Genomic DNA, 72,089 nt, shown 5'->3' with positions numbered 1-72,089 from the left:
TTTTCGAGGAGGTCACTAAGATGATTGATGCAGGTAGGGCAGTGGATGTTGTCTATATGGACTTCAGTAAGGCCTTTGACAAGGTCCCTCATGGTAGACTAGTACAAAACGTGAAGTCACACGGGATCAGGGGTGAGCTGGCAAGGTGGATACAGAACTGGCTAGGTCATAGAAGGCAGAGTGTAGCAATGGAAGGATGCTTTTCGAATTGGAGAACTGTGACCAGTGGTGTTCCACAGGAATCAGTGCTGGGACCTTTGCTGTTCGTAGTATATATAAATGATTTGGAGGAAAATGTAACTGGTCTGATTAGTAAGTTTGCAGACGACACAAAGGTTGGTGGAATTGCGGATAGCGATGAGGACTGTCAGAGGATACAGCAGGATTTAGATTGTTTGGAGCCTTGGGCGGAGAGTTGGCAGATGGAGTTTAATCCGGACAAATGTGAGGTAATGCATTTTGGAAGGTCTAATGCAGGTTGGGAATATACAGTGAATGGTAGAACCCTCAAGATTATTGAAAGTCAGAGAGATCTAGGAGTACAGGTCCACAGGTCACTGAAAGGGGCAACACAGGTGGAGAAGGTAGTCAAGAAGGCATACGGCATGCTTGCCTTCATTGGCTGGGGCATTGAGTATAAGAATTAGCAAGTCATGTTGCAGCTGTATAGAACCTTAGTTAAGCCACACTTGGAGTATAGTGTTCAATTCTGGTCGCCACACTACCAGAAGGATGTGGAGGCTTTCGAGAGGGTGCAGAAGAGATTTACCAGAATGTTGCCTGGTATGGAGGGCATTAGCTATGAGGAGCGGTTGAATAAACTTGGTTTGTTCTCACTGGAACGAAGGAGGTTGAGGGGCGACCTGATAGAGGTCTACAAAATTATGAGGGGCATAGACAGAGTGGATAGTCAGAGGCTTTTCCCCGGGGTAAAGGGGTCAATTACTAGGGGGCATAGGTTTAAGGTGAGAGGGGCAAGGTTTAGAGTAGATGTACGAGGCAAGTTTTTTCACGCAGAGGGTAGTGGGTGCCTGGAACTCACTACCGGAGGAGGCGGTGGAAGCAGGGACGATAGTGACATTTAAGGGGCATCTTGACAAATACATGAATAGGATGGGAATAGAGGGATACGGACCCAGGAAGTGTAGAAGATTGTAGTTTAGTCGGGCAGCATGGTCGGCACGGGTTTGGAGGGCCGAAGGGCCTGTTCCTGTGCTGTACATTTCTTTGTTCTTTGTTCTTTGTTGTCAGCCAGCGTGGCTCATGAAGGTTGGCCATCGTAGGTCCCTAAGGCCGGCAGGTTGGTAAAAGTGGGTCCCAGGAAAGAAAGTTTGAAAAATACTTTCCAATATGGGTGGAAAGGAAACAAAGCAAACTCGAGGATGATAAGAAAGATCATAATCCAAGTTTAAATTTACCATCAGCAACATTACTTAAATATTCCCAATATTATTGCTCCAAGCAACAGCATCTGATGAAAGCCTCTGGTGCAAGAGGTAATTATAATGACTAGGCTTTTCAAGGTGTGGGCATTAAACAATACCAAGTTTAGGGTTGAAAACCTTGTAAATTATAAGGAGAAAGGGAAGACTGGGGGGTAATAGAGTGTCGTATATTTTTGAGATTCTGGGATAAGGAGATGTGGTCAATGATTTCAAAGTAATCTGTTGTACATAAAGTCTAGTAAGCATGCACCAGCTCATGATCTTGAGGCAGATTATTCCCACAGACCAATGGGTGGTACGGTGGCACAGTGGTTAGCACTGCTGCCTCACTGTACTCGGGATCCAGGTTCAATTCCAGCCTTGGGTCACTGTCTGTGCAGAGTCTGCGCGTTCTCCCCGTGTCTGCATGAGTTTCCTGCGGGTCCTCAGGTTTCCTCCCACAGTCCAAAGGCGTGCCAGAGTAGGTGTGGTTGAAGGGATAGGGCAGGGCATTAGGGTGCTCTTTCGGAGGGTCGGTGCAGACTCAATGGGTCAAACGGCCTCCTTCCGTGCTGTAAGGTCTCTATGATTCTATCAATCTATGATTATACCACATGGAGATCCTGAGCCTGCACTTGCTGGCTGTGGGACTGGCTTAGCAGTTTTATCAGAGGTGATCTTCAAATTATTTGCCTCGGTCTCACTGTTCAACAAAGGAGGGTGGGTGGGGTGTAGAGGCTCCAGGTCCAATCGGAGGGCCAGCAACTCCACTGGGAGATGGGGCCGCAGGGGAGATTCACCTGTTATGCTCAAAATAAATACATGTGCTCAAAAGTTCCAAACTGCCTCGGTGCTCTTCCAGAAGGATGTGAGGGATGGGCTGGGCTGGCTTCAGAGGGGGCACTGGGGGGGGGGGAGTGGTGGGTGGAAGTTAGAGGTGGGCATGGGCTGTGGACCCGAGATCGGCCCCGTCCCTACCACTCAACCCCAATACCGCCCCACCACCCCGGCTCCCTCCTCCCCACCTCCGCCACCTCAAGGATTCAATGGGACCGTGTGATGGAATGGCCAGTTCGCACACAGGGATCACCCAGGTGGACGGTGGAAAGTGCTACTGTGGGCATGAGTCTGACGTTGTCAAACAATATGGAGCACCAGAGCTCATCGCAGAGCGGGTCATCATCATCCTCCATCCTATGGGCCAGACTTGCTGTTACTGTCAACCCAGGGCCCTCATCCCATAGTGAGGCAGGTGGAAATCACGGACAGATTTGCATGAGGATTGGGGGAGGTGCAAGGTGTGGCCTCCTGTGCCTGCCCGGCCCCATACACTGCCCACCCCGGCCCTCCTCCCCATCCTCCTCATCAGACAAGGCCTGGCATTCATCGCCCCCCTACAGCACTTCGCCCCTCTGCTGCGCGATGTTGTAGGGGGGCGCAGCAGACAACCACAATGTGGAGACCCTCCTAGCACTATACTGAGGCCCACTACAGAGCGGTCCAGGCACCTGAACTGCATCTTCAGGATGCCGAAGCACCGCTCGATCACAGGTCTGGTTGCTGCATGGGCATCGTTGTAGCGGGTCTCCACGTTAGTCTGTGGCCTCCGGATAGGCGCCATCAGCCATGACCGCAGCGGATAACCCCTGTCGCCCAGGAACCGACCCATCACCCCGGTGGCTTGAAGGTGTCAGGAACTGTCGAGAGTGCCAGAAAGAAGGCGTCGTGCACACTGCCCGGGTATCGGGCACAGACGAGCATGATGTGCAGCTCATGGCCACACACCAGCTGCACGTTCATTGAGTGGAACCCCTTTTGGTTTGTGAAGACCATTATGGACCGGTGCTTGTAAAGGGACATGCATCTCGTCGATCACCCGCTGGACCTGGGGCATCCGTGCTATGGTGACGAACCCCGCTACCCGGGCATCCTGGTGGGCTCGATCCATGTGGAATTTGATACATTTTCCAATTCAGGGGCAATTTAGCGTGGCCAATCCACCTACCCTGCACATCTTTTTGGGTTGTTGGGGTGAGACCGTCGCAGACACGGGGAGAAATGACAAATTCCACACGGACAATGACCCGGGGCCGGGGTCAGACCAGGGTCCACGGCGCCACTGTAGAAGTGACAAAGTAGATACATGCTGTCTGCAGGTACACGGTTGAGGTTTGAGGATTCCTGATGAAATCAGAGCCATAACAATACTGTGGGGTTGGAAGCTGAAATTTGTTGTGCCTGTTTCTCAGGCCTAATTTATCAACGGGATGCTCGATGAAAGAAAATGAATAATGCAAGTCGTGTTGATGAAAACCTGCTTTGATTGGAGGGGGCACATGCTGGGGCAGCGGTTTCAGTGCAGGCTGGGGCCGCTGTGTACTCCGTTAGACCTGGTTAGGCACGGGGGTATGCATCATGCTAATATGTCTGCCTTTAACCCCCTACAGAATGGACTTCCAAATTCAACCAGCAATGGTGGCCTTCATCCAAGTCGCAGCAGCCCAGGGAGATGCACTGAGGCTGTAAGAGCAGCAGCTGCTCAGGGTGGACCCTGCAGCAGCGCAGCCTGCCCCAGAGGAACAGGAGCCGGCCGGTGTGGATGGAGAGCTGGCTGCCCAAAAGGCCGAGGAAGAGCTGTGAAGGACGAGCCGCATCAGGCCTCATGTGTACCGGCAGCGCCTGTCATTCGAGGATAGGTGGGACCGGGTATTCCTTCGAAGACTCCGGCTGATTAGGGGGACAGTGCGACATATCTGCCGAATCATGGCGCACCTGGCACTGCAGGGGTATGTGGGAGGACATCCACTCCCGGTGGATGTCAAGGTGACGGTCGTCCTGAATGTTTATGCCACGGGGTCCTTCCATGTTCCGAATGGGGACCTGTCTGGGATTTCACAGAGCTCGGTGCACAGATGCATCCGTACTGTCATGGTGGCCTTTTATGCCCGGTTGGCACAATGTATCAAATTCCATAGGGCGGCGCAATGGCACAGTGGTTAGCCTTACGAATAACTAGTTGTTCGAGGTGTATGGGTTGGCGGAATGTGTGGTCAATGTGAATGCCTGCAGGAAACTGTTTTAGATCTTACAACGCTGCAGCAAAATTATAAAATGCTCCGAGGCTGCCACTATGCACTCAGTCGTGTTATTGCGCAGCAGGTGTAGCCTAAAGGCCCCAGTTGGCCCATCTGAGGCAACAAATCCACCTTAATGTATCCTAATGAGAGAAAATTAAAGACAAAGGGGGGTCCTAATTTAATACTCATTGTCAATATGTAACCTCAGGACAAATGAGCCATTTATCAATTACTGGTAACATGAAACAAGACAATGGAAAATAGCAATGTGATTATTCTGAGATAGACTAAAAGCATTTTAAAAGTGGATCCCACATTTACAAATGGATGAGGAATTTTTTTGACACTTTCCCACCTCAACGTGGGCAATAATTTAAAATAAAAAGAATTCAGATAAGATTTCAACCATTGCATAAATGTTTAAAAAAAACCACAATACCACTGCCGAGGCATTTCAACTGCAGGAAGTGGAAACATTTTTTCAAGGAAGTCGATGTTAAGCTGATTTTATGAAGCAAAGCACACACAAGCTATTTGATTACAGTCAATATTTCTGATCCACAAGGGGATAAACCATTTTTTTTCCATGTGCAAGTAATGATTTCAAGTTCACCATGTCACTGCCTTTCATTGTGTTCCATTTGGTTCATGCTATATAGCCAGGCTATTTAACGAGAACCAATTCTGCTGCACAATACCTAATTCAAAGGTTTCTTTTTAGTTCAATTGAAATATTTCAGGAAAGGACAATTGTTCATTGCGTAGAACATCACTAGGTCCAAAGGTGGAAGGGGTTATCAAGATGTAATAGTTGCATCGATGACACTGAGCTAGGGGGTTAGAAGTCTATGGATTGTAAACGAATAGAAAGTTTAAGGAAATAAGATTTTAAAATTGAAAGATCACAATAAATAGGAGAAGTAGGCCATTCGGCCCATTGTTCAGGAATAATGTCACAAGTAGGCTTCAATGAAGTTACTGTGAAAAGCCCCTAGTCGTCACATTCCGGCACCTGTTCGGGGAGGCCGGTACAGGAATTGAATGCGTGCTGCTGGCCTTGTTCTGCATTACAAGAAAGCTGTTTAGTCTCTGTGCTAAACCAGCCCCAAGAACATGGCTGATCTGATTGTGGCCTTTACTCTACTTTGCTGCCTGTCCCCCATAACATTTGACTCCTTTATCGACCTGAAAGTTGTCTCAATCAGCCTTGAATAAGCCAGCCTCCATGTTCTCTGTAAAGGAGAATCACAAAGTCACTCAGCCCTCTGAGAGAAGAAGTCCCTCCTCAGCTCCATCTTTAATGGGAGACCCATTGGGCAGGATCTTCCAGAAGTGTTGCGGCCCAAAAAGCAGTGCGCCGGGACGCTCTGCGACCGGTAGATGCCGGGAGATGCCATTTCCAGGATCTACCCGGCTCATGACTCCTCACAATGTGAATCCCGGCCATTGTGGGCGGGATCACTTCCTGGCAAATCTGCATGTTAGTGTCAGACAGCTAGTCTCACTTGAATATGCATTCCCGAGATCTACCCAAGACGTGGGATCTAATTCCCTCACCTTGGAGATCTTGGGCGAGTGTTGTTCAGTGCTGGTCCCCTAGCTGCTTTCCCTCTGGGAAGGATGGTACTCTGGCACTGCTGATGCCACCTGGGTGCCTTGGCAGTACCAGCCTGGCAGATGCACTTCCAGGGTGCCAGGCTGGCACTGCCAAGCTGGCATTTCTTGCACGAGTATGGGGGAGATGGGGCCCCTTATAGTGAGTTGGGATTTGGTGGGGTTTAAGGGTCACCTCAGGGGCTTGAGAGATTGGGAAACCATTTTTGAATGGCGCCCCGATCTCTCGCTACACTGAGGAGTTCCGGCGAGCCGGGCTCCTCGATGCAGAAAATAGGGCTAAGTGCGGCCTTGTCGGGGTGTTCCCTGCTGAGGCCCCGATCTACCCGGATGGACATTAGGCAGCGGGGTGCTTCTCGGCAGTCCAAGCGTCGGCAAACAGCCGACTAATCTTGCACGCCATGGGACTCTGTCCCCATTCGGGTAGAACGAGCCCATTAGTTTGAAAATGCAGCCCCTCTAGATTCCCCCATGAGGGGAAACATCCTCTCAGCATCTACCCTGTCAGAATCTTACATGTTTCAATAAGATCATCTCTCATTGTTCTAAACTCGAATGACTATAGGTACAACCTACTCATCATTTCCTCATAAGACAATGCCTTCATCCAAGGAATCAGCATAGTGTACCTTCTCTGAACTGCTTCCAATGCAAGAATATTCCTCCTTAAGTAAGGAGACCAGAATTGTACACGGTACTTCAGGTGCAGTTTCACCAATGCAATACTTCCCTATTTTTGTATTTCATACTCCTTTCAATAAATGTGAACATTCCATTTACTTTCCTAATTACTTGCTGTCCCTGAATGTTAACATTTTGTGATTCATGTACAAGGACGCCCAGATGCCTCTTGACTGCAGCATTCTGCAGTTTCTCTACATTTAAATAATATTCTGTTTTTCTCGTCTTCCTGCCAAAGTGGACAACTTCACGTTTTCCCACATTATATTCAATCTGAGATTTGTTTTCCATTCACTGAACCTATCCATATTCATTTGCAGGTTCTTTGTATCCTTCTCACAACTTGCTTTCCTACCTATTTTTATATCATCAGTAAACCTGGTTATACAACAGTCAGTTCCTTCATTCAAGTCATTAATATAGATTTCAATAAGGCCCAAGTCCTGATCCCTGTGGGACTCAACTAGTTACAGTTTGCCGGCCGATAAAGTACCCATCTATGCCAACTTTCTGTTTCCTGTTCTGATAGAATAGCGTTCTCTATCGATGCTAATATATCAACCATAACACAATGTGTTTGTGGCTGGGATTTTGCCGCCCCCTTCCCCCTGGGTGTGTGTTTGCCTGCAGCAGTTACAGCGAACCATTGACCACTGGTAAGTTTCTCCAGTTCTGCTGAAGTCTATGGGCTATAGCATGGCTCACCTGCTCCATTGCCAGGAAACCCACTGCAAGGGGTCGACTTCAACAGGACCGGAACATCCCTCTGGGCAGGAAGTGCTGGAAGATCCCATCCCATACCTTCTGTAGTAAGCAGCGCCAGGGTACCACCCTGCCTAAAGAACATGCATCTGGGGGCCTCTGATTTTTTGGGGGGGACCCCCACGTGTGCCATTCCATTAGTCTCATTAAAGTGAGACTAGCTGTCTCACTCTAATATGCAGATTTGCTAAAATGTGATTCCCCCCCACAATGGGCGGGATTTACATTGCAATTTCTTGCAAAATTGCGTGAGATCACGCGAGGTGTTGTGAGCCGAGTAGATCCCAGGAGCGAGCTGTTTATCAGGCGCAGCATGGCCATTGGATCGCGCTCCTTGTCTCTGCTTCAATATATCATGGTTTTCTTACTGTCCTGCTACTGAGGAGGTTAAGAATGATATCAAATTGAAAGAAAAAGTGTCCAATGCTGTGAAGATTGTGGTAGGCCAGAAAATTGGGAAACATTTAGAGGCCAGGATGACTAAAAAAATATAAAAGGGGAGAAATTGGAGTATGAGAGAAAAGTAGCAAGAAAAATAATATCAGACTCAGTAAAAGCTCCTACAAGTATAAAAAAAAAAGGAAAAGAGTAATGAAAGTGAGTTTGTCCCATCGCGGGTGAGACTGGGAATTAATAATGGAAAACAAGGAAATATCAGAGACTTGGAAGAACTTCTTTCTATTTGTCTTCACAGTAGAAGACACTAAAAGAATCCCAATAATAGTAGAAGAGACTTACGCATAATTGACTTGCTAGGAATTGACTTGTGCCCTTCAGGGAAGGAAATCTGCCATCCTTACCTGGTCTGGCCTGTATGTGACTCCAGTTCCACAGCAATGTGGTTGACTCTGAAATGCCCTTTGAAATGACCACTCAGTTGTAGCAATCCACCAGAAAATCAATAAGGGTGGATCACCCGGCATTGACCTAGACACGGAAATGACAACAGCGAACTCAGCCCTGCTGACCCTGCAAAGTTCTCCTTCCTAACATCTGGCGACCTGCACCAAAATTGGGAGGGTTGTCTCACAGACTAGTCAAGCAATAGCCTGACGTAGTCAAAGACATGGAATCATACCATACAGATTGTGTCCCAGACATTACCATCACCATCCCAGGATATGTCCTGTCCCACCAGTGGACAGATCCAGCATAGGTGGTGGCACAGTTATGTACAGAGAGAAGGGAGTTGTTGTGGGAGTCCTCAACATCAACTCCAGACCCCATGAAGTCTCATGTCATCAGGTCAAACATGGACAAGGATATTTACTGCTGATTAGCTTCTACCCCCTACACCCCCCACCGCCCGTCAGCTGTTGAGTCAGTACACTTCATAATAATAAAGGTCACTTATTGTCACAAGTAGGCTTCAATGAAGTTACTGTGAAAAGTCCCTAGTCGCCACATTCCGGCGCCTGTTCGGGGAGGCTGGAATGTGAATTGAACCCGCGCTGCTGGTCTTGTTCTGCATTACAAGCCAGCTGTCTTAGCCCACTGTGCTAAACCAGCCCCTACTCGTCCATGTTAAACAGCACTTGGAGGAACCACTGAACATGGCAAGAGTGCAGAAAGTACTCTCTTTGGGGGACTTCAATTTCCATCACCAACAATGGCTCAGTAGCACCACCAACACCGCAGACCGAGCTGGCTCAGTCCTAAAGGACATAGCTGCTGGACCGGGTCTGCAGCAGGTGGTGAGGGAACCAACAAGAGGGAATATCATACCTGAGCTCACCCTTCGCCAACCTGTCTGACGCAGCTGCATCTGTCCATGACAATATCGGCAGGCGAACCAGTCTTGTGGGGACAAAGTCCCATCCTCACATTGAGGAAATGCTCCATCAAGATGTGTGGCACAACCACAGTGCCAAACAGGATAGACTTTAAACTGATCAAGACTGCGCATTCAAGAGGCACAGTGGGCAATCAGCAGTAGCAGAATTGTATTCAAGCACAATCTGCAACCTCATGGCATGGCATATCTCCCACTCCACTCTACCATTCCCACCAAGCCAGAGGAAAAACCCTGGTTCAATGAAGAGTGCAGGAGAGCCATGTCAGGAGCAACCACCAGGCGTACCTAAAAATAATGGGTCAACCTGGCGAAGCTACAACACAGGGCTACCTGTGTGCCAAACAGCGTAGGCAGTAAATGATAGACGGAGCTAAGAAATCGCATAACCAACAGATCAGATCCTCTGCAGTCCTGCCACATCCAGTTGTAAATGGTGGTGGGCAATTAAATAACTCGCTAGCGGAAAAGGCTCAACAAATATCCCCATCCACAATGGTGGAGGAACCCAGCACACCTGTGCAATAGATAAGGGGGTGGATTGTCCATTACCCGACTCTGGTATCAGGATTCCCGATCAGACAGAGAATGTAGCGTCGAGGGGGAAAATGGTTTCCGTTGTGATGCTCCAATCCTCCGTTGGCAGGCTCAGTGCACTACCTGCTCCACGCTGGCATTTCCATTTGATTAACGGGCTGGAAGTCCGACTCATCACAAACTCGCCCCCCCCCCCCCCTCGCATTTTCATTTTTCCTTCACAATGTTTACAAACACTCGTGCCATGATTGATAGTTTATTGCCATATCAAAAGCAGTTGAATGGTTTCACTTCCTCCTTTTCACAGCAGAAAGCTGATTTTGCTGTGGTGGGGAACTGTCAATCACAGCAAGAGTGTTTATAAATATTGTGGTTAGCATCAAAGCAGGATACATGAGATGCATTCAAGAGTGAAGGGAAAGATAGATCAACAATCCACCAAGCACCTGTCTCTGGAGTAATAAAACTGTCAATTACTGGCTAATAATGTATTGCTGTGTGAAATTGAATGGAAGATTTGCATTTCAAAGGCTGTCAAGGGATTTGACATTCTTTGAAGTGTACTTGGCTTTGTGGAAGCTGCTGACACTTGTAACAACTGCTGCTTTAAACATTTTGTCTGAGGTAACAGATATTAGGGAAGGGGAATTGAAAATGCAGTGATTTTTCACCCTCCTGCCTGGACTACTCTTCAGGTGAGGGTATTTGGTTGGGAGGGTTTCTGATGGAGGCTCTGATGGGGGTCTCTGTTCGGGGTCTCTGATGGGGGTCTGTTGGGTAACTGATGGGGGTGTGATGTGGGGGTATGATAGGATCGGTGGGGGCAGTGCTCAGGTCACCCTTGTGTGTGAGTGTTTGGGGGGGGGAGGGTGACCCATTATTCCCACGGTGGGGGGATGGGGGTATGCCTCTACTTGTCAGTGGAGGGGGCATGATTTGTGTTCTGGGAGGGAAGGGCCAAGATGTTGGCCTGATACCGAGGTGCGAGCAGAAACTGTTTCTCCCTATCTACTCTGTCCAGCTCGCGTCACGATTTTGATCACCCCTAAGGGCAGCACGGTAGCACAGTGGGTAGCACTGTTGCTTCACAGCTCCATGGTCCTCGGTTCGATTCCCGGCTTGGGTCACTGTTTGTGTGGAGTCTGCCTTTTCTCCATGTGTCTGCGTGGGTTTCCTCCGGGTGCTCTGCTTTCCTCCCACAGTCCAAAGATGTGCGGATTAGGTGGATAGGCCATGATAAATTGCCCTAAGTGTCCAAAAAAAAAGGTTGGGTAGAGTTACGGGGTTATGGGAATAGGGTGGAGGCGTGGGCTTAAGTGGGTTGCTCTTTCCAAAGGCCGATGCAGACTCAATGGCCGAATGGCCTCCTTCTGCCCTGTAAATTCTATGATTCTATCACATCTCCCCATTGCCTTCTTCTCTCCAAGGAGAACGGTGGATGTACCTACACCAACAGCAACTACAGATAGGCAATAAATGCTGGCCTAGCTAGTGACACCCTCATCCCATGAATTGACTAAAAATAGGAGCTATCGGAGTGAGAGACTGAATCTGCACAGCCACTTGTTTTGACAGCCAGGCTACATTCTAAGTGGTGGCCCTTGGCCGCACTCTTGTCCTCCTGCATGGCGGCACCAACCTGCTAAAGGACTAGAGGAGTCAAGAGCGTGTAAGGGCCGGCGAGGCCAGGAGGACTGATGTTGTTGTACAACAAGACCAGAGGCAGTTGGAGTGTGAGACAGAGTGGTGAGGAAATGTCTTTTTCCACCTTCACAGTCGTCTTGAACTTGCTTTCCGTTAGAAGAACTGACTCTTTGATAGCTTCACAACAACAGAATAAGAAATATGTAACATGCAGTCAAAATAACCAAAATAGGTAACCATTTAGCACATATGATGCTGGAGTGTTTGTGGCACAACTGTATGTGATGCATGTATTTTAAGTTTTGCTTTCATGCATTTTTCACCTGGAGAACATTCAACTTCATTGCAGTGTTAATGTAAGCCTACTTTTGACAATAAAGATTATTGTGAAGGGGCTTGCTCGGGTAGATGCTGAAAGGTTGTTTCTATTGTTCAAGGAATGTAAAACATGGGGACGCAGTCTCAGGATAAGAGGCCACTCATTTGGGACTGGGATGAGGAGAAATTTCTTCAGTCAAACGGTTGTGAATCTGTGGAATTCTCTGTCCCGGAGGGTTTTGGATACTGAAGCAGCTCGAAGGGCCGAATGGCTTACTCCAGCTCCTAATTTCTATGCTCCATCATTGAATACATTTAAGGCTGGGATAGAGATTTTGGTCGCTCAGGGGATTAAGGCATATGGGGTTGGGTGAAGGTTGGGTTGTAGGTTTTAATGAGCTCACCGCTCTATTTTTGAAACTCTAGAGAACGTAAGCCCATTTACCCAGCCTCTCATCATAGGACAACCCCCTCATCCCTGGAATCAATTTAGTGAACCTTCACTGTACCACCTCCAGTGCAAGTATATCCTTTCTTAAATGTGAAAGCCAAAATTGCACACAGTGTTCCAGATTTGACCTCACCAAAACCCTGTACAACTGCAGCAAGACTTCTTTATTCTTGTACCCCAATTTCCTTGCAATAGAGACCAAATTGCCATTTGTCTTTCTAATTGCTTGCTGCACCTGCAAACTAACTTTCTACACCAACACGTACAAGTTTCCCATCTTTTCTACAAGCAAAGTAAATAACTTCACATTTCCCTACGTTACACACTATCTGAAATTGTGTTGCCCATTCATCTAACCTGTCTATATCTCTTTGCAGCCTCTACGTAACCTCCCCACAGCATACCTTCCCACCTGCTTTTGTATCATCAGCAAACTTAGATATATTACTCTCTGTCTCTTTATCTCAGTCATTAATATAGGTTGTAAATAGCTGAGGCCACAGGACTGATGCTTGCGACACTCCACTATTCACTGCCTGCCAACCTAAAAGAGAAACACGTTTTTGCCCACACTCTGTTTACTAACCAATCCTCTATCCATGTTAATATATGACCCCAACTCCATTAGCCCTTATTTTGCTGATGAACCTTTTGTGTGGCACCTTATTGAATGGCTTTTGGAATTTTAAGTATACTACATCTACTGATTCTCCTTTAACTACCCTGCTAGTGACATCCTCAAAAACTGTAATAACTTTTACAAACAGGATTTGCCCTTAGTAAAACCATGTTGACTTGTTCTAATACCATGCTTTTCTAAGTGTATTGTTAAGTCTTCTTTAATAACGTAATCCAGCATTTTCCCAACAACTAATGTTCGGATAACTGGTGTGTAATTTGTTGCTTTCTCTCAGTTCTTCTGGCCAAATTAAAATTCAATGGTAAAAGGTAAAAATTAGAGTTTGCTGTTTTTGAGTCCTTTGCTGTTGTGGCTGAGGCAGTTTTTTCACAGTGGTCTTCCACAATGTAACAGAGATAGAACTCCGAGCTTAAGAGAGAAGGAAGAGAGATGGTATTACTTGTCCATTTGCAGATTTCTTCCAGGCTGGCTAAAAGCAGTCAGAGTATTTACATATAAAATACCTTTCAAAATGGTGATTATGTTCACATGACCTCTATCTTAATGATGAATATTCCACAGAAGGCAATTGATTTGATCATTTCTTGAAAAACCTTGGTTTTGTGTTATGGTCTAGGTGGCAGGGTAGCACAATGGTTAGCACTGTTGCTTCACAGCTTCAGAGTCCCAGATTCGATTTCTGCTTGGGTTATTGTCCATGCAGAGTCTGCACGTTCTCTCCGTGTCTGCGTGGGTTTCCTCCGGATGCTCCGTTTTTCTCCCACAAGTCCCGAAAGACGTGCTTGTTAGGCGAATTGGACATTCTGAATTCTCCCTCAGTGTACCTGAACACGCGCCGGAGTGTGGTGACTAGGGAATTTTCATAGTAACTTCATTACCGTGTTAATGTAAGCCGACTTGTGACAATAATAAGAATTATTATTATTATTTTCTTTAATGTCCCAGCCATCACTTTTGAATAGACTATTTTTCCCTCGGATGATCTAGGAAGAACATTTCAATTTCCATATAGCCATTATCCAGGTAAAATTTCTGACTCAGCCTGAAAGGTGACTTTATGGAAGTGCAAATGGTGAGAGACAGTTACAAGTTCAGTTCATCTTTGAAGTAATTCTTAATATCAGCAGGAGAGAAATTCCACAGAAGGTTTGCCTTGGCATCTTTCATGGGAAGTGGCATCATTGGCTAGACAGCATTCATTGTCCATCTCTAATTACCCTTGAGAAGGGGGTGTGAGCTATCTTCTTAAACTACTGCAATCCATATGTTGTAGGTACCACCCACAGTGCTGTTAGGAAGCGTTCCAGGATTTTGACCCAGTGACAATAAAGGAACGGCAATATGTTGCTTGAAGGGAACTTGCAAGGGAACTGGTCTTAGGTGCAAACATAGGTCTTCCGGTGAATGTTGATTGTCTTCAGTTCCTTGCAGGCCAGTGGATATGATCAACATATTTAAGCGGCTAGTGATCACAATTAAGCACTTGTAAACAACCAGTATGTGTGAATAAATTGATATGATACATGGATAACATCACAGAACATCTAATAATTATGGTAGATTCCATTTTATTTGCCTTTTTGATCAAAACTTTATAAATATTGTAGCCATAAAGTAATTTTTTAAAAGGTTGATCAATTCTGAAGTCTGTTGAGTGTGCCTGTGGGATGTGTGCTGAAGCCAGGCCTGTGTGCTCAGTTTGCTGCCACCCTCAGAGAGGAGAACCAGTGTGAGATTTCCCCAAGAGCAACAGGGAATTGTGTGATAATGTTACTGGAAATTCAGAGCTTAGAAAATCTTTAAGGACTGTTGCCATAAAAAGGGTATTTTGAGCCTTGAGTTTATTTAATCCAATATATTTTAGGAAATGTTTGTAAAGTACTGTTAACTGTGTAACGGTGTTCTCGTGTCTTTGAATGTTATTTTCTTTTCTTCAGTTTACTATATTAACCATTTAAAATCATCGCAAGTTATTTGGAATTTACTTATCTTGACTTCGGATAACTCCTCATAATATACACATTGCCAACCGTTGTGGCAGCTCGTCTCAAGTTTCCCTTTGGGATTTGGACAGCCAGGCCATGACACTGATTATCCATTGGCTCATGGTGTGATATCACTATAGGGTAAGGCATGAAGGTCGGCACCAATAACTCCTAACAGCACTGTGGGATCGAACCCACACTGTTGGTGTTATTATTCCACACCACACTCTAACCATCTATGCAGCTGAGTTAACCAACCACGTGTTATCACATCACAATGTTCAATCACCTGTTGCAATCCAGAATGTCCCCTCGTGGACCACTTTTACCGTACACTTTCGAAGGGGAAGCTTCATTTTAAGACTTCAGTTCATCACTATTTTTAAATCTATACAAAATAGTCAACTTCAGATCCGAAAGTGTAGATCATATCTGTACTTAGTATTAGCTTTAAATTCATTCAAAGCTCACTCCATTTAATAACTAGCCAATTTTGTGTATATGCGATTTGCATGTGTCCTTATAGTAATATTATAGGCTTATCTCAGTCATCTTTTCATGTTACATGAAACTTTTTACAGGCCTCATTGTTTTTGACCTTAAGTTCACCTGGTCCAGATACAGACTTACTGCTGGTGCACAACAGTTGTGGGCTGCCCTTCAGCACCACAAAGATTGTTCCATCACTGCCGTGCTTTATCATGACATCCACATGAACCCCGCTTTGGGAATTTGGCGGCTGGCCATAATGGAAAGGTTTCCTGTCTCCTAAGCATTTCGCAACTGGTTGAGCAATAATGTTGCCATTAACAGGGATTAAGTTGCAGTTTAGGTCACTGCGAAGTCTAAAGCAGCTTTATTTCAGGTGAGCCGTGATTGGACAGATTTTTTTGTTTGTTTTCTCTATCAAATTAGTTTCTGTCACGCTCAATGGCAGGAAAATGGCTGCCAGCCACCATTTTGATTAACAATTATTTAAATGCCACAGGAACAATGTAAAAAAAAACTAATGAGGAGAACGTACTCCAAAATGTTAGATCATAAGAACGAAAAGTAACCCTGAATGTTGATAACTCACATAAATAATACCATTAACTGATCATCACGTTCTTGCTTAAATTAAAAGCCTTTTATTCTGGTGCTCATGATAGCAATGTCTGAGAGACAGCTGTAGTCCCAGGGCTCCTTTTGTCCCTCTGTCTTTACAAGCCTTTAATTCCAGTCCTGTGTTCACCATATGTTTTTATCCCCTGTAGAATAATTAACTTTACCTGCAATAGCAAAGGCAAAAAAAAATGGGAAAGGACACAAACACTTCAAAAGTAGTTAAATAAACAACCTGTGTGCAAGCTTCTTGAACAAAACACATACACTGGCTCCTGCAGCTCAGTTATCGCATTTTTATTTTCTTTGTACTTTTTTAAAACATGAGCTTTTGTTTATAAACCCACTTTGGTGTGTTAAAAGGCAGTTGATGGATCCGTTGTGGAAGATTAACCCCTAGCTCTGCAGTTTATACTTGCTTCTGACTGTGGGCATTTGGAAAAAATGTTACTTGTGTTGTTTGAGTGATACTTGCGCTATGTCTGTTTCTTGTTCAGTTCAATTATAGGATATGGAATTTCATCTGATCTGTAAAAGAAAAGAAAATATGACCATGCACCAAAATTTGCATTTATTTCATCCAAGAATCTTTTTGAAACTTAACATATCAACACACCCTTAGCAATCAATCATGAAAATCCTTTTAATTGTGGGGAGCAACCTGTCTGTCCCTAGCCCTTCCGAAACAGAGAAGCAGTTATTAAAGTCCAGCTTCAGTGGTGTTCCAGTTTCAGATCTTACAGTAAAGCCATAACATTATGGATCACTATCTCAACTATAAATAGGACATTTACTCTGTGCTCCTCCTACCAGCTCCTCTTTTCTGATGAATTCACAAATCCTGTGAAGCTAATGGTTCCCAGCAGAGTGGTAATGTGTCTCATAAAGATCACTCCGGTGTCTAACATTCTGTTCTGAGCCTTGCCTTGCCCACTAATTGGGGCCCTTAGACCCCAATGGGACTATAAACAATTTTTCAGAAGTCCAGGAAATAATGTGAAAGTGCAGGTCTGGCCTGACAAGTGGGCGATTGAATCATAGAATCATTATAGAGTTTACAGTGCAGAAGGAGGCCATTCGGCCCATCGTGTCTGCACTGGCCCTTTGAAAGAGCACCCTACTTAAGCCCACACCTCCACCCTATCCCCATAACCCAGGAACCCCACCTAACCATTTTGGGACACTAAGGGGCAATTTAGCATGGCCAATCCTGTGCATCTTTGGACTGTGGGAGGAAACCGGAGCACCTGGAGGAAACCCACGAGACGCGGGAGAACGTGCAGACCCCGCACAGGCAGTGGCCCAAGTCAGGAATCGAACCCAGGTCTCTGGTGCTGTGAAGCAACAAGGTTAACCACTGTGCTACCGTGCAGCCCATCATGACCACTCAGGGTGCTGTCGTCAAGGGGTGCCATGGTAAAGAGTGAGTGATTGAGTGGCAGCCAGGAGGCAGGACCAGAATCCAGCCACCTCATGTGCAGTACTGGGTGGACTGCCGATGTCACCTCAGAGGCGAGCCATGTGGATGAGCACTAAGAGTGTCACAAAGATGAACAAGTAACCCTGCGGTTACGAAGGTTGTTAGTGGGCTCCAGGTGTGTCCAACTTTGTTCAGGAGAGAGGAACCTTTTGAACATTTTGAATATTTAGTTCACCCATGGACATTATTTTCCCCAATTTAGATAGAGGTCTGTAATGATTAATCCATTTGAAAAGGATGCTTTGCGCAAAAAGGTTTAAAAGTCAGTACGCTAATATTCTTCACACCAGTATCTGCATTGGGGCCAGTGATTCCCATTGTGTGGAGAAAAACAACAAAAGCACTGACATTAGAAATCTAAAATTATAACCGGAAATATTAGAAGTCTTTAGTCACCATTTGAAAAGGAAAGATCACAGAAAGAGAGAGCTGATGGAGCTTCTCATCAAAAATACTCTTGCCATTACCCCTGTCGATGTGTTTTACGTAAAGACGAGAGGCAGGATTTTGTCACTGCTTTCTAAAATAGTTCACTTAAAATGAAATCAGTTCAGGAATAATTTTGAAACAAGTGTTGTAGTCACAGTCAATATCTGCGTTGAACAGATAAGTTAACATTTTGTGTGTCTCTTCTATTAAGATTGGACAAAGAACTCCAATCTAAACTTAAAGCTATCTGTTTCTGACGGAGACTGTCTGACTTGACGTGCATTTCCAGTGTTTTCTCTGTCGCTTTCATACCTCAAAAATCCGGTGTGGAATTTTAGTTGTTTTCTCATTTCTGAAGGATTTCCAGTTGTGTATCAATAAACTTTCAAATCAAATGATTCACCTCCCAGATAGAAATCAACTGTTCCAGCCTGAAGGAAAAAGACTCAGATTTCTTTTTTCACCCTTGAAAGATTTATAGTTAACCAATAGATTATTTTTGTCTCTCAATAATGAGTCATGTTTCCACACCAGATGCATGAGACCTGGCATCCCCCCCCCCCCCCCCCCCCCCCTCCACACACACACACACATAGATGGGGTTAATGGGACCTACACCGATCCCTACACCAAAGCCTTTTGGTCCATCATCAGTATCATCAGGGCCGGCATTCTTGGCGCTGCTAATGATAGTTAGAAAGTGCTTTCATCTGTGCAAGCATTCAACACTGGCGCAAACCCCCCACTGTCAGCACTTAATTAGCATGACCTGCTCAGACATATTGCAACACAAAATTACTGACCTTCTCCACCAGAATGTGGGACACGTTTGCCACAGATGATCAAATCCGTGTAAATCTAAACGGGTAGATTTGCTTCATAAGTGGTTCATGCACAACAAATAACATGGTTGCGTTGGATCGATTGCAACAAAGGTCTGAGGTTTGAAAATAAATGCTTTTTTTAATCAAGCCTTATTTTGGACATGTCAAAGGCGAAGCCTTGTGAGGGAGAGAAAAACAAGGAGATTTTCTGAAAGGAAAATAAAACAATGAGCTTGGGCAAAGTTTTTTTTTATAACAATTTTATTGAGGCATTTTGGCATAGTAAACAACAACAATACAAAACAGTGTGCAATGAACAATCACTATAGTGCAAAAACCAGCCCCCCTCCCCTCCTACAAGAACCCGCCTAACTGCCCCCCTAATTTACGTTGCCCTAACCCCCCTCCTCCCCCTCCCGTGAAGAAGTCGATAAATGGTTGCCACCTCCGGGCGAACCCTGACAGTCACCCTCTCAGAGCGAACTTATTTTTCTCCAGACCGAGAAAGCTCACCATATCCGATAGCCAGACCTCCGACTTCACAGTCCGACTTGAGTCCCTCCATGCCAGCAGAATACGTCGCCGGGCTACCAGGGAAGCAAAGGCCAAAACGTCAGTCTCTCTCTCCTCCTGGACTCCCGGGTCCTCCGAAACCCCAAAAATTGCTTCTTCTGGACTCATCACCACCCTTGTTTTCTGTACCTGGGACATAACATCCGCGAATCTCTGCCAGTACCCCCTTAGTTTTGAACTTGCCCAGAACATGTGGACATGGTTCGCTGGTCCTCCCGCACATCTGGCACACCTGTTCTCCAGTCCAAAGCATTTACTCATCTGGGCCACTGTCATGTGAGCCCGGTGGACGACCTTGAATTGAATCAGGCTGAGCCTGGCGCCTGTTGCGGTCACGTTAACCCTGCTCAACGCCTCCGCCCATAAGCCCCCTTCTATCTCAACTCTGAGCTCCTCTTCCCACTTAAGCTTCAGCTCCTCGGTCTGCGTCTCCTCTGCCCCCATAAGTTCTTTGTATATATCCGAGACCCTCCCCTCCCCCAGCCATCCACTGCACACTACCCTGTCCTGGATCCCCCTATGTGGCAGGCATGGGAAGGATGGAATCTGTCTGCGTAGAAAGTCCCGCACCTGCAAGTACCTGAAATCATTCCCTCTCGCCAGCCCGAATTTCTCCTCCAGCGCCCTCATGATCGGGTAGCTCCCTTCCAAGAACAGATCCCCCATCCTCTCAATCCCAGCCCTCCGCCATGTTCGGAACCCACCGTCCATATTCCCCAAGGCAAACCGGTGATTGTCGCAAATTGGGGACCAAACAGACGCTCTCACTTCCCCCACATGCCTTCTCCATTGGCCCCAGATCCGCAAAGTCGCCATCACTATAGGGCTGGTGGAGTACCGTGCCGGCGGGAGCGGCAGGGGTGCCGTAACCAGGGCTGCCAGACTGGTGCCCCCGCATGAAGCGGCCTCCATCCGTCCCCAAACCAACCCCGTACCCACCATCCACTTCCTGATCATAGCTATGTTGGCCACCCAGTAGTAATTACTAAAATTTGGCAGCGCCAGCCCCCCTTCCCCTCGGTTCCTCTCGAGCATCAATCTCCTCACCTGTGGGGACTTTCCCGCCCACACAAATCCCATAATCATTTTATTGACCTTCTTAAAAAAGGACCGCGGAATGAAAATGGGGAGACACTGGAATACAAACCGGAATCTCGGGAGGATCGTCATTTTAACCGTCTGCACTCTCCCCGCTAGACTTGGGCAAAGTTAATACAATCTCTTAGACAAGTAATTACGATAAATTATAATATTAAGTTGGTGATGTCCTTTGTAGCAAAAGTGCTAAATGCTGCCACTGATAATCGTTTACTGATAATGCAGGATCATTTTGTGACATTGTTTTCTGGACTTTGGGTCTTCCCCAAATGCCAAGGGAGCGTCTGTGTAAGTAAGGAGTGAAAAACATCTTGCAGGCGTGTTCAAGTGTCTGAATATATGGCCTAGCTGGAAAAACTGCACCTCTCCTTTTGATGGGAGCATATTTAATGCTGCGAGGGACACTGTTGCTTCCGGACACATGGACAAAACCCATGTGCTAGAAGTTTACAGCGCCTCCCACCCGGCAGTATATTACTGCCCCGCCGAAATGAATGGAGATTCAAATGGCCCGCCAAATCCACCGGGGGTGGGGGAAATACGCCACAGCGGGGCCGTAAAATCCTGGCCATAATGTAAGCTGATATCTCAATGCAATGCACAGAAAGTAGACGTAGGTGCATCCTTTTGGATGGGACATTAATCTGAGGAGAGGAACATGGGTCAGTTCTCCCATGTAGTATCCTGACCAACATCACTGTGCAGACTTTCTGATCTCATCACATTGTTCTTTGTCGGTCCTTCCTGTGTCGATATGATTTGATTGTTGTCCTTCCTACATTACAGCAGTCACTGTAACCCAAAAAGAGTTCATTGGCTGTAAAGTGCTTTGGGACATCATGACGACATGAAAGTTGTTATAAAAATGCAAGTCATTAGGCGCGCGTCAGCGGCTTCGTCGCGCCCGACTTGGTGCCGGGACGAGGCCTTTGAATCTCGCGAGAGGCTTCTCATGAGATTCGCGACAGTCAATTGTCTCACGGGATTCAATGGAAGATGCTGTGATCTGGATCTCGCCTTCACTGGGTATGATCCAGATCAGCATATTTATTAAATATATGTTTGCCGGATTCACCCAGCGCGCAGGAATCTATGGCCACCCCTGGGAAACCTCGTCAGGACACTTTTTAGAACTGGTCCGCACGAATATGGACCAGATGTAACGCCACCTGGGGGGGGGGAGCGGGGGGGCAAGGTATTGGAGGCCCCCGGGTGGTCGGATCAGGCAGGGTAGTACCCTGGCTCTCCCTCTGGAACCCAGACACTGTCAGATTGGCACTGCCACATGAGCACCCTGGCAGTGCCATCCTGGTACTGCCAGGGTGCCCAAATGGCACTGCCAAGATTCCAGGGGCACTGACAAGCTTGCCAGGCTCACAGTGCCACGCTGCTTGGGTGCCAGCCTGGCACTGCTAAGGATCAGACCACATGGGGAGGGCCTTACCAGTTGGCGGGAAGGTGCCTCCCCAATGTTAGCGGGCTGAGCGGTGGGTCAAAAACAGGGGTGTCTGAAAGGGAGGAAGAACGATAGAGCAACCTTCTGAAATAGTGTCCCGATCTGCGAGGACCCTTTCCTGCTGCCGAACTTCAACTCGCCAGCAGTAAATACCACCAAGCGTGGACTCGGCGGGAAGAATCTCCCTGAGGCCAAGAAAAACAGCGAAGTGCCTTTGAACGTTTCTTGGCGCTGCAGCTGCCGTGTAACACCCCGCTAAATTCGTCCGAAACCGGACGGCAAAATGTCTCGGGTGAATTGTGCCCTTTCCTTCAATGTAATCTCTTTTGTTAGGTCTTGACGGCTCCCAGGTCAGCTGCATCATTTGAATGCTTACAGCTCTGCTGGTAAATTTTAAATTACTGTAGAAAACTAAACGGAGCACAAAGCTGCCTGTGTGAGAAGAGGACCCAAAGAAAAAGTGCCTGGGAACCCCACCCGCAGTAATGACAATGCTGCACCCTCCTGTATGATTGCCTTGTTCATGCCATGCGCTCTCTTCTATTCTGCAGCCACAGGCACTCTAACAACTGGCTTCCTTACGCTAATCACTCTGCTGGATTTGCTCTCCTGTGATGTCACTCACCCGCTGCTTGGCCAGTTACTTCAGCAGCCGCTTTTCCGCCAGGCCCTTGTAAAGTTGAGAAGTACAGATCTTTAATGCAAATTCCAAAGGATTATTGGAGCTGCACAGAAGCGGGGGCGGGGGGAGTTGGACGACTGCCCAACTACCAGTTGTTTAGACAGTAGCCGTACAATTGAGAAAACAAAAGGATCGAAGCAGACCTGTTTTTCTGAAATCCACGTTTGTCCCACTTCAAAACGAGACTTCAGGCTTGCTTTGACTGCCATATTTCCCACTGGCAGTGAGACCTGGAATTATGAGGACGTAGGAAGGGACAGTGCTTAAATCCTAAAGTATGTGTGTGGAGTAAATCGTACAACACGATAGAAAGTTGGAATCCATTTACGCATGATAAAGCCACATTTAGGCTGTATGAACTACTGTGCGCAGCAGTGGGACAAAGAGGTTCCTTGGCGGCTAAAAAAAAAAAATCAACATTGCCTGTGGAAATGGGAGCTGGTCTGGAGGCCATTGTGGAGCTGAAAGGCTTGAGCGGTAACTGATACCTTGTAATACAGGTCTGAGCGCCCTGACCTTCCCGACTGCTAACCCATCAACAGCTGAACAGGCTGCATTAAAAAAAAAACCGTGTCACAGGCAGCTTTTGGGGAATTGAAACAGAAATGGATCGTTTTTATATGCAATCGCTTGAAACAGCCACGGGGAGTCGGGGATAGTTCACGGATATGTTTTGCTTCCGTGTTGTTTTCAGATCATCTTCATAGGCTTAATAGCAGAAGAATGTATCACCATTATGTTAACAGTGATTAATTCATCATTGATGACGTTTTTCTGGTTGACAACAATGACCACCCTTCCAAATATTTCATTGGCTGTAAAGAGCTTTTGGGACATCCAGGGAGGGATTCTCCGAGTACGCCGAATTCGCGTTCGGTGATCGGCCGGAGAACTCCCGTTCACAACCGAATCGGGGGCGGCACCACTTTTGCGATGCTCTGCCCCCTCCAAAGCGGCATACTCGGAGGCCCACCCCCCAATGCTCCATCCCCGACCAGCCGAGATTCCGACGGCGTCGGTCGTGTGTGGTCTCATCCGTTGGGAACTAGGCGTGGTGGCTGCGGACTCAGTCCAACGCCTCCACAGTCGGGGGAGAGTCGATCCACGGGCAAGGGTGGACTCTTGCAGGGGCTGGGGGCACTGTTGGGGGGTTGACCGGGGTGTGCGAGCCGGCCAGTGGGGGGGGGGGGAGGGGGGGACTATTTCGCAGGTCGGATCCGCGAGCGGCCGAAGCCATGTTGCATGCGCCGCTGTAGGCCGCCGCCGTGGGCATGTGCGGCCACGGGCCAAGCAATTCTCCTTGCCGTATCGGCAGCTAGAGCCGGGTGCTTCACAGCTCCAGGGTCCCAGGTTCGATTCCTGGCTTGGGTCACTGTCTGTGTGGAGTCTGCACGTTCTCCCCGTGTGTGCGTGGGTTTCCTCCGGGTGCTCCGGTTTCCTCCCACAGTCCAAAGATGTGCGGGTTAGGTGGATTGGCCATGCTAAATTGTCCTTAGTGTCCAAAATTGCCCTTCGTGGTGGGTGGGGTTACTGGGTAATGGAGATAGGTGGGATTACTGGGTAATGGGGATAGGGTGGAGGTGTGGGCTTGGGTAGGGTGCTCTTTCTAAGAGCCAGTGCAGACTTGATGAGCCGAATGGCCTCCTTCTGCACTGTAAATTCTATGAAAAACTACCTTGATGCTAGCTCCCAGCCAAACGGAGAATCGGTGGCCATTTTGCGCCATTTTCTCTGTCGTAAAATGCCACCGTTCCCACGCCAGCGTGGTGACAGAGCCTCAAAATCGATGAATCCAGCCCCCTGAGTTGATGAAAGTTGCTATGGAAATGCAGGTATTTCTGTTTATTTATTTAGTTTATATTGGTATAGGTTGGATCCCGTGCGGGTGCAGGTTATGACAAGAGGGACAACTGGATAGCTACTGTCCTCAACAGAACATTTCAGAAGCATTTTGAGGAGAAAGGTACAATGTTGGATTTACATGAAAAAAGATCGGAGGAGACTCAGGTGGAACATAAACGCTAGCATGGACTGATTGGAGTGGATTCCCTGTTTCTGTGCTCTATCTCCTCCGTAATCCTACATATGTAATCCTGTATGCTTCATTGGCTGTAATGCACTGAGACGAGCTGAGGTTGGGGAAGGTGCTATATAAAAGCAAGCCTCTCCTTTCTTTCCCCCACACGTGATTTGTTTCACAAGAGGGCAATACAGATGGACAGTTGGTCAAGCTTATCCCCTTTCACACATTTTCCAGGACGGTCAATCATTTTTAGTTATGCTGCCTCTTTGTTAAAAGTTGCAGTCACTTATTTTAGTTTAAAACGGTAACCTATATTGAGATATGTCACTTTTAAAAATAAATATTGCTCCATCTCTTTAAATAGGTTTGCAATCTGTGACATTCTTCCTGATCATGAATGTCGCTGTTAGCATTTCCGTAATGTTGACAGCACTACACTCTGTCCTGTCCTGTTTACTTACACGCCCCCTAGGGAGAACCAGTCAGATAAATTAGCAGCTTGCTGCCCAGAACTCGCGCCACAAAATTCAGGTAGCTTAAAATAGGAAAGAATCATTGATGTGTGATAGGTTGGCAGGGAACTGTGCCATGAAATGCCAGGGTACCACAGGCGCACAAAGAAAGTTCGCAAAAATATTGGCTCTGTTTTTCTCTCCGCTGATTCTGCCAGACCTGCTGAGTGTTTCCAGCATTTTCAGTTTTTGTCAACCACAGGTTTACTCCTTCCCCTGCTCAAAACGTAACAAGGAAATGGTCAACGTTATACTCGTAGGTTTCCACGGGCTGGCTACTGAAGGGACGTCTCAGCTGTTGAAGTAGGATGGAAGTCTCATGGGCAAGATGCATGAACCAACATGTAACATTACCACTGGAGCTTTGGGATGTGCCAATTGGTCAAAGCTTGAGGCATTACTGATAAAATGGAGTTTTACATAAACAAATAGAACATCATTGCGTAATGTTATTTTGGATAAACAAATCTTGATACCTGCACTCAGAGCTTCCTGATTCTAAATTGTCTCAGAGAGGTCAGAATTTGAAAAAAAAGTAAACGATTTTCTGATCAAATGCAAACATTTTGTCATTTGCTTTGTTTAAGATATTACGACCCCGGACCAGGCCTCAACAGTTGCTAGGGTACTGAAGGAACCCCAATATTTTATTTTAATTTTATAAGACTGTGAGGAAAGGAGATCTCGCTCCAGGAGTGATTTCATGCAAAATAGAGATAACAAACTTTATTCCTAACACAATATTACAATGTTTTAAGCATCACACAAGAAAATAGCTTATAATTACCCCTTAAATAATGCTCATCAATACAATGAATACAATACCTTTGACTGCTATCATCATTTCCCCTCAAACAAGACCTCTACCCAGGACACACCTACCCAGGACACACCTACCCAGGACACACCTACCCAGGACACACCTACCCAGGATACACCTACCCAGGACACTGACCCACAGGAGACTGATGCACAGGACACTGACGGACAGGACACTGACGCACAGGAGACTGACGGACAGGACACTGACGCACACGACACTGACACACAGGGGACGGATGGACAAGAACCACCACTCCTGGGGACCATGGACTTTGGGTCGGATGAGGATCACGACACAACGCCACTGCCATCTCCTACACCCTCCACCATCGCAGAGACACTCACCTCGGTTGGGCACTTTAGCGATGAGGCATCTGGGACACTAACTGGTGCGCACAACACAGCCGTCCCGTTACAGCAGGTGGAGGCAGGAGCAGCCGAAGGGCCGGCAGTCGGAGGGCAGCCCAGCGCGAGCAACCATCTGCCGCCCCGACGGGTCCCGGGTTCCTGGAGTTACCACACCCACCCATTGACCTGATGCTGTCATGGAACAAGGGACGACCAAAGAGGGTGACGGCCGGCTTGCGGCAGCTGCAGACGAAGGTGGAGGAGCCCACCCACGTGCAGGAGCAGATAGTGGTGCCGGTCATACGTGTCACCCAGGCCAAAACCGCAAGGGTGGCGTCTGCGGTGGAGGCAATGGGGGTGACGGTGTCAGACATGGGGAGCAGTATGCAAGGCCTGGGGATTTCCATACAGGCGGCGTCTGCGGCCCAGGACATGGCTGCCCTCTCCCAGGAAGCCATGAGCCAGAGCCAGCAGCAGATCGCAGAGGAGCTCAACGCCGTGGACCAGTCTCAGCAGGCAATGGAATGGCCCAGTCTCAGCAGGCCATCACTGAGGGCATCGGCGCCATTGCCCAGGTGCTGGCCGGTGTCGCCCAGACACAGGCAGGGATTGCCAACTCCCTGAGCTCCATGGCTGCAAACTTGTTGATACCAGGGCGTGCCTCCAGGACTGGCAGCACCAAGCATCGGGGGGCATCGGATGGTCTGTCCGTTGGCATCCCCGACCCATGTAGAGGCCCCGGGTCCATCGGGCACCCCGAGGGAGGAGGAGGTGCTGAGGCCCGTTCCTGTAGGTCCCCCCGTAGGGGAGGTCCCGGAACACCGCGACACCTCGGAGTCCCCCCCTTCCGTCCCAGGTGCATCTGGTGGACAATGGGCAGGACAGGCTGGCAGCTTGCCATCCCAGTCGCCTGGGCCGCAGCCTGGCCCATTTAGGCCGGGTCGCCCCAGGAAATGGCCGCCAAATGGATCCCGAGACACAGGGCAGGAATCGCAGGAGTCCACCTCCAGTTCTGCTGTACCATCCGGGGAACCACCTAGACGTAGTCAAAGGGCCCGTAAGTCCAAACAATTAGACACTGAGTAAGTTGGCACGGGTGCAGTGCACAGATTAGTTATAAGGGCTAGGGCACGTGTATGAACTGTTTGTTATTAAAATCACTTTCACACCTACGGAAGCTGCCTTTGTGCTCTGTCCGATACGTGCAGGGGTGGGGTCGGAGGTGAGCGCCAGTGTGTGTGTGAGGGGTGATAGAACGTCGGCTTCAGGTGAGTGTGCCACCCCTCCCCCCGGGTCGCCCTCGCCATCCCCCCGGGCAGACGACGGGACCGTGCGCTGCAGTGCCACGGCCGCATGCAGGGGCGGTCCGGGTGGAGGGTGGTGCTGTGGCCATGGGTCAGATATTGTCCAACAATGTAGAGCCCAGAGCACATCGCAGAGCGGGTTGTCATCATCCTCCATGGCCTGCAATAGACACGCATCCACCGGCGACCGTGTGAGCCCGGCCCGTTGTGCCGCAGGTGGATGTGAAATGGAGGGGTGGTGTGCATGCGGGTGGGGTGAGGGTGGTTGGTGGTGGGTGGGTGGGGGGGGGTGAGGGTGGTCGGCTGGTGCCGTGGTGTGCAATCTGTGCCCATACTCGGCGATGCCCACGACCCCCCCCAGCCCGTGAACCGGGCGGCTATCAGCCTGCCCCGTGCCCGCTGGCCCAGCCGGTAACGGTGGGCAGCCACCCGTCCATGTCCAGCCTGTCTGGCCTGACCATTGCCCCCATCCTCCTCATCTGGGGAGGTCTGCGCCTTGTCTTGCTGCTCCTCCCCTTCCCCCTCCTCTGCCTGCGGCACATCGCCCCCCTGCTGGGCTATGTTGTGCAGGACGCAGCAGACCACAACGATGCGGCCGACCCTATCTGCCAGGTACTGGAGGGCCCCTCCAGAGCGGTTCAGGCACCTGAAACGCATCTTCAGCAGCCCAAAGCACCTCTCGATCACACCCCTGGTCGCTGCATGGGCATCGTTGTAGCCAATCTCGGCGTCAGTCTGTGGCCTCCGTATAGGCGTCATCAGCCACGACCGCAATGGGTAACCCCTGTCGCCCAGCAACCAGCCCCTCAGCCGGCGGGGGGGGGGGCATCCCTCGAACATGGTGGGGATAAAAGATTGCGCCAATACAAATGAGTCATATACACTGCCCGGGTAACGGGCGCAGACATGCAGGATCATCATGCGGTGGTCGCAGACCACCTGAATGTTCATGGAATAGGTCCCCTTCCTATTCGTGAACACGGCCCTGTTATCCGCAGGTGGCCGTACGGCGATGTGGATCCCATCGATCGCGCCCTGGACCATGGGCATCCCGGCCGCCACAGAGAAGCCCGCTGCCCGGGCATCCCGGCTGGCCCGGTGCAGAGGAAACTGGATGTAGCGATCCGCAATGGTATATAGGGCGTCTGTCACTGCCCGGATGCACCGGTGCACCGACGCCTGCGAGACGTTGGACAGGTCCCCACTCGGCGCCTGGAATGACCCCGTGGCATAAAAGTTCAGGACCACCGTAACCTTGACGGCCACGAGGAGAGGGTGTTCTCCCCCAGTGCCACGCGGTGCCAGGTGTGCCATCAGATGGCAGATATGGGCGACGGTTTCCTGGCTCATCCGGAGTCTCCTCCTGCATGCCCGGTCCAAGCGGGGCCGGTACACATGGGGCCTCAGCGGGCGTCTCCATCGCCGTAGCACCACCACCACCTCCTCCTCCTCCTCCTCGTCCTGTCGGGCGGGATGCCCTCCAGCCTGGGCACCTGCCTCCCTGCAGCACGCTCCTCTGCGGCAGCCTCCGCCGCCTCCCTGGCACGCTCCATCTCCAGCTCCCCCAGGGCAACATGTAGAAGTGCGGCTCCCGCCACGGCGGCCAACATCGCTGGGTGATCACCAAACATAACGGCCTGCAGGGGGTGGGGGTGTATAGACGACATGTCATCATTGCCCGTCAACATTCAAGGGAGTCAGCAGTTGCATATCTGCTGGATACCAGGACTCAGCTGAGTCCCACCCGGATGCCAAGCCTCCGGACATGGTTTTCCTAGAGCTGATGCAGATGCTAGGACATGGCATTGAGATTCAGGCCGGGATGTCAACCACATTCCAATGAGTACACAGCTGATTGGAAGAGTCTCAAAGGTTATGGGTACAGGAGATGATGCCAACAATGCGTGGCACCGAGGTCAACACTGCTGCTGTGGCTTCACAGCGCCAGGGTCCCAGGTTCGATTTCCGGCTTCGGTCACTGTCCGTGCGGAGTCTGCACGTTCTCCCCGTGTCTGCGTGGGTTTCCTCCGGGTGCTCCAGTATCCTTCCACAATTCCCGAAAGACGTGCTTGTTAGGTGAATTGGACATTCTGAATTCTCCCTCTGTGTACCCGAACAGGCGCCGGAATGGGGCTTTTCACAGTAACTTCATTGCAGTGTTATTAGGGTGGCGACCGCAGTAGAACGCCTGGAGCACAATGTCCGCCTCTTGAGTGATGGTGCCCAAGGCATGGCTCAATCCGTGACAACCATGGGTGAGGGCCTCAGCATCATGTCAATGAGGGACATGTCCCAGACACAGGTGGGCATTGGCAAGGCACTCCGAAACATGAGCCAGTCACTGAGGAGCATTGCTGAGGGCATCGGCACCATGGTATAGACAATAGCGTGCCACCAGGACTGGTAACGCCAGATGACGCAGAGGCCTCTGGAGCTTACTCCAGCTGTCCCTCCATCCCATGGAGGTCCCCCAGGGTTTCACGATCACCATCAGGGAGGAGGCAGAGCTGGAGGCCAACCCAGGGTCTGCCACCAAGGAGGCAACAGCAGTCTCCAGTTTTCCAAACCCCCTTCCTGACACTGGCGCAGCTCAAGGGAAGTGGGCCGAACACGGTGACGGGTGAATTGCTAAGTCGGCCGTGGTCCTCTGGCTCCAGACCCTCCAGCGGACGTCCCCAAAGGGCATCAAAGGCCACAGGGTGCGATAAACAGCAGGCTCCCTCCATCTCCAATGTGCACCCTGGGGATCCACGTAGACATAGCAATAGACCACAGAAGATAAAGAAGATTGAGGATCACTGAATTGGCATGGGGAGGGGGATTGGGTTGGGGAAGAGGGGGAGGTTGGTGCGAGGGGGAGCACTATCTGTAGCTCGGGGAAATGGAAATGTCAAATGTTCACTATTAAATCTTACAATGCTTGATGCATTTGAAACCTCTGTTACATTAATCTACACAGTGCAGGTTGGTACAGTGGGGCAGTGGTTAGCACTGGCCCTGGGTCACTGTCCGTGGGGACTTTGCATATTCTCCCTGTGTCTGCGTGGGTGTCATGGATTGACCATGCTAAAATGCCCCTTATTTGGAAACAAAACACGATTGGGTACTCTAAATTTATTTTTTTCAATCTTCATGGGGTGCTGCCTGCACCCCCACCCCCTGTTGACCTCCACTCCCCCGATCCCTTGCCCCCAGACACAGTGGTCCAAGATCAAACAACCCGATGCAGATCCTATTCAGGTGATGGGTGTGAGACGCTGTCAGCAGAATGGCCAGACTTTGGCATAAACTGAGGAACACCAGAGCTTACCTCACAGGGGTGGGCTTGGTCCAGCTCAGATTTGATATAATCAGCTACCCGGGCATACTGGGCATCCGTAACCTCGCGGATGTAGCTTGTGAAATGCTGCACAAGTCCCTGCTCGAACCTTGGAATGAACCAATGGCATAGAAGTTCAGGGCTGTGGTGACCCTCACAGCCACTGGGAGCGGGTGTGCTCCTCCTCCATGGGGTGCCAAATCTGCGATGTCGTGGCACAGATGCCGCGCTGTCTCTTTGTTGAGATGGAATCTCCTGCGACAGATGCTGTCCGACATCTCATCGAAAGACCAATGACATCTGTACACCATGGGCCATTGCTGGCGTCCCCCTCTGGGTTGCTCCTTGGCCTGAAGGGCAGCCGGGTCTTCACGGTGTGCAGCTGCCCCTGCACATAGGGTGCCGCCTCCAGCCATGGTCGACAGTCCGGTGTCCGGCTGCCTGGGGTGCCAGCAGCACCACGCCGGCAGTCTCTGCAGGACCAACACTACCGTCCATTTTGGCCTCTGCAAGGAATTAGAGGAGATAGGCCGACAATCAGGGCTTCCACCCCGGGACCCTCAAATCCCCAAGTCTGCACCCCCCTCTTACGTGTCCCGCCTTCTCTCGGAGTGCCATCCAGTCAGCCAGCTTTACTGGAAGACCTCGGTTTGCAAACTCACCCGTGGCTGCACCAGGAGCCCCTGGACCCCAGACCCCTGCTGGGAACATGAGGGAGACCGTACTCAGGTGCCCCCACCTGATCCACACAGTCACCCTTTGGTCGCGAGGATATCCCCTGTGCTGAGGTCCAGCTCTTGCGTGTTTGATTGTTGGCTGCTGTCTCGATGGTGCTGGTGCTTCTGGAGTTCAGGCAAAGTGTTCTGGTTTCAAAGTTTGATCGAAATGCAATGCAATAATCATCATCTGAGACATGGCACGCGTACCCACGAGAAGATACTTCAGAATATTTTGTTTATTAAACAGTCAACAATACCTTTATACAAAAAGATAAAAACAATATACTTAACAGTTCATTTATCACAATAACCATCAAAAGACAAGGAAAAGGCACCGTGCCATCATTACAAACACAAAGCTATAACAGTGCATTTATACAAAGAAAACCAAATATGGCTTATACATTAAAAGTCAACAGTACAGTGAAGTCATCAGCATCAGCCCATTGCTCCCTCCACCTCCTGCAGCTCCCAGTAGTAGACTCATAAGAACAAAAGAACTAGGAGCAGGAGTAGGCCATCTGGCCCCTCGAGCCTGCTCCGCCATTCAATGAGATCATGGCTGATCTTTTGTGGACTCAGCTCCACTTTCCGGCCCGAACACCATAACCCTTAATCCCTTTATTCTTCAAAAAACTATCTATCTTTATCTTAAAAACATTTAATGAAGGAGCCTCTACTGCTTCACTGGGCAAGGAATTCCATAGATTCACAACCCTTTGGGTGAAGAAGTTCCTCCTAAACTCAGTCCTAAATCTACTTCCCCTTATTTTGAGGCTATGCCCCCTAGTTCTGCTTTCACCCGCCAGTGGAAACAACCTGCCCGCATCTATCCTATCTATTCCCTTCATAATCTTATATGTTTCTATAAGATCCCCCCTCATCCTTCTAAATTCCAACGAGTACAGTCCCAGTCTACTCAACCTCTCCTCGTAATCCAACCCCTTCAGCTCTGGGATTAACCTAGTGAATCTCCTCTGCACACCCTCCAGTGCCAGTACGTCCTTTCTCAAGTAAGGAGACCAAAACTGAACACAATACTCCAGGTGTGGCCTCACTAACACCTTATACAATTGCAGCATAACCTCCCTAGTCTTAAACTCCATCCCTCTAGCAATGAAGGACAAAATTCCATTTGCCTTCTTAATCACCTGTTGCACCTGAAAACCAACTTTCTGCGACTCATGCACTAGCACACCCAGATCTCTCTGCACAGCAGCATGTTTTAATTTTTTATCATTTAAATAATAATCCCTTTTGCCGTTATTCTTACCAAAATGGATAACCTCACATTTGTCAACATTGTATTCCATCTGCCAGACCCTAGCCCATTCACTTAGCCTGTCCAAATCCCTCTGCAGACTTCCAGTATCCTCTGCACTTTTTGCTTTACCACTTATCTTAGTGTCGTCTGCAAACTTGGACACATTGCCCTTGGTCCCCAACTCCAAATCATCTATGTAAATTGTGAACAGTTGTGGGCCCAACACTGATCCCTGAGGGACACCACTAGCTACTGATTGCCAACCAGAGAAACACCCATTAATCCCCACTCTTTGCTTTCTATTAATTAACCAATCCTCTATCCATGCTCCTACTTTCCCCTTAATGCCATGCATCTTTATCTTATGCAACAACCTTTTGTGTGGCACCTTGTCAAAGGCTTTCTGGAAATCCAAATATACCACATCCATTGGCTCCCCGTTATCTACCGCACTGTTAATGTCCTCAAAAAATTCCACTAAATTAGTTAGGCACGACCTGCCCTTTATGAACCCATGCTGCGTCTGTCCAATGGGACAATTTCCATCCAGATGCCTCGCTATTTCTTCCTTGATGATAGATTCCAGCATCTTCCCTACTACTGAAGTTAAGCTCACTGGCCTATAATTACCCACTTTCTGCCTACCTCCTTTTTTAAACAGTGGTGTCACGTTTGCTAATTTCCAATCCACTGGGACCACCCCAGAGTCTAGTGAATTTTGGTAAATTATCACTAGTGCATTTGCAATTTCCCTAGCCATCTCTTTTAGCACTCTGGGATGCATTCCATCAGGGCCAGGAGACTTGTCTACCTTTAGCCCCATTAGCTTGCCCATCACTACCTCCTTGGTGATATCAATCCTCTCAAGGTCCTCACCTGTCATAGCCTCATTTCCATCAGTCACTGGCATGTTATTTGTGTCTTCCACTGTGAAGACCGACCCAAAAAACCTGTTCAGTTCCTCAGCCATTTCCTCATCTCCCATTATTAAATCTCCCTTCTCATCCTCTAAAGGACCAATATTTACCTTAGCCACTCTTTTTTGTTTTATGTATTTGTAGAAACTTTTACTATCTGTTTTTATATTCTGAGCAAGTTTACTCTCATAATCTCTCTTACTCTTCTTTATAGCTTTTTTAGTAGCTTTCTGTTGCCCCCTAAAGATTTCCCAGTCCTCGAGTCTCCCACTGATCTTTGCTACTTTGTATGTTTTTTCCTTCAATTTGATACTCGCCCTTATTTCCTTAGATATCCACGGTCGATTTTCCCTCTTTTTACCGTCCTTCCTTTTTGTTGGTATAAACCTTTGCTGGGCACTGTGAAAAATCACTTGGAAGGTTCTCCACTGTTCCTCAACTGTTTCACCATAAAGTCTTTGCTCCCAGTCTACCTTAGCTAGTTCTTCTCTCATCCCATTGTAATCTCCTTTGTTTAAGCACAAAACACTAGTGCTTGATTTTACCTTCTAGCCCTCCATCTGTATTTTAAATTGCACTCATATCAGTGGAAAGTCATTCGGGGGTAGCGCAACAATACACTGGAAAATCACACTGATGCACAGCACAGCAGAAGAGGGGAGTGAGCACCCCTTCCCCCTCTCCCAGCACGGGGAGTCGGTTTCCGTACTCCAGAAGCAAAAGGGGCTGCAGCAGACAAACACACGGCCTCCAAGCAGTGAACATTACACAGTCAACAGTACAATAACTCTCTCTCCCCTCCCCCAGCTCCAGCAACAGACTTGAATCAGTGGAAAGTCGCTCAAGGGTAGCATAACAAAACACTGGAAAGTTACACTGACAGAGCTTGGCAGAAGAACGAAAGAGCATCCCTTCCCCTTCATTAGCACTGGTAGTAGGTAATCTTACTGCTACCCTCCCCCTTTCCCCAAGCCACAGAAGCAAGAGGGGCAGAAATTGATAAGCACATAATGCTCCAGGCATTAAACATTAAACAGTCAACAATACAATAACTCTCCCCCCCCTCCCGCAGCTCCAGCAATAGATTTGCATCAGTGGAAAGTTGCTCGGGGGCGAGCGTAGCAATACACTGGAAAGTCACACCAATGCAGAGCATGGCGGAAGAGCAAGAGATCAGCCATTCCCCTTCTCCATCACTGGCAGCAGAGTCCTTTCTCCAGGCCACAGAAGCAAAAGGGCCGGCAGCAGACAAACACATGGCCTCCAGACATTTAAACACTAAACAGTCAGCAGTACAATGGCAAACACACGGCTTCCGGATATTAACCATCAACAATGCAATAAAGTCACCAGCAATCTGCAAAAGCATTTCTTGAAGCAAATTGCACAGTTGAATTGGACCACCACCCTTCCCCGCCTTCAACACCAGCAGAGGTCACCTGACTTCCTTCCTTTCCTTGATCCAGGCCACAGAAGTGAAAGAGGCAGCAGCAAGCAAACACACAACCTCCAGGCATTAAACATTGAACAGTAAGCAACATAATAAACACACCAACAATCTACACGAACAGTTCTTCAGTAACTTCAGCAGATTGCTCAGTTGAATCAGGCAGCCATCCTTCCCCTCCTCCAGCACTGGCAGCAGATCATCTGACTTCCTCCCTTTGCTTGCTCCAGGCCACAGAAGCAAAAGCTGCAGTAGCAAGCAAACACACAGCTTCCAGGCATTAACCATTGAGCAGTCAACAATACAATAAAGTCACCAGCAAGCTACAAATTAGTTACTCAATACCTTCAGCAAATTGCTCAGTCAAATCGGTCTGCCACCCCTTCCCCTTCTCCAGCACCGGCAGCAGGACATCTTACATCCCTCCCTTTCCCCGCTCTAGACCACAAAGCAAAAGAGGTAGCAGGAAACAAACACAAAGCTTCCAGGCAGCTGCAGTAGCATTGGGTCACTCCGCCTCTCACTCCCTCTCCTGCAGCTCCCTGCAACGAACTCTCAGAGGCAGGAATAATCGAACCAGCAAGTCCAACATGGAGCACAGCAGGAGAGTGAAAGAGCTCCCCTTCCCCTTCTTCAGACTGGCAGTAGGTCAGCTTACATCCACCATTGCCTTATTCCAGATCACAGAAGCAGTCGAGGCAGCAGCAAACAAATACTAAGCCACTTGAGAGAGTGTGAAGTGTGCTCACAACTAACAAGGCAGATTCCTTATTAATAATAGCCTGGAGCTGGGCGACACAGTGACACAGTGGTTAGCACTGCTATTTCACGTCGCTGAGGACCCGGGTTCGATCCCGGCCCCGGGTCACTGTCCATGTGGAGTTTGCACATTCTCATCATGTCTGCGTCAGTCTCACCCCCACAACCCAAAAAGATGTGCAAGGCAGGTGAATTGGCGACACTAAATTGCAGCTTAATTGGAAAAAAGAATTGGACACTCTAAATTTATTTTTAAAATAAATAAATAATTACCTGCAGCTGTGAAGCTAGAGGCTGTTCACAGTCAAGGGGAGTTAAAGTGACCGTCAGCATATAACCAAGAACAGGGCTCTATCCTGGAAGTATTTGGTAGGACAGTCAGACAGCAGCTGTAGTTGTCCCTGTTATGGGAATCCACAATATTTAAAGATGGCTTGAAGGCCTCATAGATGTAAAGCCCCTCACTCAACGCTGCCCTCCACCGCACCCCAGCCCAGGCGTGACCCCCGACCTGGAACGCTTCAGCCGAAAATGAAGCCTGACCCCCCCTGACGTGCCCCCCACCCAGGCACTGGGGCAGCAGCTCCAGAGCCCTTGCGCTGCATGCTGGAAATGGCTCATCACCTCCTCAGTTCCCCTCAGCAGCCATTGTGCCAGCTTCACATTTTTTAAAAGGAGTGCTAAATGATGCCCGTGTGATTTCTCACTGGGGAGCCAGTTAATTCCCAGGAGGCCATTACATTCAACGTCAATCTCGCTAATGAGATTAAAATTAATGCAAATTCAGGTTAATGATATGCTCGCCATATTTGGGTGAGATCCAGAACTTGCCACGGGAGAAGGCCGGTTAGATGGCAAACTGACTCACGCCCAGCGCAAATCTTGATTTGGGGCTTTCCTGCTATTTAACCAACACGACCAGGTCCACACTGGGCAGAAGACGGTGGTTAAATCGCACCCAGTATATCTGAATTCTCACATTCATCACAAAGGTGCAATATGTTTCTCAACATGTTAGTGTGGGCAGGTATCATCAGGAGATAAAAATGATTTAATCTCATTAAATAGTCAAGACGTAACTTAGAAGACCATAAAACATCAGGCTAAAAACTTGTGCCTTACCAGATGATATCAAAACAATTAAACACGGGGCGCGATCTATCAGCCGTGACACGCCTGACTTGGGATATGGTGAGGATGGTAAATTTTACCGGCCTCGTCACGCTTCACAAGATCTAATGAGATCGCACAAACTGTCGCAATCTGGATCCCAACCATCGTAGTCAGGATCCAGATTTGCATTTTCAAGTGAGCAGTTAGTCTGATTTGAATATGTCTACGTCGAATCTACTCAGTGCCCAGGATTGAATGGCCTCACCTCGGAGACCCCGTGCGGCCACCATTTAGCACTGGTTTCCACAAACGTGCACCAGGTGTACCAGTACCAGTACTTGGGGGTCTCCCAGATAATCGAGAGCCCCTGGGTGGTCGGTTCTAGGCAAGGTGGTACTCTGACACCCCTGATGCCATGTGGGAATCATGGCATTGCCACCATGGCAGTGCCTTCAGGGCACCATATCACAGCCACCCGGGTGCCACCCTGGTAGTGCCAGTGTGCCCAGGTGGCATTGCCATTGGCATGGTCACTTCCAGGCTGTCAGTGCCAAGTTGCGCAGATGTCATCTTGCCTGTGCTGGGGATCAGGCCCGGGGGTGGCCTGCCCTGATGAGGTGGGGTGTGGGGGGGCTCGATGACATTCTAATTGGTGAGTTGGTGCTGTGGAAGGGTCTGGAAACTGCGGTGGGGGATCCAGAGATTGAGGCACCATTTAAAAGTGGCGCCCGATCTCTTCCGGCATTGGCGGGCGGAGCTTGTTAGTGCAGGAAATGGGAGTAAGTGTGGTCTCGACGGTGCATTCCCCAGCGAGGCCCAGAGATAAAGCCGAGTACTGTTCAATAGCGGGATGGTTCTCGGCGCTGCACGCGCCAGGAAACACCCGTCTAAACGCGGGACTCTGTTTCATTCCCATTAAATCGTGCCCATGCGGTCTTTGCACATGGCTGAAAGTATTTAAAGACAAATGCAACTAGTCACATTTGCGACTTCCGGTTGCGGTGATGCACTGCTAAGCCGCACGTTTCGGCAGCTCCCATTCTAACAGACTTTTGGGCTCTTATCGGAGCCCCAACGGATTTTTTTTTTCGACCTAACCCAGTGTGGGGTGACGAAGGAAGGAGTCCCCCTGGGTGTGTATGGAAAGGAGCGGCGGTAGTGGCCAGATTGCGAAGGATCCTTTGGAGCAGCGGCAGAGAAGAGAAGGGAGAAGCAAGATGGAGGCGGATGGAGCCCAAATGGTATGGGGCCCGGAACAGCAGGAGTTCCTCCAACGATGTGTGGTGGAGCTTAAGAAAGAGGTGCTGGCGCCGATGCTACTGGCAATCGAGGGACTGAAGGAAACACAAAAGGTCCAGGCGATGGAGCTCCATGGAGTGAAGGCAAAGGCAGCCGAGAATGAAGATGAGATACAGGGCCTGATGGTAAAAACGGAGACACACGAGGCACTACACAAGAGGTGCATAGAAAGGCTGGAAGCCCTGGAGAACAGCTCGAGGAGGAAAAACCTACGGATTCTAGGTCTCCCCGAAGGAGCAGAGGGAGCTGATGTTGGGGCTTATGTGAGCACGATGCTCCACACGCTAATGGGAGCTGAGGCCCCAACGGGACCCCTGGAAGTGGAGGGAGCGTACCGGGTCCTCGTGAGAAGACCAAAGGCAGGTGAAACACCAAGAGCAATAGTGGTGAAGTTCCATCGCTACAGGGACAGGGAGATGGTCCTGAGCTGGGCCAAGAAGGCACGGTGTAGCAAATGGGAGAATGCGGTGATACGGGTGTATCAGGACTGGAGTGCGGAGGTGGCGAGAAGGAGTGCGAGCTTTAACCGGGCCAAGGCGGTGCTCCATAGGAAGAAAATAAAATTTGGGATGCTGCAGCCGGCGCGATTGTGGGTCACGCATCAGGGCAAACACCACTACTTTGAGACGGCAGATGAGGCATGGACATTCATCCAAGAAGAGAAACTGGACTAGATTTGAGAGTTTGATGTTTGGAGAGAAGCAGCGAGGTGGTGATACAGGAATGTAAAGTGGGGAAAGGGGAGGGCTATTGTACAGCAATGTTGGACGGGGAATTTCTCTCCCCCCGATGGGGGAGACACGAAGAAATGTGGGCGCCGGTGGAAAAAGGGACAGGGAAGGGGAATGAGGGAACTGCGCCATAGGGGGCGGGGCCGTGAGGAAAGCGCGGGTATTTTCCCGCGCTATGGAAATTATAGCGGGAAAACGGGCGCAGGAAGGAAGGGAGCCCCACAAGCAGGGAGGTCAAAGAGTGAACGGGGGAAGCCGAGGTCAGCCAGAGTTAGCTGACTTCCGGAAGCAATATGGGGGGAGTAACCAAGCTAGAGGGGGATCTAGCGGGGGGGGGGGGCGGGGGGGGATTAACTGGGTTGCTGCTGCTGAGGGCAAGGGGGAGCTGGTAAGAGATGAGGTGACCGGGGCGGGAAGGCGCTGCCTGGGGGACGGACGGGTGCTCGGGACCTGGATGGGGAGATGGCCTAAAAAAGGGGATGGCTAGTCGACGGGGGGGGGGGGGGGGGTGAATGGCCCCCCAATCCAGCTGATCACGTGGAATGTGAGAGGCTTAAATGGGCTGATTAAGAGGGCACGGGTGTTTGCGCACTTAAAGAGACTGAAGGCAGACGTAGTCATGCTCCAGGATACGCACCTGAAGGTGGCAGATCAGGTTAGATTAAGAAAAGGATGGGTGGAACAGGTATTCCACTCAGGGTTGGACGCGAAAAACAGAGGGGTGGCAATATTGGTGGGGAAACGTGTATCATTCGAGGCTAAGAATATAGTGGTGGACAGTGGGGGCAGATATGTGATGGCGAGTGGCAGACTGCAGGGAGAGGCGGTTGTGCTGGTGAATGTATATGCCCCGAACTGGGATGGCGCGGGATTCATGAAGCGAATGCTGGGACGTATCCCGGACCTGGAGGTGGGAAGCTTGGTAATAGGGAGGGATTTTAACACAGTGCTGGATCCAGGGCTAGACCGGTCCAGATCCATGACCGGGAGAAGGCCGGCAGCGGCCAAGGTGCTTAAGGGATTTATGGAACAAATGGGGGGAGTGGATCCGTGGAGATTCGCCAGGCCGATGGCTAAAGAGTTCTCTTTCTTCTCCCACGTCCATAAGGTATACTCCCGGATAGACTTTTTCGTTTTGGGAAGGGCACTGATCCCGAAAGTGGCAGGAACGGAGTACTCGGCCATAGCCGTTTCAGATCACGCCCGCATTGGGTGGATTTGGAACTAGGAGAGGAAAGGGAGCAGCGCCCACTCTGGCGACTAGATATGGGCCTACTGGCGGACGAGGGGGTCTGCGGAAGGGTGAGGGGGTGTATTGAGGGATACCTGGAGGTCAACGACGATGGGGAGGTTCAGGTGGGGGTAGTATGGGAAGCGCTGAAGGCGGTGGTTAGAGGAGAGCTGATCTCCATCAGAGCCCACAAGGGGAAACAAGAGGGCAAAGAAAGAGAGAGATTAGTGGGGGAAATTTTGAGGGTGGATAAAAAATATGCGGAGGCCCCAGACGAAGGGCTATACAGAGAAAGACGAAGACTACAGACGGAGTTTGACCTGCTGACCACGGGAAAGGCAGAGGCACAGTGGAGGAAGGCACAGGGGATGCAATATGAGTATGGGGAAAAAGCGAGCCGGCAGTTGGCCCACCAACTTCGGAAGAGGATGACGGCGAGAGAGATCGGGGGAGTTAGGAACGAAATGGGAAATATGGAGCAGAGAGCAGGGAAAGTGAACGAGGTGTTCAAGACCTTTTATGAGAGGCTATACAAGTCCCAACCCCCGGGGGGAAAAGAAGGAATGTTACACTTTCTCGACCAGCAAAGGTTCCCGAAGGTGAAGGGACAGGAGGTGGCAGGTCTGGGGGCACCAATCGAGGTGGATGAGGTGATTAAAGGACTGGGGAACATGCAGGCAGGGAAGGCCCCGGGACCAGACGGGTTTCCGGTGGAATTCTACAGGAAGTATATGGATCTGCTGGCCCCGCTCTTGGCGAGAACCTTTAATGAGGCTAAGGAAAGGGGGATGCTACCCCCGACAATGTCGGAGGCGACGATATCGCTAATCCTGAAACGAGATAAAGACCCGCTGCAATGCGGGTCATACAGGCCTATCTCACTCCTAAATGTAGATGCCAAACTGCTGGCAAAAGTGATGGCGACAAGGATAGAGGATTGCGTCCCAGGGGTGGTACATGACCAGACATGGTTTGTAAAGGGGAGACAATTGAATGTTAATGTACGAAGGTTGCTGGGGGTGATGATGACGCCCCCACCGGAGGGGGAGGCAGAGATAGTGGCGGCGATGGATGCAGAGAAGGCATTCGCTAGGGTGGAGTGGGACTATCTGTGGGAGGTGCTGAAGAGGTTTGGGTTCGGTGAGGGGTTTATTAGATGGGTCAGACTCTTATATGGGGCCCCGGTGGCAAGCGTAGTCACAAACCGGCAAAGATCGGGGTATTTTCAGCTACATAGGGGTACAAGACAAGGGTGACCCCTGTCCCCGTTACTGTTCGCGTTGGCAATTGAACCACTGGCCATAGCGCTGAGGGATTCTAAGAAGTGGAGGGGGGTGCTTAGAGGGGGAGAGGAGCACCGAGTGTCGCTCTACGCAGATGATCTACTGCTATACGTTGCGGACCCGGTAGAGGGGATGCCAGAAGTAATGCAGATACTACGGGAGTTTGGAGAGTTCTCGGGATACAAACTAAATATGGGGAAGAGCGAGCTTTTTGTAATGCACCCTGGGGAACAGGGAAGGGGGATAGATGCTCTGCCGCTGAGGAGAGTGGAAAGGAACTTCCGATACCTGGGGATCCAGGTGGCCAGGAACTGGGGAACCCTGCATAGACTTAACCTGACGCGACTGGTGGAGCAGGTGGAGGAGGACTTTCAGAGGTGGGATATGGTGCCGCTATCGCTGGCGGGCAGAGTGCAGGCAGTTAAAATGGTGGTCCTCCCGAGGTTTCTTTTCATGTTTCAGTGCCTCCCCATTCTGATCACAAAGGCCTTTTTTTTTAAAATAGACAGGAGCGTTACGAGCTTTGTGTGGGCAGGAAAGACCCCGAGAGTGAAGAGGGGGTTCCTGCAGCGTAGTAGGGACAGAGGGGGACTGGCGCTGCCGAGTTTGAGCGACTACTACTGGGCCGCCAATGTGTTGATGGTTTGTAAGTGGATGAGGGAGGGAGAGGGAGCAGCGTGGAAGAAGCTGGAGATGGCGTCCTGTAAGGAAACTAGCCTAAAAGCGCTGATGATGGCGCCGCTGCCGTTCTCCCCGAAAAGGTACAGCACAAACCCAGTGGTGGTGGCAACCTTGAGGATCTGGGGGGAGTGGAGGCGACACAGGGGAGTGACGGGTGCCTTGGTGTGGTCCCCGATAAGGAATAACCACAGGTTTGTCCCAGGGAGGATGGATGGAGGGTTCCAGTGTTGGCAACGAGCAGGAATTAGGAAGCTGAGGGACCTGTTTATAGACGGGACGTTTGCAAGTCTGGGAGCGCTAGAAGAAAAATATAAGTTGCCCCCGGGGAACGCCTTCCGGTATATGCAAGTGAGGGCATTTGCGAGGCAACAGGTGAGGGAATTTCCGCAGCTCCCGACGCAGGGGATCCAAGATGGAGTGATTTCTGGGGTATGGGTCGGAGAGGGCAAAGTGTCCGAAATATACCGGGAGATGAGGGACGAGGGGGAGGCGATGATAAAGGAGCTGAAGGGAAAATGGGAAGAAGAGCTGGGGGAAGAGATTGAGGAGGGGCTATGGGCTGATGCCCTAAGTAGGGTAAATTCCTCGTCCTCGTGTGCCAGGCTTAGCCTGATTCAATTTAAGGTTCTACATAGAGCACATATGACGGGAGCAAGACTGACCAGGTTTTTCGGGGTGGAGGACAGGTGTGGGAGGTGCTTGGGAAGATCGGCGAACCACACACACATGTTCTGGTCGTGTCTGGCACTGCATGAGTTCTGGGGGGGTGATGCAAGGGTAATTTCAAAGGTGGTGAAGGTCCGGGTCAAGCCAGGCTGGGGGTTAGCTATATTTGGGGTTGCGGAAGAGCCGGGAGTGCAGGAGGCAAAAGAGGCCGATATTTTGGCCTTTGCGTCCCTAGTAGCCCGGCGTAGGATTCTACTCATGTGGAAGGAAGCGAAACCCCCAGGCGTGGAGGCCTGGATAAACGACATGGCAGGGCCCATAAGATTGGAACGAATAAAATTTGCGTTGAGAGGATCAGCTCAGGGGTTCTCCAGGCGGTGGCAACCGTTCCTTGACTATCCCGCGGAACGATAATGAAAAGATAGAAATGACAGCAGCAGCAACCCAGGGGGTGGGGGGGGGGGAGAGGGGGGAGCACTATTTTGTGTTTTTGCTATTTGTTTTCTTTTTTTTTTTTAGTTGTTGTTGTTAGTTCACTATATTATTTAAATGTTATTTACCAGTTAATGTATAATCCCTTGTTGAGTTGTAAAATTTTGTTTGAAATTTTTTTTTAAAACTAGTCACATTTGCAGCCAATCAATTCAATTTACTTAACTTCTTGCCTCTCCCACAGCCTGTTTTTTTTAAAACTCCAGCTCCAGAATAATTATGCCCTGAACACCTTTGTCAATCCTATCCATCTATCCTGATTTACTGATGTCGCTCCAGAATCCCACCAGAAAGAACATTGGGAAAGCAGATATTTAATTTGACAGACTGATTGTGTGAGCTGCATTTAAAAAACACTTAGCTGTATGGCGAGCTTTTTTCTTTATACTGAGAGACTGGATTAAAAAAAAAAAAGAGTGTGGGCGACATAATTATGTACATCCTGTCGAAACCACTACATATCCCCTAATGTACCAGGTCACTTAGTGAAGAAAACCTCAAACCTAAAGCCAACCAACTGGGCCATTTTCTGGAGAACCACAAAGAAACCTGCTGTCCATTTATTGTTCACCTTGTTGTGTGGACAAGAACGTAGGTGAACGATTATGAAGTGGAGTGAAGAGAAAACGGGGGCCGAGAATATGAAACAGAGGTTTATATTAAAAAAACAATAGTTTTCAAGAGTTTGGTTTTGACTGCCGAGCTTCAGTTTACAACAGCAGGCAAGGTTTGCAGATTCTCTGTCATTTAAAAGCCCATGGCAGCAAATCCGTCTGCAGATAGGTTTTGGCGCAGTATTCAATGAACACCTCCCTGGTCACGGATTTGAGACACAGCAGAGCCTGGCACTCCCACAGATCTCAGGTTTCACAGTGAGATTTATACACGAATAGTTAAGTAGATTGAGGAGGGAGGGGTGCTGTGATATACAACGTATTAATGGGTACCTGCTGGGCACAGGTATAAAAAGAATCTGTCTGCAATGTATAAAGTTTCTTTTCAGAGCCAGTTATTGGTACACCTGTTGATCTTAGTATCAGCAAAACTCAAAATAGTTACGGGGAGAGAATATTACTCATTCCCTGTGACTACGATTTTATCGAAAGATTGGTATTTATACAAACGTGACATCATCTCTCAGAAAGCACTTCGCACACGCACAAAGGTTACTTTGAAATCGTGAATATTGTTAACTCACTGACGGCAGCCATTTTTCCACAGCAAGATCCCACAAAAAAGCAATGAGATAAACTATCAAGTGTTTAGATTTAGGCACAAAATATCAAATTGTCCAGCCTCTTCACAGCTCGTGGCTGACCCGTTGCATGTTTCCAGCAATTCCTCTCTCATTTCTGATTTTTATTTTGGCCGTGTTGCTTGGAGGAGGAATGTTGCCAGGGAAACTAAGCAAACTCTCTTTGAACGGTGTCCAGTGACTAATGCCCACTTGAACTCCTACAACTTGCAAACACCTTAAAGTCCTAATGGGGGCCAATGTGGATTTGTGGTGAATCTCAGTCGAGGGGATTAGTCCTGACACGATTTTACCTCATTTTCACCTTTTACAACAAATTCTGAAAGAAAGACTTTCAATTATATTCTGCCTTTCGCAAGCTCGGGACGTCTCAAAGCCATTAATGTAGTTGCTGTTCTAATGTAAGAAACGTAGCAGTCAATTTGTGCACAGCAAGCTCCCACAAACAGCAGGTGACATTGTGATGGATGTAGGAAATTTTTATATAAAGCTGTATGATGTGTCTGTTGCTGTAATGTTATTAAAATAACTTAGGTCAAGATGTACAGATTATGGCTGGAATTCGATGGCTGTTGGGATTCTCTTTTCCTGCCCGCAGCGCAACTTCGCCCGTGGGTTTCCCGGCAGCATGGGGTGGCTTCAATGGGAAAAGCAGTGGGAGTAGAGTACAGCATGCTGCAGAGAAACATTGCGGCTGGGGGACCGTGCCCTATATGTCTGCTGAAGCCGTGATTAAGGGGTTAACAGCTCAGCAGATTGTGATGTCACTCATGGGAGGGGCTGGTCTGTTGTTTAGTTTCATTTTGAGCCCTGCCCTGTGTCTGTTGTTTTTAGTTCCGGTTTCTGAGGAAAGTCTGTTTCTCAGACTGACTTCTGAAAGCTTCTCTCCCAAGGACTTTGTGATAAATCTGTAAGCCACTGAGTGTTAACTTCATTAATAAGTGGCATTTGATCTGCGTGTGTCGATTTTCTTTTATTGAAATTTTAGAAGTGGATGGAAAAGTAAACTCAAAGACCTTTCTTTTTTTTTTGTAAGAACTCTTTAACTTTTAATTGAAGAGCTGTTTTTCACTTGGATGTTAATGATAATGATTGTTTTAATATAAAAGATCCCTAGTTGTCAGTGGAATCACTACTGGAGTGAAGTATCCTTTCCTCACAGCTTACAAATTGGCGTCTCATCCAGTATATAAATGTAAGTCATTCTTTGTGACATTGATTGAGGAATAAATATTAGCCAGGACACCATAGATATCTTCTCTGCTCTTCTTCGAAATAGTGCCATGGGTATGTTACGTCCATCTGAGAAAAAGAACAAGACTTCAATTAATATCTCATCCTAAAGGGCGGCACAGTAGCACAGTGGTTAGCATGGTTGCTTCACAGCGCCAGGATCCCAGGTTCGATTCCCGGCTTGGGTCACTGTCTGTCTGGAGTCTGCACGGTCTCCCCGTGTCTGAGTGCGTTTTCTCCGGGTGCTCCGGTTTCCTCCCACAGTCCAAAGATGTGCAGGATAGATGGATTGTCCATGATAAATTGCCCTTAGGTTAGGTGGGGTTACTGGTTTACGGGGATAGGGTGAAGGTGTGGGCTTAAATGGGGTGCTCTTTCCAAGAGCCGGTGCAGACTCGATGGGCCGAATGGCCTCCTTCTGCACTGTCAATTCTATGATTCTATAAGGCTGGCAATCCAACAAAACAGCATTCCCTCAGTGCTGCACTGCAGGCTTAGTTTTTTTGTATCAGGCCTCTGGAGTGGGGTTTGGACCAACAACATTTGGACTTGCGGAGAGAGTGCTACCCACTGAGCCATAACTAACACTTCTGGGCCTGTAATTCTGCTGGTCAGCTTTGGCTGCTCTTCCATCCATCATATCCGGGAGTGGCCTTTCTTGGGAAACGTCACTGTTACCCCGGAAAAAATAAGGCCCGGGAGTGAATTAACTCAAACCCCTCCGGAACATCTACAGGAAAATGAGATCCTCTTCACATTTAATTTTTTTAATTTAACTTTGCTTTTTTATAGTTGTGTGACCATAATGTGGCGAATGCAATCTCTGTGATGAGTGCAGCATTCCTAACTCATTGCCCCTCATAACTCATTCTTGATTTTGGTGGCTGTAAGTTACCCAGTCAGGCCATTCCTGGGATACAAGTTGTGTCCTGCAGCTGTTCACCCTATATTCTCCATTTACTAAATTCCAAATAGTTCATGAGACACCTGCACATATTTATTCTCTACATTCTCTCAGTGAGTGTACAATCTCTGCATCCTGCTCAATCAGTGCTGGGATAAATGTCCCTCTTCTATTTAGCACAAGGATAGCCATTCTCAGTAGAATTAATTCGAGGATGAATATCCCGAGGAGAGCTTCAAATCCCTGTTCCATCACTAAGACTTTTCCAAAGCATGACTTGCTTCTGTCCTTATGTCACACCTGGACTCCTGTCCTTGGGACTGAGGCTAACTGAGTCCCAACTTGTGCTCGCGTTGCTGAAACGCTCACCGACACCTTTGTTGCTTGTACACTGAACTTTTCGAAATCCATCTTAGTGAATTTTCCACTCTGCATAAATTGAAACTTCTTCAGAACCTTTCGTCCTAACAATTATTTTGTATGACCTGTCCACAGCAGATTGATCTTTGTTTATGAGTGCTTCCATGGTCCAGCTCCATCCTGCCTCTGCATCATTGTCTGTTTCTACCTTTGGGTTCTTTGAGTGTGGTTTACTGTGACTCTTCTTCCCTCCATTAACCGATTAAAGGTAAGCCTTAACATTCCCGGCAGTGAAAATTACTTCCTATACCTCCCACTGCCACCTCAGCGTCTCCTTATTCGTCAACCACATTTTTCATTACTTTCCTGATCGATGCGTAATGTCTGCTCAATGCATGATCTGCCTCTTTGTGAAGAACTTTTAGAAATGTTGTTATACTGAAGGTGCTTTATAAGTGTTAACTGGTGATCAGCTGATAAAGTAATTGCTTTGCTCAACATTTCCATTCAGTCAGTAAGCATGACCCTGAGCTACCGGTCTGTTGGTATTTTCGTTCTGCACTCACTCCCGCTATAACCTCTCTGTGCTCAGCCTTTTATGCTGTTCTCATGAAGCACAACAGTAGCTCAAGATACAGCACCTCATCCTTCAAAAATGCATTTTAGAACTTTCCAAACTCAACACTTTCAGGTCATAAGTTCAACAATTTCAGATCATAAACACAGCCCCCAAAGTTTTATAGAGCAGCTGTTGGTAATTGTTGGGAGGGTGTTGGTTACAGAACGGTATGTCTTAAAGAAGGCTCTATAGTCTTTTGTCGGTTAACTATAAGTCTTTATTAACTAGAACTGTTTACATATGTACAGTACAGGATACAAGCTAAGACCCGTCTCCATGTTTAGGTCTATGCTCAACACTGTACTAATCCTGGGTCTGGGCCATGTGCCTTCTTACATCACTGTGTGGGTGGTAGTGTACCCAGTCCCACATTAACCCTATTTGTGCCAGAACTTTATACTGCACCTCCCCCCAAGTCATTATCCAATGTATTTGGAGTTATACTAGTTTACTTCATGTCTATTGTTGTCAGTCCCAGAAATTTGCATTGTTCTTACTATATCATCACTATTATTACATTATCATTATTACTACATTATCACTAACCCACCCTCTCCCTTCAGCTCCTTGAATTTAAAGGTTCAGGTTTTTGGAGGCCTTATAATTCTTCCATATCTTGTTTACGCTGCTGGCAGGGGAGTGGTAGGCCCGGTCATTGTTCGTTCTTCCTGCTGGTCTGGAGGTTGAGCTGGTATCTGGGTATGCTTTCATTCTTTACTTCCATTGGCTGCATTTGGTCAGTCCGGCTGTTGCCTTGAGTGGTGGCCGCTACTCTAAAGCATTTATTGCACGGTAGATGAACTTTGTACACTTCTCCTTTTGTTTCTTTCACTGTTTCTGTCATTGTGTGTGTTGTCCCGATGTCCTCTGTGGCTAAGGAAAAGGGTGCCTGTGGCAAGAATAAGGTTTAATGATATGCTCATCTCTGCTTTCTGTTATTGGTCAAGGATGGCTAACACCAGCTTCCAACATCTCTTGTGGCTTTGGCATTGCCAGCTGGAGTGTTGACCTGCTACACCACTGTTGGGTCCAGATGTAGAGGCTCCTCAGACTGCTGATTACTTTGTAACTTCTTCCACTGGAGGAGTCATGGGTGTCTCCTGGATGGTTGGCTGGTCTGACCACTAGGAGTTTTCCAAAGCCTGTAATGAGAATGGACAACCCTGCGCCACAATTACTCTGGCAAGTTGAGTTGTCTCTGCATCAGAGTTCATAGAATCATCAAATTTACAGTGCAGAAGGAGGCCATTTGGCCCATCGAGTCAGCACCAGCTCTTGGAAAGAGCATCCCACTTAAACCCATACCTCCACCCTATCCCCATAAACCAGTAACCCCACCTAACCTAAGGGCAATTTAGCATGGCCAACCCACCTAACCTGCACACCTTTGGACTGTGGGAGGAAACTGGAGACCCGAAGGACACCCATGCACACACGGGGTGTTATCTGTGGAACTCTTATGTAAGTTCGACAACTTTACTTCGACATTCAGTTCTGTTTGGAATGTTTCTGCCTGGTCACTGACTACTTGTTTAGATTCTTTCAGTTCAGTCATCAGGGCCTCAATGTGTTTCTAAGAATTGTCCTTATCTGCTTTCAAAGTCTGGATTTGCTCTTCTGTACTACACACCTCATCCATCATTCTGGTCAGGTTGGATCGTTGTTCAACAATTTTGTCCGTTTTGGGTATTGATTCTGCATTCAATAAACTGTTCTGATTCTGCAGCAATTCTCTTTCATATTTTGAACAAACTCAGACACCAACTCGGGCATTGGATTTTAGCGAGCGTTTCCTTCAGCCAGCACTTCTGACACTGGCGGTGTGGGGTGGATTCAATGGGAAATCTCATTGAAAGTGGTGGGACTAGAAGATCCCGCCACTGGCCAACAGGGGGCCACCCCTTGCTGCCGAGAAGCACATGGCAGGGAGTCCAGAGAATCTCGCCCCCAGTCATCTAGCATTTCGGTTTGTCTCTACATTTTAGTGATGTTCTAGGTTTTTATCCCTCTCCTACCACCATGTTGGAAGGATATTGGTTACAGATCAATGTGACTTCAAGAAGGATGCATAGTTTTCTGTAGATTAACTGTAAGTTTTCAATAACTACTACAACTATTTACACATGTATTATAAAGAGTAGAAGCTAGGAGCTGTCTCCATGCTGAGGTATATAAGCATCTCTGCTCAATGCCACACTGACCCTGGGTCTGGGTCATGTGCCTTCTTGTATCATTGCATGGGCGGTACTGTACTCAGTTCCACATTAACTCTATACGGCCCAGACCCTTATACTACAGCAATGGTTCTGTTATTGTTATATACAACTCCTCAAGGCCACTCTTTTATTTTTTTACTTGTCCCGTTACTGACCCCTTTGGGTCACACAATGATGGCATTCTCATGTGTGTCGGCTGTGGGCCAGTTGGTAGCAGTCTCACCTCTGAATCATAAGGCTCTGGGTTCAAATTCCACTCCAGGAGTTGAGCATCAAAAGCAAAGCTGACACTCCAATGTTGTGCTGAAGAGATGCTGCACTGTCATAGGCACCCCCACTCTCACAGCCTTGCCAGCAACACTCCTCCCCCGACCTCTCTAAAAGGACCCCCCATGCCAGAGTATCCCACATTTTTTGACCCCGCGGGCGCGATTGCGGCGACCGGAGAATCGACGGCTCAGCGTCCGAGCGCGTGGTGCGATTCTCGCGCCCCCCCCTCCCCGGCGATTCTCTGACCCTGCGCGGGATCGGAGCATCCCGGCCGATGTATTTCAGTTGAGATATTACTCAAGGCCCTGTCTGCTCTCTGGGATGGATGTGAAAGATACAGTGGTAACATTTTGAAGATGAGCAGGGGTCTGATCACAGGTATCCTGGCAAATATTATCCCTCAATCGACATCACCAGAACCGATGATGTGGTCATTATTTCATTGCTTTTTAACAATTCACTCATGGGATGTGGGCGTCGCAGGCTCAGCCAACATTTGTTGCCCATCCCGAATTGCCTTTGAGAAGGTGGTGATAAGCTGCCTTCTTGAACTCTGGCAGCCCATGTGATGTAGGTACACCCTCAGTGCTGTTAGGAAGGGACATCTCAGAGTTTGAGCCAGCGACAGTGATGTTTGTGGGAGCCGGCTGTGTGTAAATTAGTTGCTTTGTTCCCTGCGTTACAACAATGGCTATATCAAAAGTATTGAATTGTCTGTAAGGAAGATTGAGACATCTGGTGGCAGTGAAAGGTGCTATACTATTGAAGCTTTTATTTTGTTTAATCCCTCTAGCCTTCCAACCGATCACAGAAATTTGGTTCTTTCCTCCCCACTTTCTTTCCCCGACTCTGTACTTCCTTAAATCCTGTTACATCTCAAACATTCCCCTGTTCTGATGAAAGATTACTGATCTGAAACATCACATATGGGCAGGATATTTCAGATGATGGGGGGGTCAATCTGGGGGGGGGGGGGGTCAATCTGGGGGTGTCAATCTGGGGGGGTCCCCACCCCACCACCAGAAGAATTGATGGAAGACACATTCCTGCCAGCACCTGCTTCCCCGTAGCCAGTCAATACTCGGCGGGATGTTAAGCGACTAATGCCGAGATTTCCACCCCAGTCTGATTGGCCAGCAGCTCTGTAGTCCCAGCCAGGCCAGATTTGAGAAGCGGCCATTGTTGAGACTACAGGCATTCCCTAAAGAAGAGGAGCTGATGGAGGCCGCACATCAGCTAAATCCAGGTTATTGGTGGAGTCCAGAGAGAGGGGTCAAGGGGTTGCAGTTGGAAGTAATTGAAAGGCCGGGGTAGTGGAGCGCTACACGAGGATATAACCTTTTAGAGGTGTTTCCTCTAAACGGCAGCACGGTAGCACAAGTGGATAGCACAGTGGCTTCACAGCGTCAGGGTCCCAGGTTCGATTCCCCGCTGGGTCACTGTGCAGAGTCTGCACATTCTCCCCGTGTCTGCGTGGGTTTCCTCCTCCCACAGTCCAAAGACGTGCAGGTTAGGTGGATTGGCCATGATAAATTGCCCTTGGGTCAGGGCTTAAGTGGGTCGGTGCAGACTCGATGGGCTGAATGGCCTCCTTCTGCACTGTATGTTCGATGTTCCGATTAGCACAGGAGAATCCCAAATGAGACCACTTCACTCAACAAAAGATGCTGGGCTAACAGCTGGCACGAGCCTTCCTCTGCCACAGCTAAAGTAGCGACAGGGGTGGGATGAGACACTTTAGTGACCAATATTTAGCCTCCAATGGTTCTCAATAGGCCTGAGGGTGGATGGGTGCTCAGCCTGATATCCCCACACACCCCATAAAAAGAGAGACAGGTTGAGACGAAGGGTAGGCGATGGGTAGGCTACTCACTGCATTTTACGAGCCGCCTCCGGCCTTCAAACCCACCAATGGGGGATTGTAAAAAACACCCTTTCTTTCTCTCTCCACATAGAATGTGCCTGTAGTTTACCTTCAGTGGCGGGGAAACTTCTAGAAAGAATAATTCGGGACAAAATCAATAGTCGCATGAACAAACGTGGATTAATTAAAGAAAGCCAGCATGGATTCCTTAAGGGAAAAGTGTGTGTGACTAACTTGCTGGAGTTTTTTGAAGAAGTAACAGAGAGGATTGATGAGGATAATGCAGTTGATGTGATGTATATGGACTTCCAAAAGGAGTTTGATGCAGTGCCGCACAGCAGACTTGTGAGCATGATTATAGCTCACATATTAAAAGAGACAATAGTAACATGGATATGGAATTGGCTGAGTGACAGGAAGCAGTGTTGTGTTTGATGGATTTTTGTCATGCTGGAAAAAGATTTATAGTGAAGTTCCCCAGGATCAGTGTTGTAATGTAGCAGCGTGATACATGTCAATGACCTAGATCTGGGTGTAGTGGGCACAATTTTAAAGTTTATAGGCGTTACAAAACAGGTAGCACTGTGAGGAGGATAGTATAGAACTTCAAAAAGATATCGATTTGGGCAGTACGGTAGCACAGTGGGTCACCCAGTTGCTTCATAGTTCCAGCGTCCCAGGTTCGATTCCCGGCTTGGGTGACTGGCTGTGTGGAGTCCTCCCCGTGTCTGTGTGGGTTTCCTCCGGGTGCTCCGGTTTCCTCCCACAGCCCAAAGACGTGCAGGTTAGGTGAATTGGCCATGCTAAATTGCCCTTAATGTCCAAAAAGGATAGGTGTGGTTACTGGGTTACAGGGATAGGGTGGAGGCGGGGCCTTAAGTAGGCTGCTCTTTCCAAGAGCCGGTGCAGAATCAATGGGCCGAATGGCCTCCTTCTGCACTGTAAATTCTATGTTTCTATGGACAGGTTGGTGGAATGGGCAGACAACTGGCAGCAAAATCTGACATTATTCATTTTGGTAGGAAGAATATGGAGCTATAATTTAAAATAAAGGAGACAATTTGAAAGGGGGTGCAGGAGTAGCAGGACCTGGGTGTAACCAGGACCAGTCATTGAATGTGGCAGGACAGTTTGAGACAGCAGTTAATAACCCTAGTTTTTATTAATAGGAGCATAGTGTACAAGCAAGCAGGAAGGTTATGTTGAACATGTAAAGGACACTGGTTCATCCTCAGCTGGTGTACTGCATCCAGTTCTAGGAACCGCATTTTAGGAAGGATGTGAAGGCATTGGAGAGAGTGTTGCTAACTTTTGGTTGGTTGGCTCTGTTTTATAACCTTTGCTCTCGAGTCGCCAGGTATCTTTATGATACCGCCACGAGGTTCATGTCCAAGTAATGATCAATAACTCAACACACCAATTAGTAAGATTCAAATCAAAGCACATTTATTATACACAGTAATCGCTACTCATGCACAAATTCTACGTCTAAGCTACTTCTACAATTAACAGGCCTATACTTAACTTCGGACTGGCCCACCAGGTCAGGGGAACAAATGGCCTTTCGTTCGGAATCTGAAACTGCGGGATTCAAAGCCGGTATGGACTGGTAGCTCGGAGCGCCTATCTCGTAGCGAGCGTCGACTTGAGACTTACTTCAGGGATGTGGCAGCTTGGACCGTTCACTCTCAGGGGTTGCTTTGTATTGCTGAGTGACCCGGTCAAGGAGAACGATTTGAACTTGGGGCTTAACTTTTATAGTCCCCAGGGGCTTCCCACCTTTCGGGGCGGACCCTGTACCTGGTTCTAGGTGATTGGACTTCGTTCCAATCGCTTGGTTCGATTTCTCCAATACTGGAGCGGTTCCCTGATCGATGGGCGGTCTTGAGGTGTTCGTTAACCTCTTTTGTGCTGGCGCCGGGGAGTCTGGCTTAGTTTTGTGTGTCCCAAATGTTGCTATTGTTCCCGGGGATTGCTCATTAGTATGTAGATGGCTGCTACATTATTATGCTGATGGTCGCTGGTATCGATGCTGTCTGGGCTTTTGCAGAGTTAAATACACAGCAAACCTGCACCTGCTGGTTTCTGCCTGTGTTGGCTGAATTTCCCTTCAACCTTTGCTGTTCTCCATTTTAAATCGGGAGTTGGCCAACTCAGGTGGCTACAAGAGTGAAATACGATTCATTTGAATGATCCAGGGGTGAGAATGTTCAGTTATGAAGATAGATTGGAGAGGTTGGGATTGCTTTCCTCGCAGAAAATGAGGCTGAGAGGAGGTCTGATCGCGGCATTGAAAATCATGATGGGTCTTGCCCAAGTAGAAAGGGAAAAACTGTTCCCACTCGGAAAGGATCGCGAACGAGAGGGCACAGAGTGAAAGTAATTGACAAAAGAAGCAAAAATAAATAAATAATCTTTCTTGTCACAAGTAGGCTTACATTAACACTGCAATAAAGTTACTGTGAAAAGCCCCTAGTCGCCACATTCCGGCGCCTGTTTGGGTACACCGAGGGAGAATTCAGAATTCTCAGCTGGTACGGGAATTTAACCCACGCTGCTGGCCTTGTTCTGCATCACAGACCAGCTGTCTAGCCCACTGAGCTAAACTAGCCCTTCGCACAGCGAGTGTTAAGGTCTCGAAGGCACTACCTGAGAATATGGTGGAGGCAGGTTCAATCAAAGCATTCAAAACAGAATGAGACGGTTATCTGAAAAGGAAGAATGTGCAGGCTTACGGGGAAAAGGTGGGAGAATGACATTAAGTGATTTGCTCATTGGGAGAGCCAGGACAGGACGATGGACCGAATGGCCTCATTCTGTTCTGTAACATTTCTGTGATTCTGTGAATTTGCAATCTAATCTAAACTTTTGACTAAAGTTCTATCATTCTGGATTGATATTACTCCACCTGGAGGAACCCATGCAGGCAACGCGCAAACTCCACACAGTCACCGAAGAGGTGAATCGAACCTGGGTCCCTGGTGCTGTGAAGCAGGGGTGCTGACTACTGCGTCACCGTGCAGTCACGGGTTGCCCTTATGCTGAGAGGATGAGCAAAATGGGCTTACGTTCTCTGGAATTTAGAAAAATGAGAGGCGGTCCCCTTGAAACCTTGAATTCTGAAGGGGCTGGATAGAGTGGATGCTGAAAGATTGTTTCTATTGGTTGCAATTCTAAACCACGGGCTCACAGAGTCTCAGGATATGCGGCCGATCATTTAGGACTGAGTTGTGAAGCTTTCAATTCTCTGACCCAGAGGGTTACGGATGCTCCATCGCTGAATACATTTAAACCTGAGATAGACAGAATTATTGGGAGGAATTTTCCGACCCCCTGCCGGTTCGGAGAATCGGCACGGTGCCGCGCGAATCGCGCCACGCTGCCCCGACGCCAGGACGCAATTCTCCACAGAGCGGAGAATTGCCGCCATCGGCACCGGCGTGGTCGGTGCAGCGCGGCGCTGGTCGGGGTATGCACCGACTCTCCGACCTGGGCCAGCACGAGCCGGCGCGCCAATTCTCCAGCCCGGGTGGGCCGAGCAGCCATCACAAAAAATCCGAGTTCTGCCGGGGGCGTTCTAACATCCTCTGAGCCGACGGAACCTCGGCATTGAAGGGTCCGGGGGTGGCCTGTGGGGGGGGGGGGAAGCGGGGGTCAGACCCCGGGGAACGGGTGCTCCGTAGTGGCCTGGCCCATGATTGGGGCCCACCGATCGGCCGGCCGGCTCTCTCGCTGAGGGCCTCCTTTCCTCCATGCCGGCTCCTGTAGCCTTGCGCCATTTGGCGTCGGGCGCGGCGTGGGGAAGAAGGCCACTGCGCATGCGCTAGTTGGCGCCGACCCAACTGCGCATGCGCAGACCACGCGGCGCCGGGTTCACGCTGGGATCGGCAGTTGGCCCGTGCTAGCCCCCTGTGGGCCGGAGAATGGGGTCCCGGAACGGGCGCCGACGCCAGAGTGAAACACTCCCGTTTTTATGCCGGTTTCGACACTTCGCCTCCCAATGTGAGAATCCCGCCCATTGTCTCTCAGAGAATTAAGGGATATCAGGAGAAGGTAGGAAAATGGATTTGAAGCTCATGATCGGCCATGATCGAACTGGATGGCAGAGCAGACTCAATTGACCATGTAGTCTGTTCCTGCTCTTATATTCTCACATTCTTTTGCAACCTTCATCAATAGCTGAATTAAAGCCCTATGACTCTTGGCTCCATACAATTCCTTTCATCTGGTAACTTGCTGTCTTGGGAACATAAACCCACCTCCTACAAATCTTTCACATAATGAATAACGGCAGTGGACATAATAGATGATGAATTACTTGAATCATGTCTTCATGTACTCATCACAACGCTATAACCCCGTAGATATCACGGCTGTGATTTTGCACCCACGTTCACCACGAGTGCAAACGGCACAAAGTATTGGGAGAGTCAGAAAACAAGAGTTTTGCCAGCAATGTTGTGTTTTCTGATTTTCCCCACCCCTCGCCAGTGACCCACTAAGGTTCCTGCCCAGGAAGGCTGGGAACCTCCTCTCAGTAAGTTAACATTTCAGTAAAGGTCTTCCCCGCTATGTTGTCCCTCCGCACGAGGAATTCCTCCCTCGCCCATGTGACAGGTTATAACAGGTTTTGCCAAGTGTGAACCAGGTGATGGGGACCCACAGGGGGTGCACAGGTACGTATCGGCCCCAATCGGAATGTGACAAGTGATTGCCCACCTTCAATTTACACTGATTTCTCTTTAAGATAAATAAGACACCACACGTCTCCCTTATTGTACATGTAATGGGAGGGCTCTGGGAATCCAATATTGTGGAAATAAGAAGCTTTTAAATATATTTCTATTACAACCTGTCTCTGAAGGAAATCCGTAGTGAGTGTATAACACTGACGTCAGTTCACTTGATTGTTCCAAATAAATGGAGTTAATAGCAGATGGAGGCGGGGAGGAACAATCATATATTGTTGCAGGAAAATCAACATCCATTCCAGGTGGTTACCATGGTGATGTGAGGCAGTAATCGAGTGTTGTATAATTTTTTGTGCCTTTCTGCCTTGGAACAGGTGAAAATAATGATTTGTTGTCGTCTGTTGTGATTTGCCGACTGATCAAAATGGGTAGACGTAGTCTTTACAATGTTGTAAAGTATGCTGGGGAAACCATCAATGTATATAAATGCTTGTTTTACACAGCATATATGTATAATACATTCACATTCATACAAATTCTTTCCTTTCTGTTACTCACATCGCCTGGCTTGGTCATTGTTCTTGATTCTGACTTCTATTACTGTTTTCTAAGTGAAAGAAACCATTATAGTTTAAGTAACGTTCATGTAACTCAATCAGGGTACATCAGCATAAAGAATAATAAGTTCCGGGACAATGGAGAGTGGAGAAATATGAATTGTGTACAAAGTGGGGAACAAGGGCAATTGGTTTGGCATGTCTGTACATGCCAGCCTGAGGCCTGAACCAAATTCAACATCAGGCTTCGTTAGGATAGAAGGGCCGAGCTCTGACACTATAGAGATGTCACAGTACAGCCTACCTGATGGGGCCTGATGGATCCAAGCTAACTCTGATGCTGAGTCGACCCACAGGTAGAGCTTGAGAGGGAGAGATGGCGTCAAGCCTGGGCCTGGGTTGTTGGTGGGGGTTTGGGGTGGACGGGGTGGTGGGGGGAGGGGCGGTTGTTGGGGTAAGGTGGAGGGATTGGTGAGCCTGGATTGGCAGAAAGGAGCGATCCTTCTCCTAACTCCACAAAACAAAATCTTTGGAAGAGGTTATGTGGCTGGTTTTTGAATGGCCTTCAGTGGTCCCTTTATGAAATACCGAATAGGCTACACGAGATACAACAAGACAGTTCTCCCATTTGGTCAGACAACTATTGTATGAATGCAGATCGTGAATTTCTCTATCCTGCCACTTAAATTTCAAAAGCTTTTTGGCACATACTCCAATATCTCCATCAAACGTTGGTGTGTAGATATCAAACACCATTGACCTGCCCTTCATTTCAGTGGCATTTCCTTTTGCCTGCTTTACCTTGTTCACCTTCATTGTTTTCTGTTTCCCTTCTTATGTTTGATTAGGTATCCACTAAAACTCACTTTCACGGCCACATCTCTTTTCTTAAAGCGTCTCAGACTTAATTTGAAGATGTCCAACTCCACTTGTCAGAAGGCACCTTGCAAGTGTGCTTCTGGGTGGTAAAGGCAGGTTCCACACATTCCACATCCATTGACTGCACCTCAAGTGCTCCTGCAGCTCATTAGCTGAACTCCCCCCCCGAGTGGATTTATCAGTGGTGCGACTTGCCACTGTTAGAGTGAGTGGCGTAGGTTTGTAGTGGGATGATGGGAAAGGGTGGACTGCTGTCAATTTTACAATACTGCCAGCTGACATGGCAAGGTATTGTGTGCTTTCCTGGTGTGATCCATTGAATGCCTGCGTTTGTGGGAATAAACAAGGGAATAGTAGTTAAGAATTAAAAGGAAAGTTTGGCACTAGACTTCACCTCAAACCTGCCCTGCCCATAACCTCTGATAATTCTGATCACAGAATTTGCATATGCAAACCCAGAGAACAGTTGCCTCAGTTATTTGCTTGCTGTCTGCGCCAAGATGAGAATGAACTGCTGTTCAACGAGGCAGGAGTGTGCTGGAGGGCCAAGGATATTGTAAAGAGTCAAATTCTTATACTTGCATTCACTTACCCCACGTACCTTCCTAGATCTTGAAACTTTATGTCTCACCTGCTCCCATCACCTGCACATAGCTGAGACAGTATTAACCCGCTCATGCAGGTCCACCCAGGCAATGCACACATTGACCGTTAGTCGAGGCTACCCCTTATTTCTGCAAAAGCCAACCCTTCGCACAAGAGCTCTAAACAGTCATCCCAAAAAGGTGTTGTTCTTCTCCTCACAGGGCAGCACGATAGCACAAGTGGCTAGCACTGTGGCTTCACAGCGTCAGGGTCCCAGGTTCGATTCCCCGCTGGATCACTGAATGTGCGGAGTCTGCACGTTCTCCCTCTGTCTGCATGGGTTTCCTCCAGGTTCTCTGGTTTCCTCCCACAGTCCAAAGAAGTGCAGGTCAGGTGGATTGGCCATGATAAATTGCCCTTAGTGACCAAAAAGGTTAGGAGGGATTATTGGGTTACGGGGATAGGGTGGTAGTGAGGGCTTAAGTGTGTCGGTGCAGACTCGATGGGCCGAATGGCCTTCTATGTTCTATGTTCACCCTCCTGATTCTCATGCTCAGTTCTGTGAATAGAAAATGTCAGGTACAGCAATGGATGGGATGGGACAACAAATAACAACCTTATTCTTGCTGCCCCAAAGATGCAATAGGCATCTACCCTGGGGGCATTATAATGACATTAAAATTAGCTGCCCTCACATCACTTCCCTCCCTCTCCCACTGGTATGTTGTGCACCACACCTGCTGTGGTTCTGTATAGACACTGCATCGAGACAACATAGCCATTCCATTCATTACTAACGTTAACATACTCATTTCAGGATTCACAGCCACTGCATGGAATTCTTCAAGAGATCTTGCTTCCATGGGATGATGTTACCTATTTTGGGAATTTTTTTCTATTTCTTTGCTGCCGCCAAGAGAAAAGTTTTGGGAGTGTCCACACTTTGGATTCCAAATGTGAAGTTTATTAAGGGTGTCGCTCATACAGTCAATGATGATGGACTGCTCGAAGCTCTGCTGACGTCGCTACACATCACGTGACGCAGAACCAGAAAGAATGTATTCGCAGACACATAACAAATTTGAAACATCTTGCATGGTTGTTAGTTTTATACATTTATTTTATGAATGCTTTCCATAAGCTGGAAACTTTTGGGTCTATCCTGCATACCAGACCATCCATATCATTTTCCCTATTTCTTACTTTAGTTCTGGCAGATCATCTTCCACATTTTCAGTTGATTCTATCTTAATGTCTTTCTTAAGACCCTGTCTGAATGCTTTCATTTTCCTCACTGCACACCTCTTTATAGTTTTACAATTTTGGCTACCCTACAGACTTGAACGGCTGTGGTTAAGGTCAACTTTTACTTTTTGCAGCAGTCTGTGTCTGGTATTCAACAAATTACTTTGTGCTTTATTGGGCATCCCACAATTTAACCTAAGTTACATGTGAGTCATTTGGGTGATTTATTTTTTCCACCTCTTGCTGGAAATCAGGCGGATGGCCATTTAACATCAATGCAGGTTATATATCTACCCCTGGAGCAACTGGAATTTCACCGTTCCACTAAACTGGCAGCTAGGGGGCCTCACCAAAGATGGCCAACTCATTTCTTACTTTCACATTAATACCTGACGATGTCATCGGCACTGACTTTGTAACTGGACAACCTGAGCAGCATGCGTTTCCACCAGGCGGCAGGGAAGGGGCGCCAATAGATGTTTTTTCAAATTTGCAAAGTCAGTAGGTTCCAAGAGTAAAACAATGACCTCTCCTGCCACATGTTACTCTTCTCCTCTTCCCCCCACACTCACCACCAACCCCCCCCCCCCCCCACCCCCCTCCCTCCCCCCTGCCACCCAATCAGAAACCCCCCCATGAGGTACGCCCACCAGCAACCAATCCCACCACCAAACCAAGTGCCGGCAGTTAACCTGCGTTACTTTCTACTACTCCCCCACCAACGTTCCACTCAGATCAGGCGGAAAGTCAGCCAGCGGCATTCGAATGAGGTGCCGGCCATTAGGTTCGCCCTGCTCTACACTCTGCCCCTTTGAGGGCAGGCGAGAAACCAACTCAACAGCACAGATCCCAGCCTAATCCCACTGGCCAGTTCAAATCTAAACAAATGGGAAAATCTCTCTCTTTTATTTATCATTTTTCATTTAAGGATGTGTCGCTTCCAAACATATTCATTATTGCATCCAGTCAAAGGTTTTCTAAAATTGAAATTATTGTAAATAATATAAACGTCTTCCTCATTTACATGAAAGAAAATGGGTGCTTTCACCCTGACGATTGTCCTTAATCTGTTCCAAATAATTTGAACCATTGCTCAAATCCTTTTCCAATTTTTCCGTGCAATTTCCTGTCGTCCGCAGGCTCGATGGAACTTGCCACATCTCCATTTCACTCTACTATTTTTATTGCAGTGCAATTCATTTTTTTGACCATGATTCTTTGTTTTCACTGTGCCTTCCTTTTGTTTTTTCTCACCAAACACCCTGATAGCAATTGAAGCATTTATTTTGTACATGTTTTACGATTCTTTATAAACCAAGATTTTAATTTAAGTACGGTCTAAAAGCAATATACAGTGGCAGTCCAGCCTTCTCTTAAAAAGAAGTTTCCACCGATACTACGTCTGCCTCGAGCCAGCTGTCTTAAGTTTTGCATATGTTTACACAAGTATCTCAAATTAACATAGAATCATAGAATGATACAGCACAGAATCAGCCAATGTGCCATGTCTTTGAAAGGTCTATCCAATTAGTCCCGATCCCCAGCTCTTTTCCCATAACCCTGAAAGCCTTTCCCCATAATGCATTTATCCAATTCGGTTTTGAAAGTTATTGTTGAATCTGTTCCCCCCCCCCACCCCCCCCAACCCTTTCAGGCAATGCATTGCAGGTCGTAACACCTCATCAGGTAATCTTTTTCTTCCTTATGTCGCCTCTGGTTCTTATCTTAAATCTGTGCCCTCAGGTTACCAACCCTTCCGCTGCTGGAAGGAGTTTCTCTCTATTTATTGTACCAAAACACTTCAATATGAAGCATTGAAATTGAAGCAGACATTCGTACAAATGCCCCTGGACAGTTAGAATATGAGCTTTTTCTCGTTACTGCTTTCTGAAAGCTATTTGTTGTGTCTGTGAACCTAGGAATATCTAGGGCCAGCAAACACCATTTAGGTCTATCGAGCACAAAGCAGAGATCCATTTGACAAAATCAGAATAACATGGTAGGTCACAAAAAGTTATCATGCGACTGAGCAACGTCTTCCAATTTAATAAGCCAAGAGGCTGGAGCCATGCCACAAGATTGTTGAAAGTACATCTCAATACGCAGCTTGCGACATGCGGTACCTCACTGTTTTTTACATCTGCACGATAATGAGCGCAAAGAAACAGTCTCTTCAGTCATGTTTTAAGATAGGTCTGCAACAATTAATCAATCAAAAAATCCATCAAGTCACTTTCTTACTCTTATCATGCAATCCCTCTGAACCATTCACATGAAAGGAATGAACAATTTATTTTCCTGAACAGGTGGTCTCAGCTTCAAAGCGCAGATGGGACTCGATAAGTATACCACACCAGGATTCCAAGAAATTAAACAGCATTTTGGGTGTCAGTGTGTTTCATCAGTGTGTGCATATATGAATGTGCACAGAACGCATTCCTATTTGTGAATCAGAATTACAGCATGGGGCAGCATGCTGGTTAGCCACTGTGCCTTGCAGCTCCAGGGTCTCGGGTTCAATTCCGGCCTCGGGTGACTGTCTGTGTGGAGTTTGCACTTTCTCCCCGCGTCTGCTGGGTTTCCTCCGGGAGCTCCGGTTTACACCCACAGTCCAAAGATGTGCAGGTTCGGTGGATTGGCCATACTAGATTGCCCTTAGTGTCCAAAACGATTAGGTGGGGTTGCTGGGTTACGGGAATAGGGTAGGGGCGTGGGCTTAAGTGGGGTGCCCTTTCCAGGCGCCGGTGCAGACTCGATGGGCCGAATGGTCTCCTTCTGCACTGTAATTTCTATGATTCAGGAAATCACATATATTGCCACAATATTGTTTATTTTCTGGATGTTGGAAATCTATCAATAGCATAAAAATCTTTTTTTTTCTTTCTGCTGCTCCATTAGATAAGGAATGTGGATAACCTATCAACCGGAGTATCGTCGCTCCCACTTACCTAGTTCTCTCATTAGGGATCTAGAGAGTAGTGAGTACATCAGTCAGCACCTTGTAGTGGCAGGATGTTCAGATATGAGCCCCTATTGTTACTCAGGAACGGGGGTCATATGTGTCGGGAACCATCCTGACCTCAGGAGCCCTCTCCCCTATCTTTGTACCCTCCCCAGCCCACAAACCTTTGAGATCACTGCTTTCCTCCAATTCTGACCCCACCTTCTGTCACCCCCAATATGAGCAGACTCACCTGCCTAAATATCTCTTTGTGTGCCGAATGTCGGCCCAGATCTTTGCTCCCGGGTCAGAAGCACAGGGACATGACATCTCTCGGCTCCACTAAACCAAGACGGGAAAAGGAGGCTAGGAAGACGGAACACCGGGGTGGTGGGGGGGTTGGGGTGAGAGGTTGGGGGTGGGAGGGGGGCGGCGTTGGTAGCAGGTGCGGGCGGGATTGAAAGTTGGGCCAACCGCCCCCAGAACGAATGCAGAGTCCATCGGGTGCAGAGACAGGCTGGGGAGAAGGCCTACCCTTGTACTCCAGCACATTATTGATTTTTTTTTTTAATGGACAAAACAGAAAACAGCCCTTATGGGATGTACGTGTCGCTGACAACAGCATCATTTGTTGCCCCCCCTTAATTGTCCTTCAACTGAGTGGCCTGCACAGCCATTTCAGAGGGCAGTTAAGAATCAACCACATTGCTGTGGGTTTGAAGTCACCCATAAGCCAGGCCATGTAGGGCTGGCAGATTTCGTCCCCTAAAGGGAATTAGTGAACCAGATGGGGTTTTTAATGACAACTGATGACAGTTTCATGGTCATAATCCCTGAAATATCATTTGAATTTAAATTCCACCAGCTACCATGGTGGGATTTGAACCCATGTCCCCAATGCATGCTCCCACCCACCTCCTATGGCATATTCTCTCTATGCCACTCCATGTCCCCTACCCACTCCCTTCATTGCCCCTGTGCTAATCTACGTACCCCTCCCATTCATTCTCATGGTTCTTTATACTCCCTATGCCACCTTAGTGGGAACTCAGACCAACCCATGTCCCCCCAACCCACCACCCTTTGCCCTTACCCCCCTTCATGCCAATTCACCTAGTATCCACCATGGGAAAATCTCAGAAGCCATGCTGACATAAAATAAAGTTATGTGCCTATGATAATGTCACTATTAAAATAAAACACTTAATTGATAAAAATAAATCAATATTTTGCCATTCCTTCAACTAATTTCTTATGAAAACAAACATTTCTATTCCTTAACTACTTGGAGTTGTCAATCAAACTGTTCACTTGACAGGAGCCATACTGTGATAATGATAGCTTGTAAAATCAGTCATGGAGGACAAATCCTATAATGATGACCCTCAGACCTAAGTCAACAAACAGAATGCAATAGCAAGCACTGACTCTTTTTAGAACTCCACACTTTAAAAAAATATAAATCACAGCAGATGTAAATCCCTTTTTATGTACTTTTTATGTACATTCATGTCTACTTTAACAATCCCAAAAAGCACTTTATCTGTCGCAAAGGGGGTCTTACCTGTCTCAAAGGTTGCCTCGCCTCCCCCAAAGGGTACCTTACCTCTCAAATATATATCCTAGGACCATATCCATAGGGCTCTCCAAAAAGGTACCCTGGCTATCCAAACAAATTCACAACATTCAAACCTGGTGCTACCAGGTCTAAGCTGCACATTTTGGGTTTCAGACATCTACCTCACCAAAATCACAGGAGGGGAGGCAGCTTTGTTTTATATGGGCAGCTGTGTCCATCAACCAGGAATGTGCTATTTAGAACCCAGCCCCATTCTCCCGGTGAGGAAATGGTGGGGGCCAGGTATCAGGAGTGGTAGCTCTGAAGTTAGGCCTCTGCAGTATTTTGGCGTAAATTGAGAGCCTCCCTGCATACAGATTTAGCCCTTTGTTTCATAACATTAACGGGATGATTTACTATGTTAAAGGCACAATATTAGTTCAAGTTGTTGTTGTTGTTGTTGAAGCACAAGTCCCATGCGGGTTTAACTCCAAGGCATCATCTGCATGGACCACATCAGTCTGCACCCCCCCCCTCCCCCCCCCCCCCCTCCCCACCTCCCAACAATGGCTAAAAACCAGGTGTTAAGCAGTAGCTGGTCAGTGGGTGAGATTGGGGTGTCAGGCTTAGTGGGCTACAATTGGAGGGCCTGAAAGAAAGTTCCTGTCATTTAGCTAAGTAGTTGGGAGGACGTTCAGGGCAGTGTGGGGGCTCACAATCAAGGGAGAAACTCTGGCAAAGGACATAGGCCAATTTATCCTGTACTCTCACTTCTGTTGGTTGCTAAAAGATACCATAAAATCTACTACCTTCCAGGTCCTCAGCTGGCTGCAGCTCCTCTTGTGGGTAAGTTGGCCTGATGGGAAGCTACAATGGTTTCTCTTGTAAAGACCTCTGGTTAAATTGCAGTCGGGCCCTGATTATATCATTGGAGCTTATCTACATATTTTTTTACAACTCTCCTGCAGACGTCGCTGTCAGGACAGGAAGAGCAGGATAAGATCACATCCCCAGGGAAGGAAGCAGCATCAATGTAGGTAAGTCTCATTGGGTCATTTTAACCCTGCCCAGTTTCAGCTGGGCTAAAATTTTGTACATCTCTTGTTAACAACTTTTGTTGTTTCGAAATCAATAAAAAGATATCACAAATACAATCTGAATGATGGTGATGGTAATTTTTTGATTGAATTACTGTACGTCAAATCTGTTAAATAAAATAAAAGGAATAAATATTAAACTGCATATGATAGCATTTTTGTCATCTTACTAATAGGTACGGACATAAAACAACTAGCAATTTCCAACTACATGACAGAGCCCAGTGGGTTTATCTTGGAGAGACTTGAAAGGGCTGTGATAAATTCTAATTGAATTTGACAAGGGATTATGCGGAGGCTTGCATTGTCCTGATCATGTGCACATGAAAGAACCTCAGCAGTCCACTACAACGCGGTGTCCAAGTTACCATGGAGAGCAACCACCAACATTTCAGGATGAACCACATTCACCATGGAACCCAACCACATACTACAAAAATGGGTGTCAAATGACCTGCACTGGAAGAATAGCATGTTTCTCAGTTGTTTGTAAAGCACATAAACTAATTTTAAGCAATTGCAAAGGTCACAGGGACTTGTGAGGCATCATCCAGCAGTCAGAGTAACTCAGCAAGAGGGATATTTTGTGACTTGAACAATCCACCTAAACTGTTTGTTCTCAGCAGGGACACATTTTTTAACATTTTGCCAAAAGGTGTTGAGGATATATCCTTGTTACATTTAAAGCAACATTTGATATCATTAGGCTCCCCGGCACAAAATAGTTTGTCAGGCAAATGCATGTCATCCCTGGATATAGCATAAACATCAAAATTCAATATTTCAGGATTATGTATCATTTCTTTCCTGTTTACACAAGTTAGCATTTCATTAATATGTATTTCAACTTTAGACTGTAAATCGTGAGAGATACTGTTGAATGAGTTTTTTTTCTTTTAAATTATTTTTTTTCCTCTTCCTGCAACACACACCAAAACAATTAAGAAGTTCCAGGGGTTATTTGGATTGTATTGGATTGTATTGGATTGGATTTGTTTATTGTCACGTGTACCGAGGTACAGTGAAAAGTATTTTTCTGCGAGCAGCTCAACAGATCATTAAGCACATGAGAAGAAAAGGGAATAAAAGAAAATACATAATAGGGCAACACAACATATGCAATGTAACTACATAAGCACTGGCATTGGATGAAGCATACAGGGTGTAGTGTTAATGAGGTCAGTCCATAAGAGGGTCATTTAGGAGTCTGGTGGCAGTGGGGAAGAAGCTGTTTTTGAGTCTGTTCGTGCGTGTTCTCAGACTTCTGTATCTCCTGCCCGATGGAAGAAGTTGGAAGAGTGAGTAAGCCGGGTGGGAGGGATCTTTGATTATGCTGCCCGCTTTCCCCAGGCAGCGGGAGGTGTAGATGGAGTCAATGGATGGGAGGCAGGTTCGTGTGATGGACTGGGCGGTGTTCACGACTCTCTGAAGTTTCTTGTGATCCTGGGCCGAGCAGTTGCCATACCAGGCTGTGATGCAGCCCGATAGGATGCTTTCTATGGTGCATCTGTAAAAGTTGGTAAGGGTTAATGTGGACATGCCGAATTTCCTTAGTTTCCTGAGGAAGTATAGGCGCTGTTGTGCTTTCTTGGTGGTAGCATTGACATGGGTGGACCAGGACAGATTTTTGGAGATGTGCACCCCTAGGAATTTGAAACTGCTAACCATCTCCACCTCGGCCCCGTTGATGCTGACAGGGGTGTGTACAGTACTTTGCTTCCTGAAGTAAATTACCAGCTCTTTAGTTTTGCTGGCATTGAGGGAGAGATTGTTGTCGCTACACCACTCCACTAGGTTCTCTATCGCCCTCCTGTATTCGGACACGTTGTTATTCGAGATCCGGCCCACTATGGTCGTATCGTCAGCAAACTTGTAGATGGAGTTGGAACCAAGTTTTGCCACGCAGTCGTGTGTGTACAGGGAGTAGAGTAGGGGGCTAAGTATGCAGCCTTGCGGGGCGCCGGTGTTGAGGACTATTGTGGAGGAGGTGTTGTTGTTCATTCTTACTGATTGTGGTCTGTTGGTCAGAAAATCAGGATCCAGTTGCAGAGTGGGGAGCCAAGTCCTAGGTTTTGGAGCTTTGATATGAGCTTGGCTGGGATTATGGTGTTGAAGGCGGAGCTGTAGTCAATAAATAGGAGTCTAATGTAGGAGTTCTTGTTTTTGAGATGCTCTAGGGATGAGTGTAGGGCCAGGGAAATGGTGTCTGATGAGGACCGGTTGCAGCGGTATGCGAATTGCAGTGGATCAAAGCTTTCTGGGAGTATGGAGGTGATGATTTAAACTTGCAATCTACATGATTTTATGATAATTTACAAGCTTCAATGTTTAATTGTACCTTAAAAAATGCATACTGGAGTAGTTCACATGGGCACAGGAACAACATGAAATTACAATTGGGGTGTGGTTCTAATGGGTCAGACATGCAGGCAACCCACAATGCTTACTGTTTGTGTGCCTTTTTGGAAAGGGTAGGAAGCAGGTTTCTCCAACATTGTTTAAATGTGTTCTCCATTTTAAAGGGAGGTACTCTGTGCTTGCAGATGGCTGGGGGTGCGGGGAGAGAAATAAATTCACTTATTTTTCAGCTCGCTCTTAGAGCTGCTAGGAGTCTGCAATTTCCTTTGACAGTACTATTTGCTACTACGTATTCAATAACCCAGACATTAAGGGAGGGTGTGGATGTGGACAAAATGACCGACAACATGAAGGCCTTGTCGATCTTGATGGCGGGGCCTCATTGACATATTGTAGGGATAGCGACATGGGTAGCCTGGCTAACAGGCAAGGGGGAACATTAGCAGCAGGAGGCTGTAGTCAGGGACCTGTGGGAATATGGTCCTGGCCCGGAGGCAGTGTTTAAACTGTCACTTACCTTTCGAAGTTGGCAGTTCCTGCCTTTGACGAGCAATCGGGAATCCCACAGTTCGGACCTCTCTGGAGTGTTCAATGGTTCAATTGATCTGTGTTTGATCATGTTAGTCTGCTGACTTATCTATGTTCCCTGTGCTTGATTCATTAAACCTGTTTGGAGTTTCCGAGAGCTAAAGTAAACAGAAGCTGACAGAAAGGCTCGAGAAGCCAGAGCTATGAACAGTGTGTGTAGAAATACCCTGTGACTGCTGAGATCTTTAAAAACACTGCATATATACCTGTTACAGACTCAACAAAAGCGAATACGCTCCCCAGGTTACCGTTCAATTCATGCACAATGACGATGGTGTCTTCAGGCGTTGACTTTAGGCCCCTGCCTGCCTTTAAGATGAAATGGGACACGAATGGGGTTGGACTGGGTTTGGGATGCCTGAGCCTGATATTTGTAACCTAAATCTCTCTCGGCGGACCGAGAAGGTGGGTTAAAATCAAAAGGCCCGCTTGATATCTGTTCCCCATCAGTTCTACGATTACAGCACGATCTGCAAAATCAAGTCAAGAACTTAGTCCCTGTTAAGCAGGTACTTCAGGAGTGGCAGTAAGCCTATCAGCCTGTCCTTGTCACATGCGCTGTCTGGAAAATGGGGTCACGTTGTAGGTGGGCAGGAAGCCACAACCACAGCCTGATTACATAATTCTAGTAAGGGTAGAATCAGTAATTACAGGAATTTATAAAAATTGTTGAACGTTCATATATGTTTTCTGTCAGCGCGTTTTGCAGAGAGCTCAGTGTACTGGTAACATTCATCTTTCAGTGTATCATATTTCTTCTCATTCACAATAATGTATGTGGAAAAAGGATAATCAATAGGTTGAAAGGAAATGCTGGTTTGATAACCAATAGAATGTCATACAACAGACGAAGAGGGAGAGATTGGATTGCTGCTCTGATTTTGGGAAATAAGGAAGAAATAATAGGAAGAGAGTAATTTATAGGGTTGTAAATGGTGTATATATGTAAGTCTTTGGTCGTATCAAATGGGAATATCAAGGAAGTAACAATAAAATGCAAGGATCTTCACTTTCTCTAGAGACTTCCTGATCTCTCGCACTGAGAAATGAATGGAAGATCACCTGAATCCTCAGAAACAATGTAAACAGTCATTTCTGCATATCTCTATCTGCTAAAGCCTTTGTTCAGGTGGAGGACTTCTCTTTGGTTTTTATTTATAAGGGCTTTGAAAAGAAGTTAATTGAATTTGCGAGGGAATTAAAAGTGGAGTTGCCAGTTAAAGCTAAGAAGGCAGAGATATATTTGAGCGCTTGGGTCTGTTAGAAACACTGGAGAGCCCACGAGCAAGTAGTCCAGGTAACGTAGCATCAGAAGCACTTTCTGTGGAGAAACTGATCTGGAGAGATTTTGGTTGCAGTTCAAGCATGAGGGGGAATTTTTAAAATTGAACATGTTAGAAAGAGAAAGGGAGTTGCAGGAAAAAGATGAGTAGTTTCAAAGTGCATTTGAAATGAGGAAACTTGATGAGGAAATGGTAAGATTAGCATGGGGAAAGGATAGAGAGGGAGGGAATATCAACTTAAAAGTTTGAAGTTACCAGCAGAAGTTTAGAATGGTCAAGAGGAAGGAGTAACCCTTCCCAGTCCAAATCCTAGTGGCGATATGTTTAAATATGTATAGGCCCTACCAAAATTTGAGGAAAAGTATATTGAGGCATTCTTCATAGCATTGAGAAAAGAGCAACTCAAATGGAATAGACAAAGGAAAAGTGGGCATTACCCGTACAAGGTATATTGATGGGATGGGTACAGGAAGTTAATGCTTCACTGTCAGAGGAGGTGTCTAAGGATTACGATGAGGTAAAAAAAAGTCTACTGTAGGTGCATATGAATTAAATCCAGAGGCATATAGCCGAAAGTTTAGTAATTTAAGGAAACAGTTATGTTGAATTTGAAAGGGTTAAGCAGAACAATTTTAATGGGTGGGTACGAGCATTGGGAGTTGAAACTACCTATGAGACTCTGAGAAGCAATTCTCTTGGAAAAATTCACTGTTTGCGTGGTGAAAAATTAAGGCTGACTCCTAATGCAAGCATAGAATGTCATGACTGAAAAGGGAAGTTGACTTAAACACTGAGTATTTGCAAAACTATGGGGCGGGATTCTCTGTCGGCTGACGGAGGAATCGGGAAATGCGATTGGGCGAAAAACCGGTTTTGACACCAAAATCATGGCAATCGTCGTTTTCACACCAAATCGCAATTCTACGGTGCCTCAACAGCACCGTCAATGCGTTACACTCCACACGTAGAGTAAACACCGTTGAAGTATCATTAGTGAGCCCGACCCATAATTCTCTGGGGCCTCCGCGATTCCCTGCCTCCACCAGGGTGAATTCCCAATGGTGAGGTACACTTGGTGGGGGTGGGGGGGATGGGCCCGAGGGCTGGGTGAACCACCCCATGGGACTGGGGCGGTGTCCAGGCATTACGGGCCATCTAGGTGCCCTCACCCCACCCCATCCCACCCTCCACCATACCACCCCCCCAAAACCAGCTGCCACCCACCGTCAGGGCACCATGCAGCTCATAGCAGGGTGAGGGTGGTGTGAGGGTGATGTGGGTAACGGTGGTGTGGGGGTGAGGGTGGTGTGAGAGTGAGGGCGGTGTGGGGGTGAGGGTGGTGTGGGGGTGGTGTGAGGGTGGTATGGGGGTGAGGATGGCTTGGGGGTGGTGTGGAGGTGAGGGTGGTGTGGGGGTGAGGGTGGTGTGGGGGCGAGGGTGGTGTGAGAGTGAGGGCGGCGTTGGGGTGAGGGTGGTGTGGGGGTGAGGATGGCTTGGGGGTGGTGTGGAGGTGAGGGTGGTGTGGGGGTGAGGGTGGTGTGGGGGCGAGGGTGGTGTGAGGGTGAGGGTGAGGGTGGTGTGGGGGTGGTGTGGATGTGAGGCTGGTGTGGGGGTGAGGGTGGTGTGGGGATGAGGGTCGGGGTGAAGGTGGTGTGAGGGTGGTGTGGGGGCGAGGGTGGTGTGGGGGTGAGGGTGGTGTGGGGATGAGGGTGGGGGTGAGGGTGGTGTGAGGGTGGTGTGAGGCTGAGGGTGGTGTGTGGGCGAGGGTGGTGTGGGGATGAGGGTGGGGTTAGGGTAGTGTGAGGGTGGTGTGAGGCTGAGGGTGGTGTGGGGGCAAGGGTGGTGGGGCTGAGGGTGGTGTGAGGCTGAGGGTGGTATGGGGGAGAGGGTGGTGTGGGGGTGAAGGTGTTGTAGGGTTGAGGGTGGTGTGAGGATGATGTGGGGGTGAGGGTGGTGTGAGGGTGAGGGTGGTGTGGGGGTGGTGTGGATATGAGGCTGGTGTGGGGGTGAGGGTGGTGTGGGGATGAGGGTGGTGGTGAGGGTGGTGTGAGGGTGGTGTGAGGCTGAGGGTGGTGTGGGGCGAGG

Source organism: Scyliorhinus torazame, chromosome 8, assembly GCF_047496885.1.
Source record: "Scyliorhinus torazame isolate Kashiwa2021f chromosome 8, sScyTor2.1, whole genome shotgun sequence".
In the NCBI taxonomy this organism is placed as follows: Eukaryota; Metazoa; Chordata; class Chondrichthyes; order Carcharhiniformes; family Scyliorhinidae; genus Scyliorhinus; species Scyliorhinus torazame.
Note: the sequence above shows the minus strand (reverse complement) of the source record.